The sequence below is a fragment of the Eretmochelys imbricata genome, chromosome 7 (assembly GCF_965152235.1).
Source record: "Eretmochelys imbricata isolate rEreImb1 chromosome 7, rEreImb1.hap1, whole genome shotgun sequence".
Lineage (NCBI taxonomy): Eukaryota > Metazoa > Chordata > Testudines > Cheloniidae > Eretmochelys > Eretmochelys imbricata.
In genome coordinates, this window is record NC_135578.1 from 68,034,482 (window position 1) to 68,090,284 (window position 55,803).

A 55,803-nucleotide genomic window follows, 5' to 3' on the forward strand; every position below is an offset into this window, starting at 1 on the left:
TGTCCTAAGGTACGCTGAGGCTGGGTGCACTGATTCAAGTTTCAGAGGGGTAGCCGTGTTAGTCTGTATCCACAAAAACAACGAGGAGTCCAGTGGCACCTTAAAGACTAACAGATTTATTGGGCATAAGCTTTCATCGGTAAAAAACCCACTTCTGCTTAGGCTCAAATAAATTTGTTAGTCTTTAAGGTGCCACCAGACTCCTCGTTGTTTTTTATTTAAGTTCAGCTTCTTGGCTCTTATCCAGTAGGTCAGAGAACAGGGACAAACTAAATATATAGTCTAAAGCCTTGTGATAGAACTACGTTGGTGGGTAAAGACCCTGGACAGACAAGGCATAAATGAATGGCTTTGAATGCTAGATGGCATACTTAATTATGGTTATTTAGCTCTTTATTAAGTATGCCAATAACAAAGAAAGTGGGGTCTCCCTTCTAGCAGAGCATCTCTGCTGTTTTCTGGGTTTCACTTCAGGTTGAAATTTCAGCCTTCCGTTATTGTATTCACCACTAAAGTTTCAAAATCAATAGGCAGCCCAAACACCAACATGCATTATTATTTATGAGATTTTGGGATTCTTCCTTTATGATTTTTGACTTCTCTGGGCTTTGGCAATACATCAGAACAATGTTTAAACCTCCACTGGATATGGGTATCTCAAAGCCTACAGGCTGGTCTCTGTGGCCATGCAGAAGCACAGTGAAGATCTGTGCAGGTCAGGAGAGCAACCTGTTGCAATATGAACTGTCACTCTCTTTCTTCAGTTTGTCCAACGGTGCAACCAAGACCCCACACATTGCAATGCGCTGGATTTCTCTATGGTGCAATATCCTCAAGTTTCTGAGGCTGAAGGTGCCTTGCTGTGGGTGCCCTGCTGTTGTAATAGCCCCAAAGAAATAAACGTTATTTTATGGGGGAGAGGGACCTTGTGATTACCCTGCAAGTGCCCCACCGGTGTGGCAACAGGACCTCTGCCTGCTACGTGTAAAAGGGTTTGCCGTGGGACCCCTGATCTTTGTCTGCGTGCATTGGGGATCTGTGTGTGCAATGGGATCAGCTGACTGCCATACGCATGTGGGGGTGGGGGACCCCCTGAGTACCCCCGGCATGTCTAGCTGAGGGGTGCGCATGGGGCAGAACCACAAGTGACCCCCCATGTGTGGGGGGCCGGGTAGTGCAGGGGGCCGGCCCGAAGGGCTGGTGTTTGTGTTGGGTGGGGGGAGGGCGTAGGGGTTCGAAAGCCAAGTGTGGGGGAGGGGGCAGAGGAACCCCTTAAACTACCCCCCAAATGCTGGGGCGGGCCCCGAATGGCCCCCGGGGCGGGGGAGGCCCCGATCCCGATGTGGCCAGGCTCAGGGAGGGACGAAGCCCCGCCCGCCTCACTCAGTGGCGGGCCGAGGGGAGGAGCGGGCCACTCGTCCCCGCCCCGTCTCCCGGGGCCGCGGCCTGCCGCTTTAAGGGGCTGCGGCTGAGCCGCCGCCGCCTCTGGCCGGTTCCTGGCTCGCGGGAAGTGGGGCCGCTGCGCCGAGCCGGGAGGCGGCGGGACAGGCTGGTGAGTTACACGCAGCCCCCCCTCCGCCCCCCCGGCCTGGCGCTCGCCTCCCGCCGGGCTCGTGCCTCGCGGGCCGCTGCTTCGCGGCCCTGCTCCTGGGCGGCTGCTTCACCCGTCCCGTCCCCCCGGCGCCGCTACCCCCAGCCCCCCATATCGCCCTTGTGCACCCCCCAGCCCCCCATAGCCCCCCCGGCGCAGCTACCCCCAGCCCCCCATAGCCCCCTTGTGCACCCCCCCAGCCCCCCATAGCCCCCCCGGCGCAGCTACTCCCAGCCCCCCATAGCCCCCTTGTGCACCCCCTCCCCCATAGCCCCCCCGGAGCAGCTACCCCCAGCCCCCCATAGCCCCCTTGTGCACCCCCTCCCCCATAGCCCCCCCGGAGCAGCTACCCCCAGCCCCCCATAGCCCCCTTGTGCACCTCCCCCCAGCCCCCCATATCGCCCTTGTGCACCCCCTCCCCCATAGCCCCCCCGGAGCAGCTACCCCCAGCCCCCCATAGCCCCCCTGGCGCAGCTACCCCCAGCCCCCCATAGCCCCCTTGTGCACCCCCCCAGCCCCCCATAGACCCCCGGCGCAGCTACCCTCAGCCCCCCCATAGCCCCCTTGTGCACCTCCCTCCCAGCCCCCCATATCGCCCTTGTGCACCCCCTCCCCCATAGCCCCCCCGGAGCAGCTACCCCCAGCCCCCCACATCGCCCTTGTGCACCTCCCCCCAGCCCCCCACATCGCCCTTGTGCACCCCCTCCCCCATAGCCCCCCTGGCGCAGCTACCCCCAGCCCCCCATAGCCCCCCTGGCGCAGCTACCCCCAGCCCCCCATAGCCCCCTTGTGCACCCCCCCCAGCCCCCCATAGCCCCCCCGGCGCAGCTACCCTCAGCCCCCCCCATAGCCCCCTTGTGCACCTTCCTCCCAGCCCCCCATATCGCCCTTGTGCACCCCCTCCCCCATAGCCCCCCCGGAGCAGCTACCCCCAGCCCCCCATAGCCCCCTTGTGCACCCCCCTCCCCCCATAGACCCCCAATGCAGCTAACCCCAGGCCACCAATGCCTGCTTGTGCACCCCCCCTCCCCCATAGCCCCCCGGCACAGCTACCCCCAGCCCCCCCATATCGCCCTTGTGCACCCCCTCCCCCAATAGCCCCCCGGCGCAGCTACCCCCAGCCCCCCATATCTCCCTTGTGCACCCCCATAGATCCCTGGTGCAGCTACCCCCAGCCCCCGTAGCCCCTTTGTGCACCCCCCATAGACCCCTGGCACAGCTACCCGTAGCCACCTTATGCACCCCCCTCTCCCATAGCCCCCCGGCGCAGCTACCCCCAGCCCCCCCCTTGTGCGCCCCCCCGTAGACCCCTGGCACAGTTACCCCCAGCCCCCATAGCTCGCTTGGCACCCCCCCTCTTCCTATAGCTCCCCCCGGCGCAGCTACCCCCAGTCTCTCATAGCCCCCTTGTGCACTCCTCCTCCTGCTATAGCCCCCCGGTGAGCTACCCCCAGCCCCTCAAGCCCCCTTGTGCACCCCCCCCAATAGCCCCCCCGGCGCAGCTACCCCCCCAATAACCCCCCTGGCGCAGCTACCCCTCAGCCCCCCCCATAGCTACCTTGTGCACCAGCGTCCCCCATAGCCCCTGGCGCAGCTACCCCCAGCCCCCCATAACCCCCTTGTGCAGCTACATCTTCTCCTCCCCCCATAGCTCCCCTGTGCTGCTACCCCGAACCCTCTGTAGCCCCCCTTGTGCAGCCACCTCCCCACATTCGCCCCATAGCTCCCTTCCCGGCGCAGGTACCCCCAGCCTCCCTTAGCCCCCTTGTACAGCTGCCCCTCCCCTCCCACACCCCCCCCCCCGGCTCAGCTACCCCCAACTCTCTATAGCTCCCATGTGCAGCCACATTCACCCCACAGCCCCCTGGCACAGCGGCCCCGATCCTCTTCCCCTCATTGCCCCTTGTGCAGCTACCCCTCCTCTTCCCCTCATTGCCCAAGGCAGTTAGCTCTTCTCCTCTTCTCTCCCCCGCGCCCCCCGATTCTCCTAGCATTTCTGCTGTTTTATTCCCACTTCTTGTGCCAGCACCATTATCTCCCTCCTTACCTTTCTCCACCTCCCCCCCCGGGAATCTCCTCCCTTTTCTATTCCTCTTCCTTTATACTCCAGTCTTCTCTTCTTCCATTTATTTACCCTCCCCCCACATCTTTTATTTCTTTGCCAATTCTTAAAATCTGGGCACTTTTTATTTCTTTCTAACCTCCTTTCCCACTGCTCCCCTTTCTCTGATCCTTTTAAGACTTCTATTTTCTGCTCTCCCAATTCCCTCTCCTAAATCAACTTGAGGATCTAATTCCTCTCCTTTCCCCAATACAGTTGGTACTCTTAGCACATACTCCGACCCACATTTCTCTTAGTACATTTTATTGCCCCTTATCCCAGTTCCCCATGAGCCCTTTATATTTCTCTTTTCTTCCACCATTGCAATCTGCCTGTCACTTTTATTCTCTGTTTATACTCCAGCCCCTAGTCCCTTTTGTGCATCTGTCTCTCCCTCCCACCACTTCCATTCTCCTCTACAACAGCTGGGGTTTCTGCAGTGTCTTTCTCTAGGTGAGCTGTGTTTTGTTTCTTTATGAAAACCTGGCATGATCTTAGCTCTTCTGGGTCATCCTGATGTAGACTTGAATGAAAGATCTGAGGAGGTGGAGGGAAAGGGGGAAAAAAAGAAGACTGAGATAAATGCCTCACTACCGACAGGTTAGAAAAGCTTTCATCATGAGAATGAGGTACCTTAGGATACTGTTTTAAAATTAGTCACAAATGAAGGAATCAGCTTCCGAAAGAGCAAGACTTGGTACTGCAGCTCTGTCCCTGTTGTGTGTGTGTGTGTGTGCGTTCTGAATGTCTACTCCCTCTGATGCCCATTTTTGGATTACACAGCATTAGTCTACGCTGACAGTGTTTGTGTGATGGTTCATATACTGTTGTTTCAGCAATGAAATCGGCCTTGTTTAGATAGGAGTCTCTCTTTTTCTTTAACTTTCAAGGTGCTTCTGTTTGCTAAATGTTTAGCACTGGAAGGTGGCAGAAATACAATTTCTGTGATGCAAGGGATTTTGTGTCAGATATGGAGAGGGAGGAGTGAATATTAAATGGAAGAGATTGCACTGGTAGTTTTTAATGCCAAATTAGAGAAGACTGTATGGAGCTAAGAAACTTGTTATAGTGTGGGTTTCACCTCTCCCTCCCACAAGGGCAGCCTCACTGTAACCAGAATTGTAGTTGGCATGGCATTGAACCAATTCAGAACTGTTTCAGCTTCCTTGTGACTTGAGCTCAACTATATTTGAGTTCACTATGTATCTGTTCCACTGTATGTCTTGAGACCCCATTTTGGGACAATTGTAGCCAAGTCAGAGGATCTGGCTTAAGCACGACTAAAATCGGTAGCTCGGGGGAGAGAGTGCACCCATAACAAACCCCAAGATTTGGATAATATATCTGTGTCCTGTTCCCATTACAGTTTAAACCATGTTGTAACCAGAGGATAACCGTGTTAGAACCAAGTCAGAGGATTCTTTCTATCTGTAATTTAGACAAGGTCTTGAGAAGCCATCTTATCCTTCACACGTGGATGTCTTGCATGTGTAATTAATTTTTATTTCTGGGGAAAAAAAATCACTTCTCTTCCTTGTCAGAGACCTGTTCCCAGTTAACTGTTTGTTGTATGTTAGAGTACCCTTTTGGTAGCTTGGTTCTGTTCTACCACTGAACACTTTGAAATAGGAAATTATAGTCATGTGTGATTAGATATCTCTGCAGAGAGCTCTCAGAAGTCTCAGTTTATCTTGACTGCATAATCAATAAACTATGCAAGGTATTTATTTGCAATTACATTTCTCCGTTTCAGTGCTGTTGGTGTGTTTTGCATTTTAATTCCGTACAGTCTTCTAGGCACAAATCAGATTTACTCTTAGCTCATAGGAATTGCAAGAAAATAAAAACTGTATCTGTTTTCCCCTCAAAAGAGGGGACTGGGATGGAAAGAAATGAGGGAATCTGCAGTAATCAATCTTTTTTTGCCAGCTATGGTTTTGCTAAGTGAAGTGATGTATGAATTGTGCCAAGTAAATGGGTTTTGTTAGTGAGCACCCTACCTGCCAGTCTGTCACTAATTGACTTAAAAAAAGCCAGTCCTATTCCTGTCTGTTCATCATGTGCTTTCAATTGGTGTATGATGTGTCCAGGTCAGTTCTGCAGCACACAAAAAAGGGGTTTTGAGTGTAAAATTGGAAGATAAAGCTGTTGTTAAAAGCACTTTAGTGCAGTGAAGTTGATTGGCATCTCTATTTTCAAAGAATAATTTCTAGAAACTACCTTCCTAAAATAATGTTTACTCCAGTGTCAAATTAATGTATACCTTTCTTTCAGGCTGTGGAAAGATCTGTTCATAGATTTACCCAGCAGCAGTGTGAAATTAAGACTCTGGTTAAGTTCCTTGTTGCCACCCTGTAGTTTGAAGTGGGCATAATAAAATAAAAAAAACCAGGTAAATTTCAATCTGATGCTGACTGAGAATGCCATGAAAAACTGCAGTGAGGCCCTGGGGTGGTTATGGGAGGAGTATCCCAAAAACAAAAGGAGTAGAGGAGACCCACTTCAAATGCAGGAGGCTGGGAATCAGGTAGAGTAGCTTCCCCACCTCAACCAGCAGTGTTAGCTACTAGCTTCTACTCCTTTCCAGGAGCCCAGAGGGCGGGAGAAGACTTATTTGTCAGACATTTATTAGCCAGAAGGTAATATGAAAAATGGAGTCCCCAAGCATTGTCCAAAGACAGTAACCTGGTCGGAATCCCAACAGATGTCAAGGGACATGGGTTGGGCTTGTCAACAGGGTACTTATCCCTTGGCCTCACTTGAGGCCCCAAATCACTCATATCAGCCTATTGGTGGACAGTTGGGCAAGCCTTTTCTGACTTATCTTGGGAGTCAGTCCATTACTGTTGTGCTAGGCTATCAATAACTGGAGAACTGAGTTAGGAACATAGTAGTCTTCGGTGTTTGGTGTGTAGAATATAATCCATAAATGGAAATTGTACGACTTGTCTATTTCTAAGTGAAACCCAGGCAGATTTCAGTGATGTTTTTTCTCTAGGGTAGATAATGACTCTGTGCATTCCAGGCTTCACCCCTGCCAACCCAACCCCCCCCCCCCCCAACAAACAGCTCAAACCAGTAAGGCAACGCAAACTGCTTAACTTTTATGATTTGTAGCTTGAGAGAATGCCCCTCTCCTGACCTTGCTTCAATACCTTGTGAAGAGAGAATATTTCAGGTCACTAAGTTTGCTGCATGATAGTGGGAATTGCATAGCATTACACTTGCCCTTGAAACCCTCTTTGCTCTTAGAGGGGAGAATCCCTATGCTGTGTCTGGAACTTTGAAGTAGTAGAGTAAGAAGAAGATCTGAACTGCTCTCTGCCTTGGAGCTGTCAGATACTAGATGAGGATCTGAGTGGGACTGGAGTTCTGACTTACTTTCTGTTGCCACTTAGCATGTCTTTCCCCAACCCCGCAATGGAGCTGCTCTGAGCAACTGAACTTTGAGAAGGTGTGGTTGAGAACCTTGCTGCTGCTGCTCCTAGGGCTGTGAAAATGAAGCCGCTCTAGATGAAGCTGGCCCAGGGTCCGGCCAAGAGACAGCTAACTCTTTTGGATACTGATAAAAAAATATTCCGTGTAGATGTAGGAAGAGAATGTTTCACTTCTATAATACCTTTTATCCTAGGATCTGAGTGCTTTACAGACTTGATTACATCAAGCTTCTAAGGTCTGTGGTGCTGGGAAATGTTATCCCTACTGTGCAGATGGAGAAACTAAAGCAGTGAAGTCAGGTGACTTGCCCAGGGTTACATAGCAAGTTTATAGTAGAGCAAGACTAGAATGTTACTCCTGATTCACAGTCATGTATTGCAGCCACAAGAAAACTTGCAAAAGAAACTGGTAATCAATGCAGCTAACTATAGCTATTTTATAATTAGAATAGCTACTGAAAGATGATTGGCAATAAAAACATCATTCTCTACTAGTTCTGAATTCCCGCTGGCCCCCTTTTAAGGGCAAGTGGATTTGTGGGGGAAGGAAGGTGGTTTTGGGAGATAGCTAGCACGCAGCATGTTAGTGCCCTGCATGTTGCAGGAAGCTTACTTGTGGCTTCTGGTGCAAAGGGAGAAGAACAATCAAAGAAAATGTTAGGCTCCATGCTGAGAAGTTTGGGTACTGCTTTCTATTGCATTTGTTTTAAAAATGTATACTGAGAGACTTCAAATGTTATGTTGTGTGTGGATAGACATGCAATCTAACCAGGTGAACCAGGTAGCTTAAAAGATGTCTTCACAACGGTGAATCTTCACCCCTCAGTTGCCTTTTGTATCTGACCTGAGCTGGTTGGATCTGAAAGACAGGGATGCTGTAACAATTTTTATAGTGGGAGTGCCGAGAGCCATTGAACCAAACTGTAAACCCTGTATATAACAGAAACCACGTCAAGCCACAGGGCACCCCTAGTTCCAGCACCTGTGCTGAAAGGTGTTACCGGTCATGAACTAGTAATAAATTGATGGATGCAATTCAGAACTTGGTCAAAACAGGTTCATACAGCTGTTGCTACTGCTGACGCTTATTAGGTGTCGTATTGTGAATCTCAGCAAGACTAAGAATGGAATGAACTGTCTTCTTCACTGCCACCTTCCTTAGGTCTTGTCAAGTAAAGACTGAGGCATATCAAAGAGTGCATGGGACATTTGCACTGTTATTGCCTTGCTGTACCATATCTCTAATAAGAGTATTTCAATTTTGTATGCAATCAAGTGTCTTTCACCAGCATTAAAGTATTTTTGATTTTTTGTAATTAACTTTGATCCTTTTTGAATGGTGTTGGAATAAATTCAGTCCTATGTGATGATGAGACAAAAAGAAATCTCATTTTCTCAGACTGAGTGGAAGCAATAGTTTTAAAAATTGCTGCTAGCACAGTGGTAAAATTATCTGACCATGTAAATCAGCAAACCATTGAACTTAACAAAACAAAATAAAAAAAACAAAAACCCTGTAGAAGGTGGCTGAGCAAATTTAACAAATAATTTAAACTTCCCCCAAATTTTGTGAATAGGGGACCACCTCTCAGTGGAAATGTTTTCTTGCCACCCACAATCAACTTCAACGCCCATCAAAATAAATTTAAATGCATTCTGCCCCTTTCTGCTTCCCAGTCACTTCCTGATTAAAATTGATTACTCCCACCGCACATAAGCAAGCTCAAGCACACCATGAGGTCGACTGCCTCTTCAGCAATCTCTCTTTGTCCTCCCTGCAACGAGTTCCATGATCCTGGCTCCTGTATCTGCTTACCCACCTATTTCAAGGTCCGCAGTGCTCCCTCTGTTTCCAGTGATCTTGGCTATGGATCCCCTGACAGATTGCTCCAATGCAAAGGAGGCAGCTCCCTTTGGTAGCAGCTTCTTTCTGTTGTTCATATTAAATAGTACCCTGTTCTCAGGAGTGGTAGCTTCTGGGTTACAGGTAGAGAAGCCAATTTCTCTTATGGAACTGGTGGCAGCTCTGCTTCCATGTTTTTATGTCCTACCTGGAACTGTGCCCTATGGGATTAGAATCGGCAGCGTCACACAGCGGCCTTGTTCTGCTTGGGCTGTAGAGCAGAGGTTTCCAAACTAACTGATCAGATTGTGCCAAAAAGTGGAGCGAGTTGTCAATTAAGTTAATATTTAAATTTGTGCATCCGATGAAGTGAGCTGTAGCTCACGAAAGCTTATGCTCAAATAAATTCGTTAGTCCCTAAGGTGCCACAAGTACTCCTTTTCTTTTTATTTGAATTGTGCTGCTTGCAATTTACTTCTAAAGAAAATAGCTTTATTTTTATTATGTTTGAGAGGTTCAGAACAGGCACACAATGTACAAGGACAATAATGAAACAGCAAAAGCACAATGGGGGAGAAATATGCAAATTTAAGTAATTGATTCTGAAAGGTATGCAGGAACAGAAACGAAGTTAGGAAGGGGATGAGAAAATGGTTAGAATTTGCAGTGCACCCACAAAATTTTGGCAACTAATTTTAAATGTTTGTATAAATTTAACTTTTATTTCTAAAAATTCCTGACACATTTAAAAATGTAGCCAGATTATTATTCCATTGATTTCCTAGCTCCAAAACACAAACAATTTATTCCTCTGGGGTACCTGGCATTGGCCACTATTGGAAAACAGGATATTGGGCCAGTGTGGCCGTTCTTATGCACTGAAACCCATTTTTGGATTGGTGGTTTTGGATTCTGCCTTGTACCTAGCCTCTTAGGGTCATCTGCTCTTTAATTTCAATGAGATCATGCAAAACTATTCAACTGATGACTGAGTTTTTGTGCCAAGTGCAACAGATAGTTCCATTGTTTGTCATTATTTGATTCTGCGTAGGCATTAATCCTGGGTATGCACACAGGATATGACAAGATCAGTGTTATCAGTTGGTAACAATGTAACTAACTGGCCAATCTGAGAGTCTTCCCTCCATAGCAAATGGCTGTTCTTCTCTTTCAGATCCACTCTGTTCAAGTGTCAACATATTACCTGCTTATCTGCTCTGGAAGTACATTTTGATTCTTTTGGGCCAGATTTGTATAATGGAGGGCTGCAGGTTTCAAAAAAAACTACAGTATTCTGAGCTGCAGTGCTCAGGAAGGAAGGGAGACTTCCTCAAAACTATGTGCTTCACGCGGCAGAGTGAGCTGTATTAGTTCATGTTTGCAGAGTACTCTGAAAGTGCAAGGTGCTCAGATAGAGCAAAGTATCAGGTCTTCAAAAATCTACTCTCCTGCTTCTTTCTGTTGACTAGTAAATCTTCCTAGGGAGAGTTAAGCCATCCAGAGCTCCAGCTATTTTTAAAAGAGAACCTTCAGATGCACTGTTGCCTTCAGACAAATGGTTCTGGAGTGCTTCTGCTTAATGTTTTTTCCTAGATTAATATGATGCTTGTCAGTTTCACTAACTATACTCAGAATCCTGTGAACAGTAATAAAACTGGCTGGCATCAATTTTTGCTGCTTGTGCTCTTTGAAAGCAGAGGAAGGATCTGGATTTAAAGGTGAGAAGGGATTCAAAAGTAGCAGAGAGCCCACCCCTCAAAGCAGCTAGGAGCCTCTGGAGTGGATGGCTGGATCGGGAAGATGGGAGAGCGGTCCTGTTCACTTCCAGGAGCCTGAGGGAGAACATGACAGGGATTTAAACTGATGAGCACATACTAGTCAGAGGCTGATAGGAAAGATGATTCCCCAAGCATGGTCCAAAAGTAGCTCCCTGATAGGAATCCTAGCATCTTTCTCCCCTGTCCTTCCGTTACTGGGGATTGAGTTTTTTCACCATGGCTTTTTATCTGGACCTCTCAGTGGAAGCATCCTCCCCCTTCTCATTTTTGTGTGAGCTGTGAAATATTAGACTTAATCCAGTCATTACTCCACTTTTTCCAAGCCCTGCTAAGTATTTTGCCACTTTGTTAGCTGATGCAAGTTCCTGTGCTTTTGTCATAAATATAAAGGGAAGGGTAAACCCCTTTGAAATCCCTCCTGGCCAGGGGAAAGCTCCTCTCACCTGTAAAGGGTTAAGAAGCTAAAGGTAACCTCACTGGCACCTGATCAAAATGACCAACGAGGAGACAAGATACTTTCAAAAGCTGGGAGGAGGGAGAGAAACAAAGGGTCTGTGTCTGTCTGTATGCTGGTCTTTGCCAGGGATAGACCAGGAATGGAGTCTTAGAACTTTTAGTAAGTAATCTAGCTAGGTATGTGTTAGATTATGATTTCTTTAAATGGCTGAGAAAAGAATTGTGCTGAATAGAATAACTATTTCTGTCTGTGTATCTTTTTTGTAACTTAAGGTTTTGCCTAGAGGGGTTCTCTATGTTTTTGAATCTAATTACCCTGTAAGATATCTACCATCCTGATTTTACAGGGGGGATTTCTTTATTTCTATTTACTTCTATTTTTTATTAAAAGTCTTCTTGTAAAAAACTGAATGCTTTTTCATTGTTCTCAGATCCAAGGGTTTGGGTCTGTGGTCACCTATGCAAATTGGTGAGGCTTTTTATCCAACATTTCCCAGGAAAGGGGGGGTGCAAGTGTTGGGAGGATTGTGCATTGTTCTTAAGATCCAAGGGTCTGGGTCTGTAGTCACCTAGGCAAATTGAGGCTTTTTACCAAACCTTGTCCAGGAAGTGGGGTGCAGGGTTTTGGGAAGTATTTTGGGGGGAAAGACGCGTCCAAACAGCTCTTCCCCAGTAACCAGTATTAGTTTGGTGGTGGTAGCGGCCAGTCCAAGGACAACGGGTGGAATATTTTGTACCTTGGGGAAGTTTTGACCTAAGCTGGTAAAGATAAGCTTAGGAGGTTTTTCATGCAGGTCCCCACATCTGTACCCTAGAGTTCAGAGTGGGGGAGGAACCTTGACAGCTTTGGTCATAGTCTAACCTGGCTCGACACACTCATTGTGAGGAAAGGCAAAAAAGTAACTCATGAGAATTGTTTAATAAGAATTTTCCCTCCCTTAGCACAGAAAGGAAAACAACAAAAGCTTAAACGGTATTAAAACAACATAATTCAAGTGATTTGCCAATTAAGTAAAAAAGAAACTTAACAGTACCTGCAACATGTTTGTTAAGTGTATCAGGGAGTCATGACAACCCTGCCTTTTCCCTATTGCTAAGTGAGAGGGGGGCCTAGTTTAGATGGAATAAGGCTGAGGACTACTGACTTTGGTGGTGGTCAAATAATATGTAGATGACTGTGGCCTAACTTTAAAAGGTGTTGAGCATCTGTGGTTTCCATTGATTAGAGAGGTTTTTTTAACATTTCAGCTTCTGCATAGGGTGCAGGGGGGGAAAACTATTGTTCAGCATTCAGCTGATCAGTGCAAAGACATGCATTCTTAGAGCCTCAGAACTCTTGTTTCCATGCCTACACTGTGTACCTTATAGTGGCACAGTTGTGCTGCTACAGCCATGCTGCTGTAAGGTACGCAGTGTTGCCGCTCTTTGCTGGCAGGAGAGAGCTCTCCTGTTGACAACATAAAGCAACCCCCAAAAAGGGATGGTGGGACACTCTCCCTCTGACAAAGCACTGTTCACCACTGGTGCTTTTTGTAAAACTTTTGTCGGTTTAAAAGTGCAGTGTAGACATAGCCTTAGCTTCAGTGTAATGTTAGTCTTTAACAGCGTCACTTTATGCTCCATTACAGTATCTGAGAATGGTATTGCAGTTCTTCAAATGGAAGGGATTTTTAGCTGTGATAAGTGCTGCTCTTACAGTAGTTCTGAGATGCATTTTATCAGTGTTAAAATAATTGTTGGCATCCTGCTTTCAGGTATATTTGACACCGGAATTGACACAAGTAACTTATACTAGCTAGGAGAAGGGTAAAATAAGCTTCCTGTAGTTGCTGTTTGCTAGATACTTTCAAGATAATGGAGAAGATGGGAGGGAAGAGCTCTATATTCGAAGGTGTGGACTGAGGAATGACTAATTGAATATTGTTCAAGAGAATAATCTGTGGGAGGCAGGATATGTGAATTGATCCTGGCTATTTGATTTATAATCTTATTGTGTAAAAAATAGTTTGTTTCTTAGAATTTGCATATTAAATACCCACTGCATTTTCAAACTGGCTGAGGCTCTTCATAGCCTTCAAGCCAAATTACCACGTGGACTAAATGTGTAGAAATTACTGGAAATGGAGAACATAGCTGTTTTAGTCTTCCTCACACTTACTGTGAAACAACTATTTTAATACATTAAGTGGTGAAAGACAAAAATTTTGATATTAAATCACAGCCCCAAAGAGGATATTGCTGTGACGCTTTTTAGTAGTTTAATTGTCAACAGAGAGCCCATTTCAAAATTGTATTTAGAATACTAAAATTATTTCATAATATGAATTGATTTATTTAATGGAAATGCTTAAACTGTTGCTTTTATGACTTAGTTAGAGAGGTGGCATGAATGCTTCAAATTAATAAAATTTCAGGCTTCATCCCAGAAGGATTAAAATAAAGTCTTAGGCAGTATAACTTTATCTTTTCAGTGCTCTACTACGTAAAGCTATAATTTTGATGGTTGTGAATTCATAATATGTCTTGGGTACTTGTCTGTCTGGCCTATACAATAGGTAGATACTGCAGAGGGATGACTCCAAAGAACTAGGAGTCAAACTTGTTAGCTCTAATCCTAGCTGTTTCGCTTTGTGAATATGAATCTCCATTTTCCCACCAGTAAAATGGGGAAAATGCTTACCTATTTCAGAGCCTGTTACGGTAATCAATTACTTCAGTGGGCCTTTTAATTGTTCAGCACAGTCTCAACTTTCATATTAAAATGTGTGTGTGTGTGTGTGTGTGTGTGTGTGTGTGTATATATTGAAAATGACAGTGTAATCAGTAGTGATATTTGAGTTTGCAGGGAGCCTGTAACAATAGCTCTGAGATGTGAGCTGCTCCATTTACTTCAATGGGTGCTAACTCTAACAATGATGGTACTTTAAATGTCAACATTAACTATTTTACTGCTTTTAAAGCACTTCAGGTCTTGTCTACATAGGAAAGTTTGGTAGTTACTTCAGTATAGCTATGTTGGTATAGTTAAACTGCTGCAGTCATACGGGTAGAATTATTAATGGAAATTGTTCCAGAATCAGAGTGGCTTTTTAAGGCTTAGGTTAAACCATTTCCAAAGCAACATAGGATAAACTGGAAAAAGACATTCTTGTGCCAGAATAAGGCCTGGTCTACATACCGATTTAGGCAAATAGCATTAAATAAGTGCCTTATATTGACTTAACTCTGTAGGTGTCTACACTAAAATGTGGCTTCCACCGATGTAACTTGCCCACTACACTGACTTAATAACTTAATAACTCCACAAGCACTTAGGTCGATGAAGTGTCAGTGTAGAAACTGCATTGCTTACATAGACTGTTGCTGCCTTTCAGAAACCATCCCCAAATGCCCCATCCTGACAGTTAAATTGGTGCAAATGTTTCTGGTGAGAACGCATGCCACCGACACAAAGAATGTAGTGTGGACATGCAAAAGCGATTTAATGACTGCAGTGGCTGTACTTCAATGTAACTTAGGTCAACTTAATTCTGTAGTGTAGACTTGCCTGAGGTGTGTCTGTGTTGGGAGTTACACAAGAATAACAGTGGTTTAAATTCACATCTTAACTTACATAGGTGTACCTTTCTTATGTCGACAAGCCCCGAGGAAGTATCGTACAAGGAAGATCTACATACACATTCTACTCTGACAGGTTTCAGAGTAACAGCCGTGTTAGTCTGTATTCGCAAAAAGAAAAGGAGGACTTGTGGCACCTTAGAGACTAACCAATTTATTTGGGCATAAGCTTTTGTGAGCTACATGCATCCGATGAAGTGAGCTGTAGCTCACGAAAGCTTATGCTCAAATAAATTGGTTAGTCTCTAAGGTGCCACAAGTACTCCTTTTCATTCTACTCTGAGTAACTGCTTATTTCAAGTAGGCCTTTACCGACACTGGAGGGAAGAGGATGGGATTCAGCATGTGTGTGTGTGTGTGTGGGGGGGGGGTTGTGGGAGGGATGGATGATTAGTTTCACTTTGCTGAAGTGGGACTTAGTTTGCTGAAATTTGGCAAATGCAGGATTGTTATTTGTATCGTGCTAGGAAGGTATGAGGTGCTTCAAGTGTTACTACTACTGCTATAGAAGCATAGTGAAAAGACCTTTTGAAAACTGTCATTTAGTCCTTACAAAATAGGCACTTTATCTGTCTTAAGAGTGCCAGCTTTTTCAGATCTAAACATTCAACTACATATTAATAACAATCTTTTCCTTTATCTTGTGCATTGAGTTACTTTTGTGGCAGGAAATGGGTGAGATGTGCCTGATCTGTTTTTTTTTGTTTTTTTGCACAGGCGCATTACCTTTTACATGCCATACCGCATTTCTAGAAGCCTGGCTGCTGCTGTGGTCATTTCTCCCCGTCCTGCAAGATGTGTTTTAGCTATACTGGTATTCAGTCTTTCTCCTTCATATATATAAGAGAACAGAATGATCACAAATTTCACCACTTCCTGAATCAAATGGGGAACTCATGACTGCAAATTAGCTTTTCCACCGCAAGAATAGGGAAAAAGAAACAGTGGAAAGAAAGGAGAGAAAAATCTACTTTGTAATATGTATGTGGATATTTTAGGAGAGAAAAGAGGTGGATTTCGATCACAGTAAATTTTGGGGCACATAATTTGGTTTTTTTTAAGCTAGTTGGATAGTAAGGAGAATAATAGAAATGTGTTATAAGTAATGTGTTTACATATGATCTTAGAATATTTGATGTCTCATGTATTGTTTTTTCTTCTTTAATACTTGGATCTTCCAGTGTAGTAACATACCTGGAGTACGTGTTTTACTTTTTCCTGGTTATATTTAATATAGTGCCTTTATGATGCAGGAAGAGAAAAGCAACAAGTACAGCTCACCTTTTTAAAAAAACAAACAAACATGAAAATTCAGTGCATAAAATCTGTTAATGTCTGGTTAACATTTCAACTATAATGCTACAAGTCAGGAGATTTAGTTATGCTTCCCAGAGCAGCTGTAAATCTGCCACATTGTATATGTGTATTGGTGCATACCTCTTACAACATATACTCAATGTTACATGCATGCCCTGTGGATAAATGATAGTTTCTGGGAGAACTACAATATAACTTTGCTTGATTTACAGTATCTTAAATTATCAACCATGATACTGCATTGACCTTTTTATTTATTTATTTTTTGGATGCATTGAATATATAACAAGCTCAGTGTTAGGTTTAACCATATTGGTTTGAGATGATTATGGAGGGTGATTAATCTCTCAGCTGCTGAGCAACATTCCAGGAATATTTGAAAAATTTGCTCATCCCTTGCTGCCCATTGTGTTTACATTGTGATATGCAAGCGTAAGAATAGATGTTCTGCACACAACTGCTCCAGGGAAATGCAGCAGTAAAGAGATTGTAATATAACTCTTCAGTTACATTTTTCCTTCTCTTACTGCCGGTTTGTTACAATATGCCCTATGTTTCAAAATCTTAGTTGCACATAATTAAATTGAAGTTTTAAGCAGTCCCGTTTACTTCAATGTGACTGCTCACATGAATAAAGTCAAATACATGTCTGTTAGGAGGAGAATGTCCTTAGTGTAATTTTATGCAGCACATTTTAGGCAGATAGCAAAAGCTAATAAATAACATTCATGAAATGACACTAAAGGTTGGAGTCTGCCAATATGTAGTGTGCAGGACCATTTGGGTTATAGGCATGATCAGTGGTTATATTTATCCCCCATTTCACTCAGCTCCTTTAATATTTTGAATGAAGTCAGGCAAATATTTTTCTAAGAATCTGCTCTGACAGAATGATACTTTCTGTTTCAAGTTTACAAGAATGATACTTTCTGAAGTACTCCATCTTATTACTTGAATCTGAGAACTCAGATTGGGGTAACAGATTAGGAATAATGTTACTGTGAGTATGGAGTAAATGAGTACACCTCATTGTTACGGGGTCACATGTTGAATAGTTAATGCAGCCCTTCTTAGTGAGCGTCTTACTGTTCGGTTATTTGCAGGACCCTTGGCAAAAGTAGGTCAAATTGTTGGCTTGTCATCCTTAAGTGCCTATTTCAAAGACATCAATTCAGATGTGACATACTGACAAAATCCCTTTGGTTCACTTCCCTTCCTTCCATAGGCTAGTAATCATACATTTTTCCCATTTGTAGTTTATACTCTGTCTTGTATGGACTATATTGGTAGGCAAAATAATTGCAACCAGATGGTGCTGCTCTGCCATCAACATCTTTACAATAGGAGGAAGAAAAGGCCCCTTTCCAAGTTTTGAGTTGGCTTTGTTTTACACTGGGTTAAAATGTGAATACAGATGAATTAATAAGTGTAGGAAAGTTTCATGGGTTTTTACTTCTATAAACATGTAATTTTTATGTAAAATGAAAACAAACAGCCAGTAAAAATGCTTTGCAGTACTACAGAGAATGTTGTAAGTCGTCATGGAAAACATCATCAACATTAGCATCAACACAAGATGCTCAGAAAAGGCTTACATTTTACATGGCTACTTACAGTGGGGAAAATATGACCGGCTGTTGTCTGTCTTCAGACAAATGGCAGTAGAATCAACATTTTACATGTTACTTTTTGATCTTCATGCTTTTTACACCTTCTTTGAAATAAGGGTAATTACAAAATTGGCAGTGTGGGGGTTGTGCATGTTTTTTCTGAGTTTCTTTTGGGGTCTGATCCAACCACCATTGAAGTCAATGAAAGGGATTTCCATTGATTTCAGTGGGAGCTGAATTAGACATAGATTCACAGAAGGTACTTGGGCACTCAAGTCCCACTTTTAGGCTGCACTGTGATTCACAAAACTCCTGCCTAAACTCACTATGTACCTATATTTTCAGAGTAGAAGTTCCCTCAGTGCCTACATTTTTGCCTTTGATCACATAATCTGTTGCCTCACTCTGGAGGCCTGTCTTCCACCAAAGCTTAAGAGCAATTCATGAACCAGGAAAGAAGCGTTCAGCCATGTAAGTCATGTGTGTGGTCTGATTCAAAGTGGGAAGCTTCTGAGTGCACCTACAGGGTTGGGTCTTATTCTAAATATGGCAGCTGGACGTGGTGGTGGAGGTATCCACCTTAAGTTTTAGCCCAGGGGTTAGAGCACTCACCTGGGATGAGGGAGACCCATGCTCAGTTGCCCCTGCAGGCAGAAGGGGAGAAATGATCTCAGTGGGGTCTCCCACCACTCAGGTGAGCCCTGTAACCACTGAGCTGTGGGATATTCTGATGTGGGGTTCCTTCAGTCTCTCCTGTTGAAACTGTTCCATTGTGGATAAATAATGAATTATTGGAGCAGGGAACTGGACCATGGGTCTTCCACCTCCCAGGTAGGTGCCCTGAGCACCTATTACAGAGTAATTATCTCTCTTTTTTGGCCCAGTGTCACTTTCCTTATTTATCATCAGTGGAACAGTTTTAACAGGAGAGAGAGAGTCCCCTAGCTCAGTGGCTAGAGCACTCATCTTGGACCTGGAGATCTAGGTTGAATTCCCCCCTCCAGCAGAGGCGGAGAAAGGATCTGAACAGGATCTGGCACTGGGATAAAAGTTATGAGGTGCGTACTACCACCCTACTCTTGCTCCCTGTGTAGTTAGGTGCCTGTTTAAGTCATTCTCATAAGAAACACCTAAGGCACCCAAGCTACCTAACTCCAAGAATGCCACTTGTCTCTCCCCATTTATTATATAGGGAATCTAGGCACCTAACTCAGGTTTTATGAATCAGTGTTGTTCCTGTTTCCTAGGCACCCAAAAAGTTAGGCCTTGTTACGCTGAGTATCACAATGCCTGAGCCCCTTTGTGATTCTAGGTCTTTGTTACAGTGTAATTTAACTATCATTGTGTGACTGATGGGCAGAATCCTATTATCTCCACCATAAATGTGAGCAATATCTCTCTTGCCCTCTGAAGGATAATCTACACTAGAAGCAATGGTGCAGCTGCAATGGTGCAGCTGCGCCACTGTAGCATATCTGGTGAAGATGCTCTATGTCAAAGAGAGAGAGCTCTCCTGCTGGCATAATAAAACCAACTTCACACAGCTACTGCCTCTTACGGACGGGAGAGGCTCTTCCACCAACCTAGCACTGTCCACAGTGGCGCTTAGGTCAGTGTAACTTACGTCTCTTAGGGGGTGGCTTCTTCACACCTTTGAGCGACATAAGTTATGTCAACATAACCTGTAGTGCAGATAAGCCCCGAGTCAGTTTCACTCTGCTTCTGGTCGGAATACGTTACATGCAGGAATTAGAGATGCAGGCAACAACTGTTACTACTGTTGCTTAGGTTCTCAAGGGTGGTTGGAAGGGTACTGTTTAGGTTAAAACACCATTCCCTTCCTTTGACTGTCAGTTGGTGGTGGATTGCCTGAGAATTTGATTTTAACATAGTCTTCATTGCAGGTGACTCTTTCCTCACTTGAGGCTGTTAAGTATATGCTTCTCTTTCCTAAGAGACTCAGTTGCAGAATATCACTGATTTCCAAATATAGCCATTATGTAACATTGCTTTCTCTGTTGTTTGAACGGTATTGTACATGGAGTTGCTCTGTAATTTTTGAATATTGTATGTTGACCTGGATACTGTGATGTTTACTCTATGAAGATATTGGTTTAGTCTGTAAGAAAACAAGCAGGAAGGACACAATGTCTTAAGATAAGCCACCTCATGGTAAACACTAAAGGTTTGTTATGGGACAATTGGAGAGTCCATGGCTCTGAGGCTGATGGCTTGACCTGTTATGGAGCCTTGCAAACCTTGTTTTGCCACACAGGTTGAATGGTGGGAATTGGAAGATCAAAAGGATTATAGCAGTTAAAAAGACTGTCTGTTTAGAGAGGGATTTGGTTGTTGGAAAGCTGGTCATACTGAGACAGGCACTCACTAGGGCATCTGAAGAAGGTGTACCCGCCATCATAGGATGGCAGAGCTTTAGGAAGGGTGTGTATGTGTACACTTTTGCTTTAAACTCCCTTTTCTCTCATGTTATGCTTTGTTCCTACTGTTAAACAGTGCTTTGGTTTTAAGGAGGTTGTCTGTGACCAGTAATGACTAGACTCCTGAGGAAAGAATAGCAGGTGCTGAACTCCATGGGACCTGCTGGTGAGCATAATTGACAGAGTACTGTAGACCCGGGTCTGGTCTGAAAGAGGGAGAATTGCCGCTTTCTACCCTAGGTGATGTAAAGCCATATGGCCTGGTGCCTAAGGGAGTGCATTCACAGTGTAGAGAAGGGAAAGAGGTGCAGCTTAACCTGTAACCATGACACTGACCATCAACAGCAAGAAGGGAAAAATGTGAAGAGTAGTGTTGGAGGAAATCTGTACCAGGTTTCCTAGTGGATGAGAGAGGTAACAAAAAACTGCCGGCACTTGTCCTATGGCAGAAAATAAGAATCAGCATAAATCCCTGATTTCAGGAGAATTATGTAGCAGTACCTATGGGAGTGTCTAAATATGAAACCTGAGACTTGTGTAAAATGTCCATTTTTCTTCTGGCAAAAATAGTTTTTTGCTGTGCACAAGGCAGAATTTTACAGTAGGAATCACTTTGAAATTCACTATTTGCAATGAGACAATACATACTGGGGGGATTTTGTGTGTGTGAGAGATTATGGTTTTGTTTTGTGTTTGGAGTCTGGCCTTTTTTTTTTTTTTTTTTTGAGAAGTGAAGTAAATCCACAGAATGTTGTGCAGTTTCAAAAAGTGTAGCATTCTTACCACTGTCTTTTATGATTGAATAATTTATCAGTCAGTCTTTATTTTGCCAAGCAACTGCATTTTTCTACACAATTTAATATGAGGGATTGAGAAGTATACTTTTTCAGCAGTTATCTCTTACAGATTTGCTCTGGCTCTTAATTTTAGACTCTTCATAAGATATAAAATTGGCCTTATATGAATCTTGTGGCTTGTGGCTCTTAAAATGTTTTCAATTAAAAACTAAGTTACTTAATGTCACTGTCTTCTGTAGTCATAGTGTGAAAGCTTCTTAACCTCCTCATATCAACGTGCCCCCTGCTGACCAGCAGTGCCTCAGCCTCTGCACTCTTGTGGGGCTCATGACTAGGGTAGAAATGAGCAATGTCTTTTTAAGGTCAATTTAGTACTTATGAAAGAAGCCAGATTGACAGCCCTGGAGACAAAAGTTCTTTATAAACTAGGCTATTAGATCATCATGAGTAAAGCTTGTTGTTGGTCATGCTGCTGTGGATGGTTATGGAATCCATGACTATTACTTTAAGGGGTGGAGGGAAGTAAATATCCCTCAGGCATGCTATTAGACAAATGTGGTGTAGATGCTATGGCTACTCAATGAGGCTGAGAATGATCTTTTAAGGAGAGCAGTCGGTTTTGAGTCAGATGTGTCATAGCGTGGAGCTGATTACTTCTGTGTCCTGATCCTCTCTGGAAGTCGCAGTTGCCAAGATCTCTGCTTTCTGTCAGACTTCCTGTTTCTGTCTCTTCCATATCTGCAGCTCTAGAGGAGAGGAGTCTCCGTAGTAACTGTCCAGTTATATCTGTGACTCTTCTGATTTACCAAAATTGTGACTCTAACTTTATTTGTTCTTCCTGTGATTGTCAAGGTTTTTCCCACAACAAAGAACCCACCTGGTCACCTGGTTCGTGAATTTATAGGCCAATGGGTTTGTGAGAAATGGGACTGTGACTGCAAGTAAAATAAATCCTTGTAGCTGTGATCTGGCTTCAGATGAAGGATACACGGATTTAAAAGTATCAAGTGTTAGTGATCATTAGTGCAGTGACAAAATGAAATTATGGACCCTCAGGCCTAAGCTCTTATGGTCTTGAGATAGTTGCTTGTGTGACCTCCATTTACTACTTCCTTTTCTATGCTTTCTCTGCATTTTTACTGATTTTTAACATCTCTACAAAAGAAGAAAAGGAGAACTACTCCAGCACAAAAACTCAGGCTTCAAAGTGAAATTGACCAGACCTGTGCGAAACTGAAAATCGGTCTGTAGCCAACATTGACTCAAGGTCTTCTGTGAGAGTTTGTAATACTATTTAACCCCATCACTGTTAGTGCTGCCTTTCTGTGGGTATCAGTTAAGCTAAAGGTGCATTCCAGGATTAGGCTGCCAGGTTTTTTTTACCCTTGTAATGGTCCTACAGTCACTACAAAGTGTTATTTTCAGTAGTTTATAACTTTTTTCCTTCTCTACATTAATAACTTCAGTTTTTACTAAGAATATTTCTCTTCCTCAGCAGGAAGAATTAAAATTCACTGTCATCTGTTTATAACAGATCTCAAGCTGTACTCCTCATTTTCTTGTTGTGATCTTCTGTGGGTGGACCACTGAACTCTGCTGGCCAAGTAGAAGCTTTGACCCAAATTAAGGGCTTTATACAAATCCCACTGAAGTTAACAAGAGCCTTTCCATTAACTTAAAAAGGCTTTGGATCAACTGTTAAATCCCTATAAACCTGTATCATTTGAATTAAGGTGGTGCTGCAACACAATGCTGAAACACAGCCTTTCTTGAAACTCTGTCAAATAGCTATTGGGTATTGAGTGTGGACAAGCCCTTTATGGAGAAATTAGTTGTAGATAAGGTAGCTTCTTCTCCCTCCTCCCCCTTTTTGTGCATTAAAATTATCTGTAGCTGAAGAAACCAGCTCACTTTAGAAAACTACTGCAATGAGTCACAAAACATCTGGAAGTTAAGACTCTGAAGTGTATAGTTTCTCTAATGATCAGCAAGCATTCCTTGTAGAATCAGTATGAATTTGGTGGGAAATAGGGTAATAAAACATGTTCAAGAGACGTTACTAAGATTTGTACCCTTTGTACGTGAATTGCCAAGAAAAACAGTTGTAAAAATGAAATGTTAATTTTGTGTTATCTCTTGGGTAGAGTTAAGGTCCTACCTAGGATGTGAAATTACTGTAAATTTGCCTTTAAACTGAGTCATAGAGTCGTAAAAGCAGCCAAACCACAGGATCATCTGTAGATTACAGAAAAGGAAAATACTGAAGTGGAATATATGAAAATAAGTATGTGCAGACACAACTCAAAATAGAATAAAAATATACAGAATTAGGTCATTACTATAAGCATAAAAATGCCTCCTCTTTAGGAAAGCCACTTTTCTATTCTTCAGAACAAGGGACCAAACCGGAATGCTAATGTAACAAAAACAGATAAGTGTTTTGGTTTGTTTCCTTGTGCTTGGAGAATAAATGATCTCTTTTGTAAACAGCAGAAACACTTCTATATTTGAATATATGAAATGCAGTAGGAATAACAAAGTTATTTCTATATATCCTAACGTTTTTGGTAACATTGTGTGTACCTCGGATGTTTCCTTTTCAGAGGCACGATAGTCATTCTTCTAAATCAAATGAATTTGTCAGCCAGAATAAAAGACTTTTCCTGTGTGAAATCTCAACATGCAAAATTCCAGGATGTAGAAAGTCAGCCTTTAAACAAGGTCATGCTCAAACACCATATTTTCCAGATAATCTTGTTATACCGTAGCTTTCTCCAGATATTTAAAAAAATACATGTTGTTTTCAAGGGCAGCGACTTACTTTTCCAATGTTGTGATGCTCTCCGCACCTTCACCCATCTCTAGAATTATATAGTGCAGGCCATCACCCTCCACTTAAAGCACAAGGCTTGGAAAAACTACCTGCAAGTCTGAAACTGATGTGAAAGACGACTTCTGATCACTAGTAGGATCCGGGAGCAGTACTTCATGAGAAAGTGAGCACAATCATCCTCAGTCTCTTGGGAAGTGGTACTGAATACCCATCAGGGTGCCATCCCTGCACCCAGCATGAAGAATTTGTATTTCATATCAGGGCTGACTAGCAAAAATATGTAACTTTATTCTCCCATCACCCTGCCTTCCTGGGGCAGAGTTCTCCATATCTTTATCCCTTGGTGGGACAGGACTTCAAAGGATCCCACTTGTTGATCTCTCTTCTCCTTCTTTTTGGGGGGAGGGGGAAGCAAGGTAGGCAACATGCTTACCTCTGCTGTTGCTGCCAGAGAAAGTTGTGATCAGTAGTAGTGACAAAAACTCAATCCTTTAGCTCCTTCAGGCAGGTGAGGAAAAAGAGACTCCAATCTCTTTCAGTCCTTGACACAGGACAAGATTCTAAAGGAGCAGTAGAGTGAGGATGAGAAGACATGATGCGAGAAGTCTGGGTTTCTGGCTATCTGACTTAATCCTGTGACTAGTAGGTGTCTAGTAAACCTTTCAAGTCTTTTATCCAGTACAAAATTCTTTTTAAAGGCAGTATATGTAAAAGGTGAGATTCTTACAGTAACATTAGTTTGGCTACTCTGCATATAGCTAGTATTTTCTGTTCTATTAAATTTTCAAATTTAAATGTATACTATTTAAAAAGTACCAAATGTCCAATATGTCTGAGTTGGCATTGCTGTAGAAACAGAAATATTTATATTTTCTGCCTCTTCACTTTAACTGTGCAACCTGATAAGTTGCATGTAATTTCTCTTTTTTTAAAGAGCAGGGCAGTAGTGATGGAAAAGTTGGCATTTATAGGGACATAATTGAATGTGGCTTTTCACATCACATATAAATAGGGTAGGGATGCTTTTACATGGCAGCAACATGTGATGGATGCAAGACCTATCTCTTGGCAAAAGCTTTTACCTCCTAGTAACAACTTAGAATTGGTATTGTTTCTCGTGGTTAGGTGGCATTGAGGAGGAGGTGGGAAACAAAATAGAGGGGAAAGAATTGAGTGTAGACATCTGACTAAAGGAATTCAGGTGAAGTTTCCTTTATAGACCATGGTGCAGTCTGTATGCAGTCTTAATGCACTGCATTAGAAATAAGTAAGATAGATTTATTATTATTGCAACTGTAGTGGTACTTCTGATCAGAGTGCTTCATAAAACAGAGGTTTGTTGTTATGTACACAGAGAAGGTGCTAGTAGATGTGGCTCAAGAATATGCAGCGTTTGTACTTGTACGCTACAGGTGGGTTTGTGTTAGCTCTTCACATGAAGATCTTAACAGTGCTGACCATTGTCATATATATATCTGGCCACAATAGATAGAAGCTTCCTTCACAAATAGTTCAACCGGTCATACTTTTATTTCACCCATTACTGTCCTATCTGTGTACCTCACAATCTCTCTACTGTATTTTTCCGTCTCCTCACCTCTGTGAGCTGGGGAAGTACTACAAAGTAAAAATCCTTAAATCAGACTCTGATTTGTCAAGCAGCGTTTGTCTAACTTTGCCTATCTGTTATTTTGATTATCATTTATGGAAATATTTTGTGTGTGTGTGAATGAAATAGACATTTGCTGATTAAATACCTAATCCTTCCAAGCCTGTTTATAGATCACACTTTATCAAAGGATTTTATAGCAAGTTGCAAATGTTATCCCATTTTAAGCTAGACACTAAATGACTGACCAAGCATCCCTCAGTTGACCGCTCCAGCTATTTGCCAATACCCAATGACAGTTGATTAGGCCCATTAACCCCGTGACCGTCTTTGTAATTGCCAATGGCTTGACTCTTTCCCTTGCCCTTGGGGCACTTCTGTAACTTCCTCATTTTTCCCAAAGGCATAACAATAACTTAGATGTTCTCATCACTTTCCTTTTAATAATTAAAGTTTTCATTCATAGATTGAAAATGGTGCCTAATGTTTGTAGTATCACTTTCTTTCCCCACTTATATACTTATGTAAATGCTTCAGAAGACAGAAGTTCAAACATTAACCTCTGTGCCCCAAATCCCACTGGCTGTGGGATTTAGACCCTTAATTCTTTTCCAGGAAAAAAAAAATTGTCCCTCCAGCCCCTTTCAATCCCCAAAAATGGATTGCCATGTTGACTGAATTATCAGCACTCTGCCTGTTACTCAAAGAGCATGAAATGCTGCCATTGCTGCAATAGTCACCGTTCTGGATGGGAAAGTCAGGTATTACGGAGAAGGAGACTCAGGTTTGGCATTACCGAATCTGTTTTGACTCCGCTACAGCCTGATCTTTACTTGTTGTAAGTAGACTAAGCCTGTGAGTGCCAGTTTTGCCTAACCAGGTTCAGGTGTCTGCAGCTTCCATTGAACTAATGCCTTTCTGTATACAATACTTAACTGGGTTTTTTAATACTTGTGCTTTAAGAAAACCTAAAATTCATTAGCTAGCAAATGTGTTTCCAATGCTTATTTTGCTGTAAAATTCAGAAGGAAATGGGAAAGGATCATTTATAAAATCAATATAATTTTCTGTTAAAGAAAGGTTGGATGTCAGTGTTACATCACTCCGTGTCCTGGTTTTGCACTGCAGACTGGCTTTTTCTTTCTGCCTTGACTGACCAAAATCTGGACTCTGGTCAATAGTTTGAGGACACATCTGGTATTAATCATATTTATAGACACGTGATTGTATTTATGTAATATTTTATTCGTAAAATGTTCCAGACATTTTTCATTCATTTTCCCTTCTTAAGGACTTACCTGGGTTTAATTACCTGAATTTATTGTGTTTATAGATGTTTGTTTATATATTGTGTATTAAATTGTTCAGTAATGACACATTCAAAAAATGTCTGTATTAGATAGCTTTTGCCTTCGATCCATCTTCTTCAGGTCTTCCTTCAACCTCTCTAATTTGTTCCTTAGCTAAATATTATTAGGCATTGATTGTGGCAACAGGAAGTGGGTAACAGGACCACTCATATACATGTACACTTCAATCAGACCACTCCTGTGCATGAAGTTCAGTACTTGCACAATCAGGGGACCATAGTCTCTTACTCGAAATTCTGGGTGGCTTGATGCTCTAATGTAGATTCGGTAGAACAGGCATATTTGAAATCCCAGGTGATATTATGTATAGCTGCAGGCGTGGTCTGTGCACAGAATTGAGATGGAAGAATTCCAGGCTTTGGCTCTGGTTCCGACTTTGTGCCCTTGGGCAAGTCACTTAATCTTTCAGCCATACTTATCACATTTGGGAATAGGTGTAACAGTGTATATAGAAATAGTGTGGGATCTATGTGGTAGGGTTGGATAAATATTGACTTAATAGTTATTTCCACTGTACATCAAATGTGCAGAATGTGGTGTGCCACAAAGACTTGATTAGTGAGAGTTTGAGAAGACTGCATCTCTGACAGATGCCAAAATTGTGGGTCATTCCTGTCATCGCAAATAATGTAATGGTGTAACCATTTCCCCCCTGCAATCTTTTCTTTTAATTATTTACATATTAAAACTAAATTGATATTCAAGTCTGGGTACTTAGGTGAATTTCCACTTAAGTACCCCAGACAACGGTTTCACAATGTGGTCAAGAGGGAAATGCAGTTAATTGCCCTTTTTTGGTGATGTGCGGGAGCCCTGAGGTTGCTATCTGAAAACAGGACTAAAATCCCTTTAATGCTCTTGGGAGACACAAATCTTGAATTGAAAGGCCTAACATGTCTTTCTATATTCCCTGCAGTAGGAAAGAGGCTTACTTAGGACAGAATCTTTTGAGCACTTGGTGAGAATTGTGGGAGGCTCCTACAGTTCATGTATGCCCAGAGAAAGGTGGTCAGACCTGTTGGGATGACTGATGATGTGCTCAAATTTTGTGTCTGTCTGTCTCTCTCTTCTCCAAAGATAGAGGGTGGAAAAGTCTTGCAAAAATTAAAAGGAAGAACAAAGGAGGAATGCCTGATTCTTGCGCAGATTGCAGCATACCTGAATGCCCCCAAGACAGTCAGCCCAGGATCTCAAAAAATGGATGTCTATAACTTACAATATAGTAAGTTTCCTTTATTTTTTGCAAGAGTGCTTTGCAGAAGCATGAACAATAATTTACTTACCTTAGTAACTGAGTTAATACATATTCACTTTTATTTCCTATTCTGTTTTTGGTTTTTTGTTTTTGTTTTTGCCTTGTAACCTTAATGGTATAATGGAAATACTCTTTGGCTGCATTGTGTTTAAGGGTGTATCCTTTGAGACACTATTAAAGAGAATCCATCCCTTATAGGTGGAAGAATCAATCCCAATGTTCATTTCAAAACAAGTTTGTTTTGGTTTCCCAGTCCTGGTGACCCAGTAATTGGCCTTTTCTGCCTTTCTCTCATTTGTCCCTATCTGATCATATTTAGTCACAGGATTTCATTTGCTACCTACATGTGAAGAATTTGCAGATCTGCCTTTCCACTCTACTCTCTCTTCTTCCATCAGAGTCTGGTTGATTCTCTGCTATCTCTTCTGGGATGTTATGCTGCCTATGTAAACTTAACATGTCAGATACTGAATGCCTTCTCTTCTCAGCCTCTTCCCCCTCCTCCCTTTACTTGTCGTTTGCTATTCCACTCTCCTTCCTGTCCCTCAGTATTCAAAGATGCTTCCATTTTTTACTTCTGTCCTTTTCCCTCCCTGTCACCTCACTTACCCTCCCCCCACAAATGCTGTATCCTGCTGGTGTATTCTTTCTGATACATCTCAGAAATCTGTTTTCTCTTTCTGTTCTCTTTGCTTGTCCTTGCTTTTAAATCCTTCACAACTTAACTTGTTCTCTGCTTCCTCTTTGTCGTCTTTGGTCCACACTTGCCCCCCTTTACTTCATCCTACAACACAGAATAACAATCCTTTCACATTCTTCACTCTTGCCAGTGGCTTCTTCCATGAACCATTTCTCCCTCTTGTTCCTCCCTGCCCTTCCTTCCCCCTCATCTTGAATTCTCTCCTTCACCTGGTCTTCTCTGCATTCACATTCTCTTCAAAGTCCCTCCTTAGCCCATTTTGTACAAAAGGTCACTAAACCCTAGTTTTCTTCCCCCAAAGAAATGTTGGCTGCCCAAGCTACCACACCATGGAAAATAAACCTTCCTAGCAAATATCATGGAAACTGTGTGTGCAACTCACTCAGAAGTTGGAATATCTTACTACTTGTTGCTGTTCTTTTTTCTTTTACCTGTTCATTTTGTGTTGAAACAGCTCTTTGGGTCCACACTCTTGTTTCACACTATTCTATGGTGTGTCTAGCACACTGTTGTTGGTGCTGTCAAAATAATAGCTGAGGTATTGGCCAAGGATAAATCTGAGTCAATTGGGGAACGCATAAAGCCTATTCAAATGAATATAAATTGCACTTGCAGATAAGAAAAAGCACAAGTAATTTAATAAGCTTAAAGATTTGCCAATAAAGTTGTATGCGCTGTGGAACTTCCATAGGCTGTGAGCATTCTCCTTGCATTCCTCCAACCCTCCCCCAAGCTCCCTGTGTGCCACCCTCCCACACTTTTCTATTGCAGGGACTCCTACCAACTCCTCCCATTTCCTTCCTCACACCATGGGCTCTGTCTCCATTCCCAATACCATTGACCCCGATTATCCCCCCCCCAGCAGTGGCCCCTCCTTACTCTCCCCATCCCCTCCCCAGGTGTTCTGTGTGCATCTTCGTTCCCCCTTCCCCTTATGCCTGGATCTGTGTGCCCTATGTTCCTCCTCTTTCCCCTTCCCCCACTCTTCTTTGGGTTTTTGCATTCCCTATAACCACCACTCACCCCCAGTCCTCTGTTTCCCCACCGCTACTGCCCCTTCAACCCACTAAGGCTTTCTTATTGCCTGTAGCCCAGACGAACAGAAGTCTCCTTACACAGCAAGCTAAGTTTCAGAGTAGCAGCCGTGTTCGCCTGTATCCGCAAAAGGAAAAGGAGGACTTGTGGCACCTTGTTAGTCTCTAAGGTGCCACAAGTCCTCCTTTTCTTCTTACAGCAAGGAAGTTGCTGCCCCTGTTATGCATAGGTTGCAGAGAGACTTCTCTGCCTACAGTGCCAGGTAGTCTGTGGGCCCTGATATTCCTGTGAATCAGGCTTTTCCAGTAGTCTGATTTGCACCAAAATCAGTGTGGTTGCGCCCACGGATGCCTTGAATATGCTCCAAAATATTGGATTGATCAGATTTTGAATGCTGCATCTATCTCATTACAGACAAACAGATGCCATTGAGTTGAATGTAATGGCTCTGTTTGAGTGGCCAGAAACCCAGAACTATTTCATTTAGACCTTGCCTGAGAAACTATATTTGTATAACTTTAACCTTTAGATCTTTAGCACTTGAGTATGTTGATAAGTAAATTGTCTCTCAAAGGATATTAGATGCAAATAAGGGTAATCAGAAATGCAAGTTATGTTCGAACAGTGAGATTACCTTAAATTTATTTTTTTAGTAGGGCTGTCAAGCAACTAAAAAAAAATTAATCACGATTAATCGTGTGATTAATCTCACTGTTAAACAACAATAGAATACCATTTATTTAAATTTTTTTGGATGTTTTCTACATTTTCAGATCTGTTTATTTCAATTACAACACAGAATGTAAAGTGTACAGTGCTTACTTTGTTTATTTTTGATTACAAGTATTTGCACTGTAAAAAAACAAAAGAAATAGTATTTTTCAATTCACTTAATACAAGTACTGTAGTGCAATCTCTTTATCATGAAAGTTAAACTTATAAATGTAGAATTATGTACAACAAAATGCATTCAAAAATAAAACAATCTAAAATTTTAGAGCCTGCAAGTCCACTCAGTACTACTTCTTGTTCAGCCAATCACTCAAACACATTTGTTTACATTTGCAGGAGATAATGCTGCCTGCTTCTTGTTTACAATGTTACCTGAAAGTGAGAACAGGCATTCTCATGGCACTGTTGTAGCCAGCATTGCAAGATATTTACGTGTCAGATGTGCTAAAGATTCATATGTCCCATCATGCTTCAACCACCCTTCCAGGGGACATGTATCCATGCTGATGACTGATTCTGCTCGATAACAATCCAAAGCAGTGCAGACTGACACCTGTTCATTTTCATTATCTCAGATGCCACCAGCAGAAGGTTGTTTTTTGGTGCGTTGTTTGGGTTCTGTAGTTTTTGCATCGGAGTGTTGCTCTTGACTTTTGAAAGCATGCTCCACACCTCGTCCCTCTCAGATTTTGGAAGGCACTTTAGATTCTTAAACCTTGGGTCGAGTCCTGTAGCTATTTTTAGAAATCTCACATTGGTATCTTCTTTGCATTTTGTGAATTCTGCAGTGAAAGTGTTCTTAAAATGAACAACGTGTGCTGGGTCATCATCTGAGACTGCTATAACATGAAATATATGGTAGAATGCAGGTAAAACATCAGGGGACATACAATTCTCCCCCAAGGAGTCAGTCACAAATTTATTTAACACATTTTTTTTTAACGAGCATCATCAGCATGGAAGCATGTCCTCTGGAATGGTGGCCGAAGTATGAAGGGGCATACCAATGTTTAGCATATTTGGCATGTAAGTACCTTGCTGTGCCAGCTACAAAAGTACCATGCAAATGCCTGTTCTCACTTTCTGATGATACTGTAAACAAGAAGAGGGCAGCATTATCTCCTGTAAAGGTAAACAAACGTGTTTGTCTTAGCAATTGAGTGGATTTGTAGGCTCTGAAGTTTTACATTGTTTTGTTTGGGTGCAGTTATGTAACAAAATCTACATTTGTAAGTTGCACTATCACAACATTGCACTACACATAGTCTGAGGTGAACGGAAAAATACTATTTCTTTTGTTTATCATTTTTATAGTGCAAATATTTGTAGTAAAAAATAGTATACACTTTGATTTCAATTACAACACAGAATACAATATACATGAAAATGTAGAAAAACATCCAAAATATATAATAAATTTTAATGGCATTCTATTGTTTAACAGCGCGATTAAAACTGCGATTAATTGCAGTTAATTTTTTTGAGTTAATCGCATGAGTTAACAGCGATTAATCGACAGCCCTATTTTTTTTGTACTACTTTCAGAAAAAATCAGCCATGATGATTAGGGAAGCTCTTCAGACATGATGCAATAGGACTGGAAAAGAATTCTTGTAACTTATCTGCTTGAAAAAGTTGTTTCATTCAGCTATTCTTATTAGTATGCTCCAGACAGTTCCATAGGAAATAAATCAGTCATGTGTAACACTGTGGAAAGTACTATAGGTTTTTACAAATCAAAAAAAAAAAAAAAAAAAACTTTTGCAATCTATCATGGCTACATTTTTGGATGTTAATGTTTCGTTCATGTGTTTTCCAGCTGCCTGGCTGCTTTATAGTTCTAATATGCACCTTTCATTTAATTTTAGATTCTGCCTTGGTATTGCTGACTCAAACCACAGAAGCCCAAAGAAGGGGGGAAGTGGAATAAAATACTCAAGAGTGCCAGAGGAAAATATCAAACTGTCCAATGAAAACTACTGTTACTAAGGTGTAGATTGCTCCTGCAGTGTATAAATGTGTGTGTGCAAAAAAGCTGTGCATCAAAAGCCTACCAATCCTAGTATTTGCCAGGTTTCTTCATTGAGAAAAACTTCAGACTAAAAACCTTAACTCTTCTTTTTAAGAAACAAACAAAAACAGGAAAAGAGTCAGCAAGTATTCACAATATTTCTGTCTTTCGGTCAAGTCACCAGAATATTATGAGAATTCTATTTGATGGTGTAGACTGCATTTCTCCTTTTCATCATGGAAGTTATAGTAACTTTAGACTTTGTCTCTGCAATATCAAATGATTAAGACAAATGTTGAACGTAACTTTTTTTTTTTGGCTGACATAACTTTGGTGTGACTGTTTAAAAAAAAATCATGGTTTCATTCCTTTTTTAAGTCTTTGTTGGGATGCTCTTGGAAAGGTATGAAAAAGAAAATCAGCTTTTTGGAGGGGGACTCGAAATCTGATAAGAATGCCCAGAAGGGGTTTAATATTTCAAGCCAGGACCCGTTGGCTATTGGTGGGTCTTGCCTTGCTATTCAGTTTAATGTTGTTCATGTACCTGCTTGAGTGTGCTCCACAGACAGATGGAAATGGATCTCTGCCTGGTGTTGTAGGGGAGAACTTGGGTAAAGAACATTACCAAGCTCTTCTACAGGAACAAGAGGAACACTATCAAACCCGGGCTACTAGTCTGAAGCGTCAGATTGCTCAGCTGAAACAAGAGCTTCAGGAAATGAGTGATAAGCTGAAATTGCTGCAGGAAAAAAAGAGCCCAAGAGTCAATGGCATGGGCTACCAAGGCACCAAAGAACAAGCATCCAATGATCTCCTAGAGTTTCTTCATTCCCAAATTGACAAGGCTGAGGTGAGCATTGGCGCCAAGCTACCGAGTGAATATGGTGTCATTCCTTTTGAAAGCTTTACCTCTATGAAAGTGTTCCAGTTGGAGATGGGGCTCACTCGACACCCAGAGGAGAAACCTGTTAGAAAGGATAAGCGAGATGAGTTGGTGGAAGTTATTGAGGCTGGCCTAGAGGTAATCAATAATCCGGATGAAGAAGATGGACAAGATGATGATGGAGTAGGAGAGAGACCGCTCTATAATGAAAATGATTTCATAGAAGGTACTGTAAAAGCTTATTTAATAACTTTTATGTATTTCCCAATCAGCTGCACAGAATGTCATAATACACTATGAATAATTGCAAAGGAATATATAGTTGTAAAACAAAATTAATAGCATTTTTCCATGTCTTTATAGTTTTGATATCTACTCTAATATGTAGTACTTCTGCTGCACTAAGAAAAACCTTAGACCTGGTTTGCCTGTTGTAATAGAATCTGTTTCATAATATTGCACAATACCATGCACTGAAAGGGGGTGGGGGGAGTAATGATTTCAGTGGAGATATTTTACTATAGCAAGCAGACAAAACAAGCTGTGTCTGTTTGAATTTTAACAGTTGGATCTCTTATCGTTGAAGATCATTTTACGTATTTTGTGCTGATGTAGATCTAAAATGCTACCTAATACTGAGGAGGAGCTTTCAGAAGCACATAGAGCCCAACTTGAAGGTCATGAGACTTGATTGCCTAGCTTCCCTTTCTGCCTTTGAAAATCTCCATTTAACTTTGTCCCTCTGTATCCTAGTTATGACTAGTTAACTATAAACTGCATGTTGGTGAAGAGGTCTATATTAATGTCACAATGCAAACTAGTTATTCATATTTAAAACATTGGCACATGCACCTGTGTTGGGGGAAGAGTGGTATTTATAGAGTACCTTATCTTTGTTAGACTATTTGGTTGCTGAGTATCTAGGGCAGGGGTCGGCAAACTTTTTGGCCCGAGGGCCACATCAGGGTACAAAACTGTATGGAGGGCTGGGTAGGGAAGGCTGTTCTCTTCCCCCCCCCCCCCAAACAGCCTGGCCCCCACTCCCTATTCACCCCTTCCCACTTCCCAACCCCCCTGGGACTCCCTAGCCAACCTCCTCGCCTCTGTGTGCACTGCTGCCACCCCCTTACCATGCTGCTCAGAGTGGTAGGAACTCACAACGTGGCGAGCTGAGGCTGCATGAGGGGGGGGCAGCGGGGGAGGGGCCAGGAGCGAGCCTCCTGGGCCAGGATGGTCCTTCGGGCCGCAGTTTGCCCACCTCTAATCTAGGGGTAGATCTTCAGGGGGCATAAAATAGCACGGCTCCATTAGTCAGTGAATCTATGCAGAGTTAAACCAGCTCAGGATCTTTCCTGATGTGCAAAACCTGAAACCAGATTATTCAAACATACGACTTTTAAAATGCTGGCATTTGTTAAATTCTCAGAATCCCAGGGGTAGGGGAGAGAAGATGAATGTTATTTCAGCTGTAAAACATTGAAGCAATGATATATGAACATTGCTTTCTCAAGGCTGATGTACTGAAAAGGTACAGTGACCACTGTTTCTCTAGAATTCAGTCTTGAAGGTACTCGATACTAAAGTGTAATTCTGATGGAAATATTAAGATTTTTTTACACAGGCTTACAGTATTAAATGCAGTCCATATTGCCAGAAAGTGTCAGAAGGGCACAATGCTTTCGAGTAATTCTTATATTTTCAAGCACACCAAAATCTGCGTAGTGATGTATGATGCATAGTTAAGCAAATATATACGTGAGAATGCTACACAGTCCTTGAAATAGTTAACTTTTTTTAGTCAGATGACTTAATCGGCTCCAAAATGAATTTGCTTCTCACTAATGGAATAGTGCAGTGGTCTTTTGCCTTAACAGTACTCTATTGAAACTTCCAAGTAAAGTTCCTTTGTTATCTTGGGGGGAGGAGTAGAAATGCATCTAAAGTATAGCTCTAAAGCCAATCAATGCAGCATTGGACTTTAAAGTTTTTCCCCTAAAAGCATATTTCAGTTTGCCTAGAGACAGACATTCTCACAATGTCATTTTACAATTCTGTTGTTCTTTTAAATTACTATAATGTGCAGTGGCTTTCCTCTCATACATATTGTGTGCACTTCGGTATGTCTTTGCAGCTGTTTAAATTGTAGCTTTTCTTTTAGCCACTTCTAATGACTATAGGCCTCTGAGAAAGCTAGAAGACATGGTGCCTTATGAAACAAAGTTCTTCTCTTCCCTTCATCTCTTTACCCCAGATAAATTGACAATTAGTTCCTAAATAACATCTTTCTCTTTGGAAATTGAACTCATTTCCTCTGTGGTCAAGACAGTGTTTTATGACTTGGATTACAGGAATCACATAGTAGTGAATAATGGTTAATAAAATATTTTTGTGCTGTAGGTCATCAGGATATGTTAGTTACTAGCCACAGTAATATAACATTGTTTCCTTTCAACCAGAGATAGTACCTATATAAGTCATCCTATGGTTTCCTAGGCATGTGAAAATAGCATTGGCAGACTTGAGAAACTTTTTGGCCAGCTGAAGAGAAATTTTCTTTGAGCATTAACTGTTTTGACTTCAAATTTCAGAGCTAAATCTTTCATTTTTAATGTTTTGTCCCTTTCAAGGACTTCAGTCTTTTACTTTATAACTTGTCATTTTGTTGATGGAAGCGTGGTTAGAAAGCTGCTGCCATTATGTTTGGAAAATACAGTGCTCCCTTATAACATCCATCATAAGCGCTCAGGCTTAAGCTGTCAGACCTCATTGTCCCTGTCCTAAAATCATAGTAAATGCTTTTAATGTCTGCCTAGAAATGGTATCCCAAGAACAAAGTTTCTCTGTGAAGATTTTAACCACTTTATTTAAATTGGCTTTAATGCGCCATTCTGTATTGACAAATATTTTGGCACCTAAACTGATGTATCATCATCAACAGTTGAACTCCAGTCTAAGATTCTAATGAGACATTTAGAACCAGAAACTAAAATTGAAGCAGATTGGACCAGATGACTGGGAAACTGATATTTGATAGTATGGAAGTTCTGAAAACAATAGAACTGATTACTTTAAGTTTAAGGGAAACCAAATGGCTTTGTAGTGTCTATTTCAGCCCCACTGAGTTACTAAGATGGAGTAGACAGACTGAATTTAAAGAAAAACCTAATTTTACAAGCATAATTATACCAAAATGACCCAAATGAAACAGGGAAAAAAAGCACTCTTACTGTGGAGTAAGTGTCCACGCAGGGAGTTTATAGTGGTATAACTTTCTGTGTAGACAAGAGCTTCTTCTTTTGCAGCTACCTTAACTTTTTTCTAAACTTCTGTTTGAGTATCACTTCAATTTTTGAGCCCTGCTTTCTCTTGTGTGCTTCCGGATATGTACATAGTGGACATTTAATTTGACATGTTTGCTCAGGTCTCTCTTTAATAAGGCTTCAAAGTCTCAGCTTTCTCAGCCCATTGCCATTTCCCTTCCTACCATCTTTTCTTTCCCCTCACCCCTTGAACTTGTACTGAATTTTTTTCCAACCTAGCTTTTTTAAATCTGAGGTACAGTGGTAAATAATCAAGAAATGAAAACAATCATCATGTTTTACAACTGTCAAATCTCAGTTCCTGTTGCATCTTGGGGCATATCTACATGAGGACACCCAGGGACAGTCATAGTTCATTAAATAAGGGTTGAATTTAAAATGCATTAGCTAAAAGCACATTAAAGCCTTGTGAACACTGTCATTCTGAGTTAAGCTGAAGTGAACTAAGGCCAGTTTAATTCACTTCCAAAGGGAATTAAGCTAAGGCAACTTTACTTCTGAATGAGCTCATCTACGCAGCTGTAATGCACTTTAAAAATGCATTTTAAATTCAACTCGTTAGTTAATTCAGCATTAATTTTCCAGAGTGTCACCATGTAGATATGTCCTTTTCCTCACTGGGGCAGGAGGGGAGGGTGTGTGTGTGTGTGAGAGAGAGAGAATATCTAGCATTTTCTAATAATAGTGTATATAGTTAATGAAGTTTGTATGTAGTGTGGATTCCCAGTGGGGCTGACCATATGGCCATAAAAGGTTCACAGAGAAGCCATGATACTTGCCAGATATGGTAGACTGCCTTGGTATTACTCTTCTTTTCCAACTCCTGTTTTCTGCATTTCACTAATCCTTCAGTTCTTTGGTGTCCTTTTGCTGGTGTGTTCTAGCATTTCATGTTCTTCTGATTCAAGAAGCCTGTGCTATCAAGCAGTTAGCTTCAAGTCTATTTTCTAAAGCAAGGCAAATGGTTTTTAGAGTTGTATATCTGATATCAAATCTGTTATCACATCATGTCAGTGAATGTGCACTTGTGCTCATCACCAGTTTGTGGCATCTTTGCTATTGATGGGGCCGGATCAAGAAAATAGTAAAAGGAAATTGCAGATCACATATATACATTGAAACTCTAAAATAACGTGGTGAGTGCCACAAGTAACTTTGGGTAGAGAAATAATCAGCCTGCTTTGCTGGTGATGAGCTTGCTACCAGAAAACCCTGCTGCAGTCTGGAGGTGGCCTATAGGACTGTGTTTAATATGTCCTTCTTTTGTATCTCCTAAAGACATACATATTACTTTGACAGGTCACTATTAATTTTAAGAGAATATAACCTGATTGAAAAAATAAACACTTTCATTTGAAAGTTGTATAGTAGCTTCATTATTTTAAACTCAATTTCTTTTATCATCCCCCTTACCTAATTGTCTGAAATATCTGATCACTCTGCCAAGCCCAGCAGTTCCTTAAAGTAAACTATTGTTGTGGACAGCGTTCTCAAGAAGAATATAGTGTGTGTGTCTCACTTGGATAAGAGCTGCCGAAACCGCCTACCATCTGGGCTACAGGGTGGATGAGACAGGGGATGCAGGGGAGCAGAAGCAGAGCATTGTTGACTTTGTCTTAAGAGCAGAATTGGAGGGGATAAAAGAAATGGCAGTTTTACTTTGGGGTGGGGGGTGGACCACAAACAAAAATCTTTCACCCAAGCACAAAGGGCTTCCAAGGCAGCCACTCTGGTGAAAAGTTAAGTGTCTATTCACCCTTCTTCCCAGGTTAACACTACCATTTTAATGTTTTGTTTCCATCTACTGCTTTTAACTAAGAAGAAACGTGCTGTGATGGTGTGTAGGTCTATACCTATCTCAGTATTGGACCCAGTCTTTGGATGCCATGTGCATCAAAGCCTGCAGGATCTCTTCAGAGTCCAGACTTTCTCTGGGTCTTCAGGGCACACTCCTGGGTGTAGACTCCTTGTCTGAAACACTTCCTGGGGATTGGAGATTCTGCAGTCCAACTACCATAGCCCCCAAGACCAGTGCTGAGACTTCCCAAGCCAGGTGCTTATTTTATGCTCCCACAGAGTAGTTCTTGTCCTTTGTGGGCACTGTGACTTATCTCTTTGGGGACATGTGGCAGGTAAAGCAAGGTTCACACTGTTACTACTTCAGTGCACACACAAATGCACTTACTACTTAAACAGCACAAGAGAGTTACAGGGGTGTGCAAAACACTGATGACGTTCCTGGGTGCAATCCAGATCAGTGAGGGGCTGTCACCCCTGCCCTGCAACTTTGGGTGCCTCACAATGCTTTGCTATTGCAGCTTCCAACTTGGGTTGCTTACGAATGGCCAAACAGCAGCATGCAGGCCGCACTGTGTGTGTGTGTGTGTGTGTGTGTGTGTGTCTGTCTACAGCCCTAGTTCAGCAGCTCTGACTTTAGCAGACTCTTAGTACAGTTGCTACTGGGAATTAATCCACAAGGGTCAAATTAACACAAATGACTAATACATTTTGTGGGTGCAGTACACTTTAGTCTTTGCTAATGGAACTAAAAAACTAAAAAAGGTGGCTAATGAAGCAATAGGTAATAGTTTTAGCAACTTTATTTTCAAAAACTCAATTTACATAACAAGAATCAGAACTCCTCTGTATAGTACTTAAAGTGAATAAAACTTCAGGGGCCGAGAATGCAGAAATAAAATTCTGCCAGTGTTTGCTTTGCTGTTGTTTGTTCTGGATCGTAGTCAGTAAATACTAGTTTGAAGGTGGGATAGCAGGTTTTATTATATAATGAGTCATTCTCAGATGCTAAAATTACATGTAGTGAGAAGTTAAGCAGATGTTAGCTACTTAAAATTTTCTGTTCCCTGACTTCTTGGCCACACACTTGATCACATTTAATCTTGTGAAATTAGTAAGATTACAGATTTTATAGTTAAGGCTTTAACCCATGGTGAGCACAGGAATATAGAATTTATCTTCATTTAGTATGACTCAGTGTCTTTTTTTCTTAGTCTTTGTATGGTCGCTGAGTGAAACTGTTTACACAGTCCAACACGTTTTTACTGCTAAGAAGCATTACCTGCTACCTTTGTAAAGCTGCACATCTCTTGCAAATATTTTCTCTTCAGCAAATGTTCACATACTTTTAGTCGGGGATGCCAGTAGAAGTCAGGAGGAATTATAATGATCAGTGCTTCTTGGGATAGACAGATTTGTGCCCTAAGATCACTCTGTGCTGTTCGTCAATGAGAGCGAATATGTGTAGAAGTTTGGAGTGGGGAGAGTAGATACTCAAACCAAGCCTTATGGGCTATGTCTTGTCTTGCTTTCACGAACAATAAAAAGCAAAAAGATTCAGTGTAGGAGAAGGTGAAATGCTTTTTTAAGCTGCGGGAGGAAGAGGAATCTTTGGGTTTATAACTGGGGAAGGGTTGACAGTTAATGCCTTACGTGAGTGCTTTCAAGGCTCCAAAAATTTTAAAGAATTTTTAATACAAAAAAAAAAAAGTTGCGGTAGTATAGGTCTTGATATCTTTGTTCTCTTGACTGTGTTTAAAATCTGTAACATCAGGAATCCCAGCTTTCCTGTGGTAGAAAATGCCTTGTTTGATTGATTTTGATAGCTTTCAACGAAGGACTTTCAAATCCAAAATCTGTCTTGGTCACTAGAGCCAGGAGCACATGCTGTGTACCATTTTAAAAGCTGGAAATTCTAGTTTTTAGGTGGCATGCAGTATAATATCTAACGTTAGAGGTGTGAAATATTAACAAATAATAATGCAAATATGTGTGCTTATTCTGGTTCACCAACTTTTTCCTTAACCAGTAAACTACTTCAGCAGCAGTAAATACAAAATGAGTATGGTGGGAGGTCAGGAAGTAGGGGCATGAATTCATGAATGTAAAGGAGTTCACAGCTAATTTTTCAAAATGGTCCTGTTACATTTAAACATAGCGCTTCCTTCTCTGTAGAGACTGAATTTATGCAGTGTTTTTTGCAAGTGATATATTGATATGTGAGGTCTAATATACAATCATAGTATTGGACTTGATTATGCTATTGTGATCACAAACTATTTACAGAAGCTCTGTATTGTTAATCTTATTAGACTAATATATGCCATCTTTGCAGATCTACATAACAAATTAACTGCATGTTCTAGGATTTTCAGACTTTTTACAACTGAAACTGCACCATGAGGTTGTTTGGAATATTTTTGGGGGGAGGAGGGGTCTTCTTTCTCCCCACATAAGAATTTGATTTTGTAGATTGCTTCACCCTTAATTCTTCTTTGCCTTTTTCTTTATATTTATGTAAATAAAAACAAAGTGGGCTGGTGTGGAATTTAGTGAAGCATTGTAGCTTTTGTATAGTCTTGAAACTGAGGCTGTTTCCTTCTGTTGTTCGTCTCAGAAACAAAGCTCTAGCTGCAGTACATTTGAGAGAGTGTACAGATTTGTGAATGGCGCAAAACTAGTAAAACATCTTGCTTTCGGAACAATGCCAGGTATCTCAAAAGCAAATACTGACTTGTTCGTTTGAAAGAAATGACTTAAAAATTAAGTTGTACAGCAACTATTTTGTCACCACCATATGTTTGGGTAACGAGCTTTACCTTTGTCCTTCCTTGGTCCTGAAGGATGTGTTGAGTATCACCACCTACATGGTGAAAACATTTTATTTCTTTCTCGTTCTCTCCTCCTCACCTTCACTATTCTGAAGAACCCTGGTTCTTGTGTTACGTGAAGGAGTAAATAACACTTCCCTGTTCACTTTCTCCACACCATTCATGATTTTATAGACCTCTATCATATCCTCTTAGTTTTCTGCTTTCTAAACTGAAGTTTTTTTAATCTCTCCTCATACGGAAGCTGTTCCATATATTTAATCATTTTTGTTGCCTTTCTCTGTACCTTTTCCAATTCTAGTATATCTCTTTTGAGATGTGGCCACCAGAACGCCACACAGTATTCAAGGTGTAGTCATACCATGTATTTATATAATGGCATTCTGATATTTTTCTGTTTTATCGATCCCTTTCTTAATGGTTCCTAACTTTCTGTTTGCTTTTTTGTCTGCCCCTGCACATTGAGCTGATGTTTTCAGAGAACTATCCACAATGACTCCAAGACCTTTCTTGAGTAGGAACAGTTAATTTAGATCCCTTCATTTTGTATGTATAGTCAGGATTATGTTTTCCCATGTGCATTACTTTGCATTTATCTACATTGAATTTAATCTGCCATTTTGTTGCCCAGTCATCCAGTTCAGTGAGATCCTTTTGTAACTTTTTGCAGTCTGCTTCGGACTTAACTGTCCTGAGTTTGAGAGACTTGCACCTCCTGTTTAGTAACTTTTGACCACTGGGACAGCCTTCTTAACAAAATTTTTTTATTTTGCAGTTGGAACAAAGAATTAGAGAATTTTAGTCTCATCTGATCTTAGACTTCACTGCAAGTTAAATTAGACAGTTGTTCTTGGTTACAGGAACAAAGCCGATTTACAATCCTAGAAAGTCCTAATCCTCCTCTTTCTGAGAGACTTTGGTGTTTGATCAACTCTATTAGAACTAGTTCTGGTGCTCCCCAGGCAGTGTGTGCTAGAGTTATTGAAGCTACGTGCTCAGGCATTGTTTCTTGACAGCCCTTAAATGTAAGTTACTAAAGGGTGACTACTCAGGGGCTCATTTTCATTCTTTCCCTTGGTAGATAGGCTGTGTAGAGCAAAGTTTACACCCCACTTATCGGAAAGAGAACACAATGGCTAGTGGCAACCCCAGATACAGTTTAATAATTATTAAAGACCATCTAGTATTTGTTAGAGGGTTTGTGCTCTGCCACCACATATCTAACTCTTACACACCCCATAGGAATATATATTAATCCTTCCCATGGGGAAGGTAGTATGGAAAGGCAGCAAGAACAGCCATGCTAGATAACAGCCACATATGTGTACATAGTCCAGCAGGATGGCTTTTGTAAATAAGTCCAGGTTATTGCCAGCGCTCTTTCATGCAGCTATCCCTCTCGAAACTTGTGTAATGGGAGTGAAGAGGGAATAAGCTACTCTGGGAGGCATGACCACTGGAACTGATTTTAGGAATGGGTTTACTATGTGTCTTTCATATTATGCTAACCAGTGCTTAGTCTTATGAGCAAATAATGTAATCTGATGAATCAGCAGTAACAAAATTCCTAATAGTTGGTCTTATTTCGTGCAAAGAGTTCCAATGTTTATATGCACCGAAGGATTTATACTCTGGAGATTAAAAATGTGCCATAACTCCTCCAAAAATAAAACTACTTGGTTCTCTTTTGTAGAACCTTTTATACACCGAACCTCGGTCGTTAAAGTAGCAACACAATTTTCCATTACAGATGTTTGGAAATTGGCTAATTAAATCAAAACTATCATGTTTGTCAAGCTATGATGTCTGTTTCAAAAGAGCAAATTCTATGAAGTCAGTAGAATTATTTAAAATGTTAATCTCCTTTTAAAATGGATTATATAGAGTCAAAACTACTGTCACAAACAAAGCAGCAAAAGTTACTTTGACTCTTTCCTCAATGTAGGACTCAGCCCGGAAAGTAGTAAAAGTTGACATTATGTTTTTGATATCTGGTGCCAATCATCTTCATTTTGAGAATCAACTCTAATTCTCGCAGAACCTATTTATTTATGATGGTAATACAGAGGGTTTGAGTCTGTAAAACCCATGGTGATTGGCTCTGTTTTTGTTGCTGTAGCAACAGAAATTACTACCCTGTAAATTTCCAGAAGCTTCCTTCAGTTAACAGCTGTTGAACACTGATAGCTACATGTGCTATATGATGCACTACTATCTGAGGCCAAGAATTAGTCAGCCCAACAGAGGCCTCACAAAGAGTGGTCATGGTCTGTGACCCCAGTGACTTCCTAGAACCGACTGGCCAAGGACACAGAGGAGGTGCATAGGGTTTACATGCTTCTCCTGGGTCTGGTATGTACCTTCTAGTTCTCCAAAGAGTGTCATGTGTTGCAGTGTCCTTACTCACTATTTTCTGAATCTCTATTCTTTAATGATAAATGTACAACTACTTTTTTTAGTACAGCTGGTCAAAAATTTCTTTTTAAAACACCCTGTGCCTCCCCCCCCCCCCCCAAAGAAAATGGCTTTTTGTCAAAACAGAAGTTTCCTTAGGGAAGGTCTGTTTTTGATATAATTTTTTTAGGTTTCCTTGGATGTTTTTGTTTGGTTGGTTGGGTTCTTTTGCTTTTCGATGGACACCCAAAAGGTTTCTCTTTTCAATGAACAAAAAAAACCACTTTCCAAGTAGTTTTGTCTATACTGTTTTATAATTGGATAGCAATCAAGTGGTGCATCTAAAAGTAATAGCTAAATGTCTCAGTAAATCGTGTTTTTGACTAGAAAAATTCCTTCTCTGACTTTAGGTTATTATCGCACAGAGAGAGATAAGGGAACACAGTATGAATTGTTTTATAAGAAGATAGATCTTATGGAATACAGACATGTCACACTATTCCGACCATTTGGACCCCTCATGAAAGTGAAGAGTGAAACAGTTGACATTTCTAGATCGGTTATTAACATTATTGTCCCTCTTTCTGGAAGAACTGAGGCATTTGCACAATTCATGCAAAACTTTAGGTAAGTGTATCAGTGTCTAAATTAAACTGTTTTGTTTTTCCTTCGTTTATCAAAGTGAAAACCTATTTTCATGGACTTTAGCTCTACCGCAGTTCTATAATTTACATAGAAATGTTATGGAATACTAATAGCTGCATGGAGAAATGTTTCTTCAAACAATACTCTTCCTTATCTTTACACGAAAACACAAACCAAATACTCTAGCTAGGACTCCAACCTAGATTAAGAAGGGCAGGACCACTGGAGATCTGATGTTTAATTGCATGATGATTGTGGTGGGTGTATTAGCTTTAGAGCTACCTTATCAGGAATGAGATGCAGGTATGGAAGACCTATTTGAATCAGGAAGATGGGGGCACAGGAGAACTAATGTGTTTCTGTCTCTTTTTAAAAGCTGCTAGATGCACTGTGAAGTCTTTTTAAAACTTTTTTACAGCAAGATTAACGTAAACTATTGCACTATCTGTAGTGAATTACAGTAGTGATTAACTTCACTGAATTGGTTTTTAGTTGGCAAGAGGTGATTTATAAAATATACCATATATATTAGCTGCATGTGACGCGAAGTTGCTTTATGCAGGGTTGTCATTGTCAAAATCAAAAAGCTTGTAGGAAAATAATTTGCTTAAGCTACTAACTTCAAAACACTGAAGTGAGAGAGCCCTTGCTAGAATACAATAATGGATATTACTCATCTTTATTATAGGGATGTGTGTATTCATCAGGACAAGCGGATTCACCTCACAGTGGTATACTTTGGCCAAGATGGGCTATCTGAAGTGAGGAGCATCCTGGAGTCAGTAGCTCGGTAAGTGAGCTAATCCGAATAGAAGGCTCTGAAATACAAGTGATGTTTATTGGTCAGTTAACAAAGCCTCACAAATAATGAGGAAGAATTTGGTGGGTCAGTCACAGCCAAACAAAATTCCTTTTATCTTTTTACAGTATGTTCATCATTTTGATTTTTCTTAACATTGTTTGTGGTTGTTAAAGTTTCTGTTTATTTTTATGGCGTGATCATTTGAATATTCTGAGTCTGAAAGAATGCATAGTCGAGAGATTGAGTGATTTACTAATGGTTGGCACTGGGTAGTATAAAATACAGTGGTGAGTTTTGTAGTAAATACTGGGTCAAATAAACTGATGCTGACTAGAAAACTAAATGTGTAAAAAAGTGAAATTATGGATACACTATGCTACTTATTATGCATCCCAAATAATGGTAACTGATTTCTTTTAATGATGGTGAATAGAAATGGCTGGTCACCCGTGACGAAATGAGCACAGTACTCTGCTGCCAGAGGGCCACTCAATGTGTTAGCCTGTGCAGTTAATCTACTATTCTCAGCCTTCAGTATGACGACTCCAGATTGTCCCTACTTGCACTTAACTTTCCATGGATCACTTTGTAAACAAATGATGAAACCTGTTGGCCAGAGGTTATAGTGCAGATGGCTTGAAACGGCACCATGAGAGAGTTGCTTGATGCATGGAGGTTGATGAGTGTTTTTCTCCACTGCTCCATCAGAAGCAGAACCATCAGTTGGCTGTCAGTGTGAAGAAGACTGGTTTCTCTGTTGGGAAACTATCACTTTTTTCCTCATTGAGGCCCCTCCAACTTCTTCTCAGATGAGTGATCTGTTTCAGACTAGGTTTTGTTGACTCAGTGGGTCCCCAGCTTGGTTAGGAAGTATTGTTCTCACATGTTTCCAAAATTTACTTTCTGAGAGATTCCAGATGGTATTTTGGGGCATTTGCTCATTTCCTCCCAGATATGCTTCTCGTGTGCTTCTACATAGCTCTTTTCCAATATTGCTTTCTCTTCAATGTGTGTGTGAGGCTGGTGGGGAGATAGTGAGTTGACTGGGCAGTGGTGGCATTAACATATGGACAACTTGCAGCTTATTGCTTCACTTACAGCCATCACATAGTGCCATAGTTTGATTTTCCAGTGTGCTCTGCTCTTGAGACTGAGAGTCCCACTTCCAGAATCCTCTGATAATTTAGAATTGCCTTTCAATCCACAGCTACTCCTGGAATTAAAGTGGTATCAGAGGATCAAAGCGCCCTTTTAATCTGTCTGGATAACTACTGTATTTGAAATGTTACTGCATGGATTGTGGTGGCAAAAATCAGATCTCCGCCCCCCCACCCCTCCCCCAAACTTGTAGTTTGGATTATTAAATGTAGAGAATGCTTAATGCTGCAGCTGTCCCCCCCCCCCAAAAAAAAAAATCATGAGAAAAACAGTAAGATTGATATTATTAGATGTGTTAAATAACTAATTTATACTACAGTGGCAATTGATAGCACTGTAAATGCCATCCTTCTTTCCACACTCCTTTATTAAATTGTTTTCACTTTTTTCCTTTATAGAGAAACTAATTTTCACAATTACACACTGGTCTCTTTGAATGAGGAATTTAATCGTGGGCGAGGACTAGACATGGGTGCCAGAGCCTGGGAAAAAGGCGAAGTGTTAATGTTCTTCTGTGATGTTGATATTTATTTCACAGCTGAGTTCCTTAACAGTTGCCGCTTGAATGCTGAACCAGGTAAGCTCCTGTTAAGCTACTGAAACGGGGAAACGTTACCTCCTGAAGTCAGCCTTACAATAACTTGATAAGACTAATTTGAATGGTGGAGTAATTTCAATAGTGTGGCTCTTGGAAGGAAAAATAATTCTGTGTCCAAAATAACTAGTGTTGATGCAGTATTAAGACTCAAAAATCTAGCACTCACATAGGAAGCTCAGAGAGTGGAACCTTAACTGTGCTTATGCCTTAAAATGTGACTTCTCTTTGTATCATTATAAATGTCAGACAATTAAACTTAAATTACAAACTAAAATTCTTATACAATAAATGCATGCTTTTAAAAGCTGGGAATCTACAAAACGCCAAGTTAAAAAAAATATTTCAGTACCTTTAACAATTGGATCATTTCTTCATTGATTTAAAAAATAGTGTCACCTCAGAGCAGAGACCAACTATGGGAAATACTTACCCTCAAGAGTTAGTCTGAAAGTCAAGAGCAGTTCTAAAAGGGAATGTGATCAACCAGTGCCTGCTATAATCCTGAGCCTTTATATAGAGCTCCACATCTTACAAAGCATTGTAAAACATTTATCTGCAGTGTTTAGTCCTCACAACATTCCTGCAGGTTAAGTATCACCATTTTACTGCCAAAACATGGCAGTAAAGTGACTTGCCTTAAGGCCCCAAAGCATGTTGCTGACAGAGTTGGAATTCGAATTTAGGATTTCCTTTCTCCCATTCTTCTTCTCCAGACTCTGCTGCCACAAGCATATGAAGCTTATCTATCTGTTTTATAAACTCTTGTAGCGAAGTTGAAGGCTTCTGTGAGCTATTATGCAAGCTAGCTAGCACAGTGGCACAATAGTAATTTTAAAAATTTTACTCATTACAAATTTGTTGCATCCAGAATATTTTATTTTTCCCCTCTTTGCATGCCAATATGCAATGGAAAGATGCTTTTCCTTAGGACAGGCAACAGACAATTGCAAACCAATTTGGCTTGAGCTCACTGCCTCTTATTCCTCTGTCTCAGCACTTGCATACCAGGATGATGGAAGGCCATATAAGTATTTAAATAGCTTGAGAGATGTTACAGCACAGGGAATTTTTTTGTGAACTAGCACTGCTGCAATATCACAGAATGAAGTCAGCCTTGGAGCTGATCTCTACTCTTAATGCAAGTGGCATGTCAAATTTGCTTGGAGTGGGAATTGGAGATACCTTCTCTTCGCACTTTGCTGCAGAGGGTGCTTGAGTCTGGATATAGTCATGTTGCCTCTTTGCTCTATTCCTGGGAGAAGGGAAGGATATTACTCAAGAAAGAGCCTTGGTGAGACAGAGGAACAGTGAGGATCACAAGTGCCTTCAATATGGCTTTGGATCCTGGTTTTAAGGCCCTCTTAAATTGAGTCTACATGGAAAGCAAAGCTGAGGCTACCTCTCTGAAAAGGTGCCCCAACAGCAGCACAAGGGAAGGAATACTTGAGGCCTTCTCCCAACCTAGGTCACTGGCTTTGGAGAAGCAGACAGTGCATGTGGATTCCCAGTGTAATGCAAGGGCTCTCCTAAGTACCAGCCAAAACTCTGTGGCAGGCATAGTGTGGAATATAGGCAGGTGAGGTAAAGGTCTGTCCAATCTAAAGCCAGAGGAGTACTCAGCAGCTGCAAATTGGTATCCCAACATATGGAAAATAAACATAACTGTCACTGCAAGGGCCATAGCAGAAATTAAAACCACCCAAACTGACAGGAAAGAGGTGTGATTCTAAAACTCCATCTGCCTAAACTTTCTGGTGGATGGCTGTTGGATTTTGATGGTTTTAATTCCCTCTTAGTATTCATATGTTACTGTTACTTTAGGGGTCCTCTGGAAGCTAAGCCCACCTTAGCACAGCATCATGTTGGAGGCTGTATACTGTTTCTTTTCTATGTCACTCTTGCTAGATGTTAATGGACTCTCTAAATGGAAATTATGGGAGGCAGGCCATGTACCTATGCTTTTTTCATTAGATTAATAATGAATTATCCATGAATACATCACAGCTGCACGTTTCACTCACAAAGATGGTCCACTGTGACTAACACAACTCTTCTGACTTTATAGGCAAGAAAGTTTTCTATCCTGTGGTATTCAGCCTTTATAATCCTGCTATTGTCTATGCCAACCAAGATGTACCACCCCCTGTGGAGCAGCAATTGGTAAGTGGTCTTCATTTTTAAGACATTTAGAGCCTTGTGCTACATCTCAATGAGGCAGTTCAGTGTAGCAGCATATCTAAAATATCCTAGATACTTACCAGAGACATTGACAAAGATATGAAACAGAACTTTTCCTATATTGATTAGACATAAAAGAGTAAGAGCTTAGGAGACAAACATTGTAATAGAAAGTGCCAAAATGCCAGTATTTCTGGCTACATCTAGCTTCTACCCAGAGTTTACTGGACTATGAAACTAACCAAGCACAGTTAACAGTTGTAATTCAAGGGCTGTATTGTGGTTTTTTTAAGCCATTGCTAGAGTTTGATGGGAGAACTGTACTACACCAAGTGGCAGTTACTGGAGGTAATCTCCATGAGTAATGAAGCATGCAGAATATCTTTTGCAGGTGTCTCTTGGGCAGGTGAAAGGAGGACACTGAGGAGTAGCTCCTACCCCTCCTCTTTGGAAGGTGCAGCATGGGCTTCATTCAACACTGGCCCAAGAATGCTAGCGACTGAGTGGTGATCAGGTGTATGACCCTGTCTACCCTCTCAGTTTGGCAGAGGAGAGGAGGGAGATGTACTGCATCTCTAGCTGTACTGTCTATTCCCCATACCTAATGCACTAACATAAGCACTGGGCTTCTTGCTGCGCTCTGTGCAGGGCTGTCTTACCCCCACCATTCAACAGCAGCCAGAATCCCATTAGAAACACTTATGTAGTGCCATTAATTTATGTAGTGCTTTAAAAACAGGAAATACTGACTCCCTGAAGAGCTTGCAATCTAAATAAAACAAACGTTGGACAACCATTTGAAAAACAGTTGTTAGAGTTACTGAGGAAGACAAGGAAAGGAGAGTCTGTTCGATGGGGATGTTTTAAGTGAGAGAACAGAAGTGGGAGGTGACTGATGGTAAGGAAGACTAAAATGTAGGTGGTACCAGGTTTATGTAGGGCCCCGGAAGAAAGTACAAAGAGCCTGAACTGATGTGCTAAGAGGTAGGAAGCCAGTGGAGAGATTTGGAAATGGGGGTGCCATGGCCTGAGTGGAAAACCACTTGTCAACAGTACTCTAGGCAGACTGGGGAAGGGAAGGAACAGTGAGAGGCAGTAAGCCTAGACATCGGAGAGCAACATAAATCAAAATAAGAGATGGCCAGAGTGTAGACAAGGGGCTCTGCGTAAAGGGGGTAGGTTTCTGAGAGATGAAAGCAGCAGCAGCAACAAGACTTTGTAAAAAGAGCCCAGAAGGATAGGTGGACAGAGTCCTTTAGAAAGGAGTAATGAAGCTGTGTGTGTCTGGTTTTTAAAGAGGAAGAGGTCCTAGTTGACAGAAGAGTGAACTTTAAACTGCAAGAAGTCTGCCTACTTGTCAGACTGCAGCATTTCTGGATAAACCGCTTATGACCAAGGAAGGAGGAAGCCAATGTGGCAGAAGTATTGAAATTAGGGAGATGGGGAGCAGAGGGAGTTAGCTGTAGAATAGGTGAATATGAAAGTTAGACCCATTGTTGGCATCAACAGACAGGTGGGAAGCAGGAGGAGAGCAGTAGGGAGGCTAGATTGGAGATTGCAAAAGGAATGTGTTTGAAGAAAAAGGCAGGAAAGAGAATGACTGTCTGGTTTCTGGGTAATCTAAATTAATATGTCTGTCATTTCTTATGAGGCCCTTATGTTAGATGTGGATGACCCGTAATTGGAACAAACAGCATGTGTATATATACTGTGAAACACAAATATCAAATGTTGTGTACTGTGTCAAGCAAATAACCAGATCAATACAGATTCTCCTGAAATCAAAGACCGACACATTTGCTTCAAGCTGTCTTGTACTACGGGGGGGGGGAAATCTAAAATGTTTGTTTTAAAATTGTAGGTACACAAAAAGGATTCTGGCTTCTGGCGGGATTTTGGCTTTGGAATGACTTGTCAATATCGGACAGATTTCCTGACTGTCGGTAAGATGGATTTACATAAGTGTGTTTTGTAAATTTTGGTGAGGGGAGTTCAAAACCTCATCTATTACTGTTTTCTTCTGTGATTTTTAAGAAGGTAAACTGTTAATTTATCTTATTGCATTTCCTGAGCTCCCAGTCAAACTTTCTGCCTTTTAGGTTTGGCTTATTGTTTTAGACTGTTGTTAGAGTTTAACAATTTAAGTATCAATAGCATTAAATTAAGAGCACTAAAGATCTTTAAGTAAAATATGTTACTTCTTGCAAATGTAGTAGTTTGACAGTGAATTCACCAAGCATTTGAACTTTGTAGTATGTTCATCTGTGTTTTTAAAAAATGCTATCCTTTCCTTTTAATAAGTGCACTTATTAAGTACTAAATGTTGCCATGAGTATTGTGACTATTTCAAGTTTGAAATATACTTTGGCACCCTCTTGTGGTTCACCTTAGAAATGAGCAAGGCTTGATTACTTCAGTTTCAAAACAGCCTTCTTAGTGTTAGCCATAATTGATTTATTAATCAATCGATTAATTATCTAGAAAATCTTGCACTTGCCCTCAGATGCTTCATAATTGATAATTAAACCAAACTGATTTCTAGTAACAATCCTGTTGCTTTGTTTGTGGTATATTAGATGATCTACATAATCCTAGGTTTTTTTCCTCTGCATGTCAGCATAACTTCTACTATGCTTTTGGCTAGAAACGTGGCTGTATGGACTTCTTTTAATCAAGAGTTTCTCAAACTGTGGTTCATGGGGCACTTGAGTTGGACGATCACATGATGCTTGATCACCTTATTTGCAGTTTCTAAAATTTAGAAAACACTTACTCATTATTCATATTCATGAGTACAACTGCAGTAGTTGTCACAACTACTATCTATTACTAAGCCTAAGATTTTGTCGTGGATATTTTTAGTAAAAGTCATGGTTGGGTCACAGGCAATAAAGAAAAAGTTCACCTTAGACCTGTCCCTGACTTATTAATAAGAATATCCATGATAAAATGGGAAGTGGCTGGGAGCTCTGGGAGCCCCCACCACTGATGGGGGCTCAGAGCTGCAGGGATCTCCCCCTCACCCCTTCAGTGGCGGCCAGGGAGCTGCAGGGGTCCTCTGTTGCCCGCAGCAGCTTGGAGTTTGGGGGCTCTGCTGCCTCAGGTGGCGGGGGTACCTCACAGTTCCCCACCGTGGTACCCTTCAGCTCTCGGCCACCGGAGCCAAAGTCACAGAGGTCTTTGGAAGTCATGGATTTCATGACTTTTGTGACCTCCATGACAAAATCGTAGCCTTAACTATGACCGATGTTGTGCACAATGTGAATGGATCACATTATGCTGTTTTGAAGTCTTGCTGTAACGTGTGATGCCAGGAATCTGCATCCTGTGGTGAAAGCCAGTTTCCAGTGCCAAACTGCATTGTGTCTTTTCAGTTACTCCACAAATATGGCAGGTGCTGTTGGTATTGGCTGTAAAAGTGTCATTAAGTGACATTTCAGGTGGTAAATATCTACAACATGTGGTAGAACGGTGGGGGGTTTTTTATGTTAGAGCTCATTTTTCATTCTGCAAAACTAATGCTTTCTGATGTGTCTATTTGTGCTACTATAGGGGGGTTTGACTTGGAAGTGAAAGGCTGGGGTGGAGAGGATGTTCACCTTTACAGAAAGTACTTGCACGGAGACCTTATTGTGATCCGGACCCCAGTTCCAGGCCTGTTTCACCTCTGGCATGAGAAGCATTGTGCTGATGAGCTGACTCCAGAGCAATATCGCATGTGTATCCAGTCTAAAGCCATGAATGAAGCATCTCACTCGCACCTTGGAATGCTGGTCTTCAGGGAGGAGATTGAGACCCATCTCCGTAAACAGGCCTACAGGACTAACAGTGAAGCAATAGATTAAAAGGATTCTTAATGCAAGACCGAAGACTTTAAACCCACAATGAACCAGCATCATTCTACAGCCTTAATTCAGCTTACACATTCAGTGCCTCTCTTTCAGTGAAGAAGAGTTTAACTTCTTTGTCTGGTATTCTGTTACATATCTCACCAGTTCAGGCACCCGAGATAAGAACTTTTGAAAATAATTATTTCAATGAAAGTTTCTTCAGTATTAACTTTATGGAAAAATATAGCAGCAGAATGTATGACCTAACACTTTTTTACCTCCTTATAATTTTTTTCATATTTACATTATTGTAAGGTAAGGATTGCATTAAGTGGACAATATTTTGTCTTGTCTGCCAAGTATTGTTACACTGTCTTGCTCATTGCACTGTAACTTTATAAAGATACCATACTTACACATTCCAGAATAAAAACTAAACACACACAACCATGAAACTCATTGGAAATATGTACACAAGAGCTTAATTAGTATGTTAATTAGGTTGCTGATTTCATGGCAATTTAATTGAATTCATTGTATTAACAGCCATCTATATAATTCACATTAGAGAAGAATTTATAGGAAAAAGGGATGTATGAAAATCTCTTAAAGGGGAATTCTAGAACAGTTCGTATTGTTTGATATCAATGCAAAAGTAAGCTGGACACGTACCATTTGCTTATCCTAGCTACGGGCCAAAAAAAATTCCTCTTTCATATTTCAGGATGTACAAAGACAAGCAGTTGAAATAAAAGCGGGTTACTTGTCTTCTGTTGCGTCGTATGGTATGATTAGATGCATCGTTTTTAATATCCTTTGTTTTCAGATGAATGTTGAGGTTCACTAATTTAGTGGGAAGTGTGGGGGATTTGCATCGGCAGTCTCCAAATTTAGGAATTAGTTTAAAACCATTCACTAAATCAACGAACTTTGGATCTGTTTTTAAAAATCTGTTTGTTTCAAACACTTAAGGGCAAGTAAAGATTAAAATATGTGACTTCTGGATGCAAAATATGCTTTGTAATATAATGCTGTTCACTGATCCTTTTTTACATGTACATAAAATTTTCTTTTATGTAACTTATTGTGGAGAACAGTGTACTGTATTGTGTTTTGAAGAGGGGAGAATGTAATGCAAGATGTCTTACAATTGGTATTCCCTCTGTGATGAATGAATAAATTGAATATTTCTGCATTTTAGAACTTTTCCAAGCTGGTTTATTGAAACTTTGTTATGAAAGGGGAAAAAATGTTCGACATCATCGATACCAGTAAGACTATTGCCCATGCTGATGTTCCAGACTTAAGCAATAATCTCTACAGCAAAAAGTTCAATTTACAGTTAATGTTGGGCAAGTGCACATCCCACCAATATAACAGGTGAAAGTTATAAGGCAGATCCTCAGCGGGTGTAAATTGTCATATCACTACTGACCTTAATCTAGCTGTTACAATTTACATCAGCTGAGAATTTGCCTCTAGGGAGCAACCATTAAAGCTCCTCCTTCTCACCTCTTCATGATACTTTGTGACCAGGAGAAAGGCCATGTCAATTGAGCAGCAGAGCTATAGGGGCTGGAGGTGTGGGGACATAAAGGAAGAGGGCATGGAAGTGAATGGAGTTTGAGCTGGATGTGGCTAAGGGTGACGGAGAAAGAAGCAAAGCAGAAAGGTGCTGTGTTCTGGTATATTACTCATTGTTCATCAGATCTGAGCTCTCTTCTACTTCCCTTACTGAGGAATCAGCTTCTGAAGGGCTCAACCTGGCATTGCTGCCTTTGCGTCCTTGGCAATCTAGTAGGGAGCCTTCTCTGTGCAGAAACACTATTCTCCCTGGCACTGGTGCATGAAATGAGGTCACAGCACTAGAGTGAGCCCTTCGGGTCTGGTTGACATGGTGCAGAGGTGCTAACCTCCAACCCAATCCAGGTCTCTACCATTATCACCACATAAACAGCCCTGAGCCCTTCCATCCTCACAGCCCCTCAGAGCGCTAGGCAAATGGGCAATGTTGTGTTTTGGTTTGTAAGTAGAAGCTGACAGAACTCAGAAAGGTCAGATCTTATAGTTTACTTCATTTGTTATATCATATGAGTGAAGAGCTATTTGACATAGTTCAAATGTGGCCTAGAGCTGAGAAGTAAGTTTGTGTCTATGAGAGAGAGAGCAGTTTGTGGGGACTGTTGGTGCAGCTATAGGAACAGCAAAATCTTATTACAGGACAACTCTTCAAAAACAAATCATTGCCCTCTGGCAAAACAAGGAAATTTCTCTGAAAATATTGCCTGGAAAATTTGTCTGTCATTGTATCAAATTTGAAGATTAGATGTAATCATTAACTTGTTTTGAAATGAAGGGAGTTTGGTCCTGTTTTTAAGTACAAAGCTCTTGAGTATCTCTGGAATTAAACTTGGCATTTCTTATAGGTATATTGGAGACAATTGAGTCCTAAAATGCAGTGACCACACTCATTGGTGGAAGTACCTACTTCCAAATAATGAATTTTAGGTGTCGCTCTTCTGCTTTTGCTTCACTGAGTTGGATTCAAGGACTCAGTCCAGTCCACTTTCTGTATGTGTCGGGCAGGTTCTTGGGGCAGTTCTTCACTGCAAAGTTTACTCAGGCTCTAATTTAGGTGTTGTCCCTAACATGGCTACCATCAATAAACAAAATTCTGACTAGACTTTGGTGTGTTGAGTCCAGTTTAGCTGGTCTGCCTGCAGCTATAGGCTAAAGCCTGTGTACTGCTTACACTTTGCAGTGTAGATACAGGCTTATCAACTTAGGTGCTGATAGTCATCCAGTGTCTTCCTACAACTCCCCTGTGCTATATTTT

At 41.2% G+C, this 55,803-nt stretch overlaps 1 protein-coding gene across 7 annotated transcripts; it reads left to right on the plus strand.

The window, feature by feature from the left end:
• Window positions 1-1,442: 1,442 nt before the first annotated feature.
• Window positions 1,443-54,162, plus strand: CSGALNACT2 (chondroitin sulfate N-acetylgalactosaminyltransferase 2). 7 transcript variants are annotated; one of them, XM_077822095.1, is made up of 11 exons: window positions 3,881-4,145; window positions 15,542-15,638; window positions 18,097-18,222; window positions 27,876-28,020; window positions 32,389-33,640; window positions 44,167-44,383; window positions 45,090-45,191; window positions 46,760-46,938; window positions 49,025-49,119; window positions 50,999-51,080; window positions 52,690-54,162. In XM_077822095.1, exons 5-11 carry the CDS (start codon window positions 32,986-32,988, stop codon window positions 52,980-52,982), a joined length of 1,623 nt encoding a protein of 540 aa, XP_077678221.1. In that variant the 5' UTR covers window positions 3,881-4,145; window positions 15,542-15,638; window positions 18,097-18,222; window positions 27,876-28,020; window positions 32,389-32,985; the 3' UTR covers window positions 52,983-54,162. The 7 variants fall into 7 exon arrangements, with proteins under 7 accessions (XP_077678227.1, XP_077678226.1, XP_077678223.1 ...); XM_077822098.1 differs by lacking the exons at window positions 3,881-4,145; window positions 18,097-18,222 and adding an exon at window positions 1,511-1,552 and having other exon boundaries at window positions 27,880-28,020; XM_077822096.1 differs by lacking the exon at window positions 18,097-18,222.
• Window positions 54,163-55,803: the final 1,641 nt, after the last annotated feature.

Excerpts from the sequence above, each read along its gene's own strand:
- CSGALNACT2 (XM_077822101.1), top strand. The coding sequence starts at position 32,986 with ATGCCCAGAAGGGGTTTAATATTTCAAGCCAGGACCCGTTGGCTATTG. Across the intron at positions 44,384-45,089 it reads CAATTCATGCAAAACTTTAG|GGATGTGTGTATTCATCAGG; the intron begins GTAAGTGTATCA and ends TCTTTATTATAG. Across the intron at positions 45,192-46,759 it reads ATCCTGGAGTCAGTAGCTCG|AGAAACTAATTTTCACAATT; the intron begins GTAAGTGAGCTA and ends TTTCCTTTATAG.